Source organism: Alligator mississippiensis, chromosome 2 (genome assembly GCF_030867095.1).
Source record: "Alligator mississippiensis isolate rAllMis1 chromosome 2, rAllMis1, whole genome shotgun sequence".
NCBI lineage: Eukaryota > Metazoa > Chordata > Crocodylia > Alligatoridae > Alligator > Alligator mississippiensis.
Genome location: NC_081825.1, coordinates 304,601,758 through 304,673,846, shown reverse-complemented (window position 1 = coordinate 304,673,846; position 72,089 = coordinate 304,601,758). Strand labels below are relative to the sequence as shown.

Below are 72,089 nucleotides of genomic sequence, written 5' to 3'. Positions count from 1 at the left end.
AACCTAGGCATCTAAAATCTCCCCGAGTCCTGTATAAAGACCTGCCCTAAGCGTCGATTTGGACCTAGTCCTAAGCAACTGTGGGCAGGGAGCAAAGAGAAAGGGTTTCCAGAGAGCCCACGCCCAGGGCTGCTACCACCAGAGCAACGGTACTGCGGCAATAACTGCCTTCTGCATGAGGACAGCCCGCACGCCTCAGGGTGGCTGCGTGGGAAGGAGCATCGCCAGCAGATCGAGGCAGTGATTCTTCCCTCTGTTCAGCACTGGGGAGGCCACATCTGGAGTCCTGTGTCCAGCTGTGGGCCCCCAATACAGAAACAATGTGGACACATTGGAGAGAGTCCAGTGGAGGGCAATGGAAATGGTTGTGGGGCTGAGGGACAGGACTGGTGAGGAGAGGTCGAGAGAACTGGACTGATTGAGTCTGCAGAAGAGAAGACCGAGGGGGATTGAATAGCAGCCTTCACCTCCCTGCAGAGGGGCTGCAAAGAGGATGGAGCTGGACTGATCTCAGTGGGGGCAGATACAGGACAAGAAGCAATGGGCTCAGGCTGCAGCAAGGGAAGTTGAGGTTGGAGATTAGGAAAAACTCTCTCATTACGAGGGTGGTGAAGCACTGGGACAGGCTCCCCAGAGCAGTGGTGGACTCTCCATCCTTGGAGGTTTTGAAGACCCAGGTAGACAAAGCCCTGGCTGGGATGATGTAGCTGGGGCTGGTCCTGCTAGGAGAAGGGGTTGGACTAGATGTGACCTCCTGAGCTCCCTTCAACCCTCGTTGTCTGTGATCCTATGACTCTCCCAGCCCCATTTGCAATGGTCAACACACCCCACCTTTGACCACCCTGGGCACTTAGTGAGCTTGCTGCACCTCTGAGCAGGTTGCTGACCTTGCTGCCTTAAACGGAGGAGTCAGCCCTGCTCCCAGTTTCTAAGGCCGGTTTATTCTTTGCCACAGCAGCCTTGACTCCACAGCCAGACAACACAACACAACACAACCCAACTCTTTTGCCCCTCCTGGACACTGAGGAGAGGCCGAATTTGGCCTGACCTCTCCCCAGCACAACAGCCTGTCCTCTGCTCCTGGAGCCCGTAGCCCTGCTTGTGGGTCCACCACCATTAGCTGGTCCTCACCTCTGGCTGCCCCAGCCTCCCAGCCACTAACCACCTGGGCCTGGGATCCACGTCCTCGACGGCCCACACCTCCTTCCAGGTGCCTGGCTGGGGAGTCTTGCTCGTGCACCCCAAGTCAGGTTGGCTACCAGATTTGGGGGGCAGGCAGGAACCTTCCCCAAGGTCAGACAGGCGAGGACTAGCAGGGGTGTTTGCCTCCCGCTGCACCATGGTGCATAGCCAAGCCATCGGTGGCAACCTTATCTCTATTATCCTCTTGCTGGGACATGCTGATCTGTGGCTACAGTGTGCAAGAGGGGCTGGCGTACATGCTGCAGACCTCTTCTCCTCCTTAACTAACCATTTCCCATATGGCACTGCAGCAAAAACTTTACCACCATACAGATCTACCATATTTCCCTGGTCCAACAAAGTTATCAGGTTAGCCTTTTGTAACAAAGGGTAAACCTATTTGCATTTCATCCCATTTTCCCTAAGCTGTTTTAATTTTCTGTATTTCCTCCAAAATTTGTTCCAAAGTCTTGTGTGATATTGAGGTCAGACTGACAGGGCCGTAACTGCCCGGATCACTGTTTTCTCCTCTACTGGAGCATGCATGTGCACATGCACACACGCATGCACAAAACTATACTTGCTCTTTCCCATTCCTATGGTGCTATCTGGAAGATGTCAAAAGTATTAAAAACTGAAGCAACCAGAACACACAGCAATTTCTTCCAGTATTTGAGGAGGCAGTTTATGTTTTTATTATTTTAATAAAATAGCCCGGTCCCTTCTCCCCCGATTCCTTCCTTCATTGGCTGTCACAGTCCAGCTCCAGGAGATTGAATGTGAAACGCAGTCATTAAATGGGGTTGCAAAGATCATATAATTCACCCAACAGTATTCAAACACCGTGTAATGCCGGCAGGATATGGTTCTCTCAGGTGCTCTGAATTGCTGCCAGTAACAATCAGTATCAACCCAAGGTGTTATTTTTCCTCAGGCAAAATGAGAGGAGTCCACCCTTGCTGGTCCACATCGCAGCACAGCGCAGCCATCCTGCCGGCCAGAAAGCCCTTTCCTGCCCTAAACATTTCCCCCCCCCATGCCTGCCACTGCGTGCCCTGTTCTGCCAGGTGTGCATGACAGCTCATGCAATTTGGGAAATGGGGCCTCCCATTCCTCCGACCCCAAGCAGGAAGCTCTTGAAGGTGCAGGAAGCTCTCTGCTCCCCAGCTGCACCCCCGTACACATGGAAGGGGCAGCTGGGAAGCCGGGTGCTGCCCATGTGCCGCTTCCAGGGGCACCCAGGAATATAACAAAGCGGGTGGTGCTACAGCTGGGCTCCCAATGGCACACCTGTGGTTTCAAGCTCTGGGACGCTGTGAGTGCAGCATCAAGGAGCCTTTCTCTCATGTTGGACTCACTGTGCCTCAGACCTTTAAGAAGCAGGTGTGTACTTGGGAGCCCCAGCTGCATGCCCACCTGCTTTTTGGAGTCCCCAGGTGCCATCAGCCTGACATCAGGGAGAGGCTGGGGCAGGGGAGGTTCCTCATCCTCTGCTGCTCGTGCCAACCACCTCTTTAAACCAGCACATGCAGCTGGGGATGGGAGAAGCTCTCTTATCCCAAGCTGAATGCCCAGCTTACCTCTCTGGGGATGGAGCAGGGAACAGCCAGGTTCAGGACCCAGAGCTGTCCCCACCCCAATCCCACCCATTCGGCAAGGGCAACTTTGTCCTGCATCCCAGGGCTACCCTGGTGTCAAATCCTGACACTGAGCTCTGGGATTCAGGCCCAAGCAGCTCCAGTCCTGGTTTGGATCCAGAGCTCTCTCCTGTCCAACCATGAAGATCAGGAAGAAAAGAGCTGAGTGTCCCAAACCCCAGAGCTGCCCCATGCCCTAAGGCAGGCCAGGACCTGGCACCTTGAAGAGCCTTAAAGATCAGAGGCAAGGATCGTTATGGTGCTGGCAGGCCTGCATCCTGGTGCCAACAATCAGTGGTTATCACCACTGTAGTTCCCAGCCAGCACCACCCAGGGATGCCCAGGTCCTGATGCTGACCATCAGCTGATGGTCAACATGGGGATGCTTAATCAGGACACATCACACACTAAATTTAAGGCACCGTACAAACCAGCTACAAAGATGCCACATACATTTTGAGGAGTATCTTTGTGGCTGGTTTGCCATTTTATGGCACCGTAACTTTGACAAATGCACAGCATATTGCTTTCTAGCACAACTAATGCATTAATCATACCAGAAACGTAACGTGTGCAGGGGCATTATTTGCTGTCCTAGGCCCCTCCCACAGAGAGCAGCACACACACTTACCTGGGTTTTTCATTCATACCAAATCTCTAACTTAATATTTAAGATGGTGCAACTGGGCCCCAAGCCATTAAGCCTGCATGGCCTCATGAATGACAGTGGACCCCATGCTGATAATACCAGTAGGCAACAGTCCTACGGGAGGCGTATGCATGGGTGGATCTAGAAGTTTTAAAAGAGGGGTGCAAAGGATGAGGTGCATCATAGCACAACACTTTTTTCCCCGGGGTAAAAAGAAACTAGAATTTTGACTAATATGCTAGGGGTTTAAGTCTGGATTATTCAATTTAAGATCAAAGAGAAAACAAACATAACGTCATTGGAAGGCATTAAAAACAGTCCGCAGGGCTGTGAAATAGCAGCTTCATTACCTGCAGCAGTGAACAGACAGCAGAGTTGCAGAACAAAGGACACTTCGATTGCAAAACCATTAAAAAGACAAGAAGGCCGTTAACACCTATGGAATGAAGAGATTAGAAGGAATCAGGTAGATGATAATGAGCCATGAAGTCAAGTGACTCCCTCAGCGCTGCTGGTTTTAAAGTTGGAGTGGAGCAGGGATGAAAGGAGACGTGGGGAGGGTACAACTATACCCATGCACCTCCCCCTGGAGCCATGCATGGTCAGGCAGACGGTCCAAACCCCCCACAGGCCCCCAGCTCCTTGAGACCCAATAACTAACATGTCCTTGACACCACACTGGAAGGGGCCTTGGATGCCTCAAATCATTGAGGATTGAGGCTTCCTGCTCATTAAAGGGTCAGGTATTCACCAATTTCCCATTACACCACAGTCTCAGAGGCCTTCCTGAATTCCTGTCTCTATCCCGGTGACATGTAAGTCATCCATCTTGGTCTCTAAAAGCCCACAGTAATCTGAACTCTGTCCTGTTTGCCTGGGAGACCTCGTCTTCCCTCACAGGTTACTGCAGCAGTAACGAGGTGCAGGGGCACTGAAACCAATAATCCCTTGGCTTCACCCAGACAGGTCAAGTGCTTTGTATTAAGTGTCCCGTCTTCTAGGGTTCACCTCCCAGCTGACCCAAAATAACTTGGATTTGCTGGCAGGTGTCTCTCTCTCTCCCCTACACTCTTAGAAAGCAAAGAGTAAGTATAAATGGTCAGTTTTCAGGATGGAAACAGCAGGGTCCCATTGGGGTCTGTGTCAGGAACATATTCAGGAATGACGTGGAAAAGGGGGTGAGGTGTGTGGTGGTCAAATTTGCTGCTGCTGCTTCTTCCCTCACTTGTCCCATCTAAACGGGGCCACTGTTGCAAATCTTGGCTCTCCGCCGTCTTTGGTCATATGCATCTTCTTCCAACTCCTTCTCTATCATGTCCCACTCTGCTATATCTCTCCATCTCATCTTTGGTCTTCCTTTTCCACTTCTCCCTGGTGGCGCCATCCCGGTAACTTCTTTTCCCACGTATTCCTCCAGACTCCAAATGACACAAAATTATTCAAAAGGGCAAAGACCAAGCTGGACTGTGAGGAACTGCAGCAGAATCTGGCATGACTGAATGAATGGGCAACTAAATGGCAGGTGCAATTCAATGCAGGTAGGTGTAAAGGGATGCACCTGGGCAAAAATAACCCACACTCTACCTACGCTAAGATGAGCTTTACATGAGCCGTTACCATGTGGGAAAGAGACCTGGAAGTCTTTGTGGACAATTCTCTAAAACATCAGCTCAGTGCTCAGCAGCTATCAGAAAGGCAAACTAAAATGTTAGGGATTATTAAGAAGGGGGATTGTGAACAAAATGAAAAGTATCATCATACCCCCTTGATCAGTCCATGGTGTGTCCACACCTTGAATACCATGCCCAGGTCCGGTCTCCACACCTCCAAAAGGAGATAGAAGAATTGGAGACGGCCCAGAGAAGGGCAGCAAGGATAAAACGCTGGTCAGACCCTGTTTACTCTCCCTTTCAGCATCCGCTCTCTGCCGCCGTAGATAGACCTATGGCCTGCCCCAGAAAAGGGCAATTCTCATGTTCTTGCGGAGGGCAGGTCACACAGGCAACAGTCGATTGGTACAGGCCAGATTTTACTCTCCTTTCCCTCTGGCAGTTTGTAGATATGGATGCAGCATTGTTATTTAAAGATGTTTATGCTCGTAGGTATTGCACAGACCATTTGACCCATCACACCGTTTTTCTCGTGGATCGCCAGGGTTGGGGGGGAGGGCACCACTTTGACATTTTTTACGGCACTTCTGCTGTAGCAGGTCTTGCATCTCAGTAACTAAGCGCAAGACTTTACAGACATTGCCCTTCACCTCGCATGAACGAGAAACATATTTTTGGAGCCAAACTCCAATTTTCCATCTGATGGGTATTGGTGTGATGGGCACTGTGTAAAGGCCCAAGGCAGACAGACACATAACAAAACCCTCAAAAGCTGGGGATAAATGTATTTAAGGAGGGACATGCATTTGCAGAGAAAGCTTATACATACACCGACTGGCTCCTTTGTGAAATCAGGTGACACCTGTATGCGCTGCAAATTGATTAAATATGCCTGCTAATATCTGACCCTGCATCTCACACAAATGATTGCATCCACCGGCTCTACAAGAGTCCCTGCTTTCGTATGTCTGCCCTCCTGCATCCCTGTCCTTGGAAAATTTAGCCAAACCTGACTAGTGGAGCAATCGCACATGTGGTCATTTCATTGTTCTTTCCACCTGACTGCTCCCTGTGCTCTTGAATGTAAAGTACAGTATTAAAATGTAGAAGGATCCTGCTCTGTGGCTGTTGGAAATAAGTACTTACCTGATTGATAGGAACAGCTGTAAAGGAGTTATTCCTGCCTGTTGGGGGAAATAGCAGCATATGTTTTGGAAAAAAAAAACAAACATAAGCACATATATTATTTATCCAATGGTATAATTTATTTTCAGACAAATAACACCTTTTATAAGCCTGTCTAAATATGTATTTGAAAGATTTATCATTCCAGCCTCCTGCATAAAATAATATGCATTTTAAAAGACATTTTTTTTTTCTGAATAATAATAAAAGAAATAGAAGTATAAAAATAGTTAGCATAATAATAATTTAGTGACATGGGCTGACAAAAGCCAGCTGGCATTCTGTTGGAATACCATTATTCAAAAGATTAGCATCACCCTTCACTTTGCATTTCCCTGGTTTTTGCAAATTGGTGTCAATTTTTTTTTTTTCACATTGCTGAAGTGGGCTTTTAAAAAGTCAATATACCCAGGTTTGGTAGTTTCTAACAACCTCAGGGCCCACGTACATGCCTTTGAGCGCAGGCAGCTGATGATAAGTACCCGGGGCAGCTTGAGCTGGGAGAGGGGAGCAATCCCGAGGGCAGGAGCCAGCAGTCCCTGCCCCTGAGCAAGCATGCTTTGCAGTGCAGAAGCAAGGCAGGGCCCTTGTAGAAGGGCATAGTGGTACCCTGTCTTCATTGATCATAATTTGGCAATCAGAGAACCGCAGAGCAAGCTTGGAGAAGGAAGCACAGCATTCGGGGAAGCAGGCATTATCTTCACCTCTAGCTCTAAGGTGCTTCCTTCTTCCTCTCGCTGGCTGGCTTGCATTCAGCAAGCGCGCAGGTAAAGGGAGGAGCTGTGCCCGAGACAGGACCCCACCTGTCCTGTGCTGAGAGCGAAGGCACCGAGGTGGCAAGGTGTGCGGCGCTCCACCGAGCACCACGTTGGGGTCACCCCTTCCTCTCCTCATCCCTCCCGGGCTGTGCTTGGCTGAGCAGCTCTCATCGCTGGTTTAATCCTACATGTGACAAGCATGATCCTCTCCTCCTTTCAACACTCCCCAAATGATTCCCCAGGCTCAATCTCAAAACCGTTCAGTTTAGCCGCGCTCTGTTATCAAACAGCTGTTCTGGCACAACGACTGTTTCTTTAACCCCAGTTCCCTGCATGAAGAGCAGGATCAAAAACCAAGATAGCTGCATGTTCATTAGTATGAAAATAAGTTCTGGGAGGCATCAAAGGGAGGTGTTTCTAGCTGGGATGAAAAGGAAAGCCTAGCCCCCAGAAGATAAGCACGTATTCTTCTTTCTATGAAAATGCCACTATGATTAACTCATCCGTGGTCAGTTTGCAGCGGATAAAATGAGTTTTAAAATGGCTGACTCCCATTCAATCCAAGAAGAAGCAGACTGACCATCCGAAAAGGCATGGCAGGATGTACCAGAGCAGTCCGCATGGACGGATTTGCTGAGCCTAGATTTGGAGAAGTCTATAAGCGGAGAGGAAAGCGCATACCCACAGGAGGCAGAGGGGCTGGGCACGGTTCCCAGGCCATGGACATTAGATCCCAACACAAGGTCAGGAAAAGAGATGCGACCTCAAAGATGCACACTACCCTGCAGCGAAGAACATGCGCTGCTCCCATCCAGAGGCTGGCAGGGTCTTGGATGCAACACAGACGCCACCAAGGGAAACCTCTACCCCTGAAAGCCAGGGCCTCCCTTTGGGACCGTAGGAGCAGCTTTCCCTCCTCAACTGGCCCCTGCATGCTGATACCAAAACCCATTTCACTGGGATGCCTGTGAAGGGACCCCATGAAGGGCCGTGCATTCACCAGCAAAGACTGAATGACACACGTGCCATCCACGTCACACGTGTGCACTGAGAGGAAATGGGAGGTGTTTGCAACCAGCAGCACGTGGGATGTAGACATTCCTGTTGCACAGCATCCCTCATCGCAGCATCTGAAATGGCCTGTGTGTTTTATGGCCAAAATAAACTCTCCATACAGAAAAAGTTCCACAAAATACACCATTTAATTTATTTTTCAGTGGCTGCCATTCAGAGCACACCAGGGCTCATAAAACATTTGCTTGAGTTTTTATGGGCACTCCATTGTGTTCCTGGCTGCTCAGGTTTTATCGTTATTGCTATTAAGGGAAGGGAGGAGAGCAGAGACTAAAGGACATGCTAGAAGGATTGGGGAATATCAGATCGAAGGGGTCTCCTTGTGACACGTGCATTTGAAGCGGACTAAAGAAAAAACATCATTAAACAAAAGGGTCATTTTAGAGTTCCTACACTAATTGGGCAAGGACAGCCTTTGGGTATCGTGAAACCCCATAAATCTGAAGCAATTCCCTGGTTTCATTGGGATGCTGAGGAATTTGAGGGAAAAGGCAAGTAAGAAGGATTGGGTTTAATCCTCCTCCAGCAAAGTTAAGCACATCCTCAAGCGCACAGAGAATTACGTTTTGACCACGCGCTTCCTCCTCCGAAGTGGTTTGGTTTTACGAAGGGGCAACAAAGCGCTCAAGAGCTGCTTTTCCAGTAGCAAAACTACATGGCACTTACTGGTCTGTGCCGTGTGCTGGGTAGCAGGGTGAAAGACCTCCACATTTCTAAAACTAAGTGGACCCTTTCTTTGCAGGACTGTGTGCAGAAATCTTACAGCTGCTCAGCTATCTAGCTAGTTAGCTATCAACTAACTAACTAGCAGATAGTTGATAGCTATCTGCTATCAACTGACTTCCAGAGGCCTCCTTCGACCTCATCCCTCCCTGCAATCACCAGCTCTCCCTCCTAGCACCGAGCAGATTGCTGCAACAACTGGTTGTCGGCTACTATAGGTTTCCAGCAATACTTTTGGGGGGTGGAAATGCAATATAAGCTGTACCTTCCAATTTAAACCTCAATGCACAGACCATAAGACTAAATCAGGACAAACATATTTATTTAAATCAAATTAATGAATGTTGTAGATGTTTGATTTTTAGAATATCATTTGGTGTTTTTTCTGGTTCTGAGATGGCAAAACCCCGTGCTGTGCTGAATGGAGTATTTCTGGGAGCAAAAGTCACGGGCTAGGGGGAGGGATGGCAACTAGGGGGCGGGGCACCTGTCAAGGGGCGGGGCTACCCATGCAGCCCTTGACAACTTGCCAAAACTCAGTAAGCGGCCCTCCACCCGCAGTAATTGCCCACCCCTGCCATAAGCATACATGAACTCCCTATACCGAGTCTTTCCTAAGGCAGGACTGGCCTCAGCTTTCACAAGGTTTATAATAACTGTTTAATCCACGCGGCAATAGAGAAATTGAACACCTGGTTGTGAAGCTGCCTTGTACAGAATCATAGAAAATGAGGGTTGGAAGGAGGTCACAGCTAGTCCAACCCCCTGCTCCAAGCAGGACCAGCCCCAACTACATCATCTCAGCCACGGCTTTGTCTACCTGGGTCTTCAACACCTCCAAGGATGGAGACTGCACCGCCTCTCTTGGGAGCCTGCTCCAGTGCTCTTCTTTTGAGAAAGTTTTTCCTAATCTCCAACCTCAACTTCCCTTGCTGCAGCTTAAGCCCATTGCTCCTTGTCCTGTCGTTTGCCCCCACTGAGACCAGCCCAGCTCCATCCTCTTTGCAGCCCCCCGGCAGAGAGGTGAAGGCTGCTATTCAATCCCCCTCAGTCTTCTCTTCTGCAGACTCAATCTAAGTCCCATGAAGACTTGTACACGGGACCTCCCATTGACTTCCACTCATGGAAGAAGAGCTGACGCTGGACTGCAGTGTTGAAGCATCTAGGACTCATCACATTTGTGTCTGCCGGAGGTGACACAACGTACGAAAAAGGAGGGACAAAGCTTAACATAAAGCAATACCCAGTGTCAGCAACGCCATCATTGCCAGCATCACTACTGTAGGTAAGGGTCTTGTACCTGCCTACATCCTTCATGCTCTGTTATTTAGGCTGGCCCTGACAGGGTTAATTGACCCACTGGTGAAAAACAGGCAGGCACAGAAACCTTGTCAAGTCAAGAACTCGCCTCACCGATGCTGCTGGCCTGGAGTACCCTGCCGTGGGAATACCTGCCAGGAGCAAACCCTGTGCTCAGTGACTGTCCGGAGGCAATAGGATTTTCTTGTAGGTCTCGGCCACATTGCAGAAGCATCATAGACAATACGCCGTCTGCTTTCTCCACCACGTCTCTGACACATGCATCCATGTACAAACGTGCCCGAATGGACGTTCGGGGCCTTTCCAACCACAGGCTACTATGCGGTTTTCCATCGTGCTCTTCTCTACCAGCGCACTGTCACCGCTGTCAACATCTGCTTCCCACTATCCTCTCAAAAGACACTGACTTTCTCCTGCCTCTGGGTTGGGTGGATGGCATGGGCTTGGGAACAGCCCCCCGAGCACTTGGGGAAGTGGTACAACAACACCCAAAGCCGAATAAACTAAGGTCTGGGGCAACAAGAGGTGTGGCTCCTTTTCCACGAAGACATGCCCCAGAGAGGCGCTCCCTGCAGAAGTCTGCAAGTCTTGTCCCATCGGCAGGTCAGCAGGAAGCAGAAAGGCTGAAAGCTCATCCTGAGTCAAGGTAGCCCGTACGGTTAGCATGGTGAAGGCTGCCAGGGGCTACCGCCAGCAGAAAGAAGGGAACATTGCGGCTAGCGTCATGTCTGGCCAACTATCACCCCCTGGCACAAGCAGCCAGATACCCCTTTGCAAGCATCCTTCGGGGCCAGCATAAAAGTCACTCTTCCCAATATGCAGCAAACTGGAGGTGACCCAGCAAACTGGGCACATCTTTGCTGTGCCAGTGCACCCCGGTCATGAAGGAGGGAAAAGATGCAGCCTTGAGCAGGGCCAGTGGGTCACCCTGGGCAGAAATCCTACCTAATGGCTGCTCACCTGTCCTCTGCCCTTTGCCGCCTCCTCCTCAACAAGAAAAGTTAGACAGGAGCCCAGGCTGTGCCCTGCCAGCTCTGTGCATTCGGGTGCATTTCTATCCTCCTTCCCACTCTGCACCTGTTGCACATACGGAGGTCCTGCAGACCGTACGTAGGCAGGTCACTCTCTCGTTACCAGCACCAATCTCAGCTGGGCCCCTATAACTACAATAACACACAGCTTTCTTTTGCTCTCAGCCTAGCACAACGGGCTCTGGTCCAGGACTCGGCTCCTGCACATTTCCAAAGAAACGGAGTAACAACAGCAAACAGCAAGAGCTTCGTTTCCCCCAAGACAAAGCAATCAGCATTCCCGTGGGCCCATGAAATACCTCTGCTACCTTACACCAAGGCCAGCAATCTGCTCACCATTTTAAAAAACAAGGGGGGTAAAAGGCAGGACTTTCATTGCTGCAGCAATTGCATAAAGCAACCTGCACTGGTGTGACCCGAAGAAGAACCACGGGATGCCCGTGGTCTCTCGTTGCCTGTTTCATTGAATTTTCCATCGGTTAAAATCCCTTTTTTTACTGGGTCGCCGTGCTCCGTTTCATTATACTTCCATGCAAGTACAGAGGTTTCAAGACTGACTATTCATAAATGCCAGACAGTAGGGGGAAAAAAAAAACCCAAAAATGAGCACTCAGCAGCTTGATTATGTTCTGCCTATTGCAAGCTTTAAATGGAATCCAATCACTAAAAATAAATTGAAACTAATCCAACACTCGAGTCTCAGAATAATTGATGATGAGAGATCATATCGTTCACCGCCGAACAGGCATCGGTGCAAAGAGAGCAGTACATAGACACGGCACGTGCCATGCCAGCTCAGTACTCCCACTCTCCACAGCCTCCTACACCCTTAAGTAAAAACCAGCCAGGAAATATTTTATGCTGGCACTAAAACCCTGTCTCCAAATGATGCATTTCCCCCAGGATTAACCTAACCAACTGGTGGCATATAAATTTTTAATTATATATTAAAAAAAAAAAAATTCATGGAAAGTTTACGACGGTTAAGAAATAAAAGGCCATAAAAGCACATGATGGCTGAATAAATAGTTGGGTTAAACAGTTTTATGTACTGAGGACTGTCCTGAAGCTAGAGGCAAGCTGCATGCTGCGCCAGGCAGGAAGAAACAAAAGCTGCCAGCGAAGCGTGCCGGCTGCTTTCGGCCATCTGGAGCCACTGCTGCCACGTTGGGTGCACGATGATTTCCAAATTACAGGAAACCTGCCTCTGGCTCAATGGTTTAATTCCCCAAGTTAAAGGCCTCACAGTTATTAAACACACAAGAAGTTCCTCGTGCGGCCGGGCTTTCGGGAGAGTTAATAAACAGCAATTTCGTTGTTCCTCGTATCAGCAAGGAGCGTGCCTGGTTAGTAAAGCAGGCAAGATATGAGCAGAAGGAAAGTTGGAAAGGTTGAGGATCTAGCCTGAAAGAGGGCTAGGGATGTCGCTGTGTTGTAGCCCGCCTGTAAGTGCGCTCCAATCACAATGTGCACCCTTGGTTTTAAAGGCACAAAACTTTTAGCACTGCCCAATTGCACATCATGAACTAATGCTCACCGTGGGTTGTGGTTCTCTGCTGCAAACAGTAGTGCAACGGCAATCCCACACTGTGCATGAATAATGATAGATGGAAAATGCAGTTTACTATAAATAAGCAGGGCAAGTGATAGAGTTAAACTATAGGGCAATAGATTTGCACTCATGTGCATGCTTGGCTTTACTCAATAATATGGATTTCACTATCTTTGCAAGTTATAAATAATTTCTGTGACCCATGACCCATTCTAGACTTTTAAAGCACTTTGGATATGCCTAGTAAATCCACCCAGCCCAGCAGGTGTTAGTACATGATCCAGACCTGAAACAAGTGGTTTTCCATGCAGACACCTCCATCGGGATCAATACTGGAAGCAACGTGTTTCCTATATGTATGGGCAGCATTGGGCAGTCTACAGCATGCTGCTGCTTTTCTGACTTGACTTCTACACCCACACAGCTTGAAAGATCAGGTTTCCAGGTCTCCAGAGCATCAGTTTAGTTTCAGAGAGGTTAGGGATGCACTGCTGTAACTTGGTGAGCACTCAAGGGACATGCATCTGGGAGCCATTAATATCTGAGAGGACAGGCCCCAGCTGCTTATAGAAGAAGAGGAGAGAAGGGCTGGAAAGGACCTGAAAGCATAGCAAGTCTTTGCATTATTTTTGGTAAATGTTGGATCAAGATTTGTCTAGTATCAGTACTGGTTCTCTCTCCTGTTTGGTGCAGGGGCTGGACCCGATGATCTCCCGAGGTCCCTTCCAGCCCCTGACATCTATGAACCTATAAGTGCCGGTGGGACGTGGGGGTGCAACTGCATAGTAGGAAGTTGCTGTGTATCCACACCAGCCTGACCAAAGAAAACTACATCGCTCAAGGAGTCGGGGCCACTTCAGTCACAGGTGCAGCCGGACGCCAGAGCGATGCCGCAGAGCGACTACAGATTTTATGCTGCAAGGACGTCACTCCTAAACGAGCCTGGGATCTCCCGGATTTTGAGAGCGCACCTTGGCAAATGGCTGGAGACTCCTGGATGCACCAACCCTGCAGGTGAAACCCAAGAACACGTCTTTATCCTTATTTCTCTTGAAAAGCCAATGGACACGAGGGGCAAATTCCCAATGCTGCGACACACATGCAAAGAATCTCTGTTGGCTTCAATACTCACACACCCCTGCAGAAGGAAACGAGCACTTTGATGACACTGTTTTCTCAGCTAATAACCAAGAAGATAATTATTTCTGGTGACTCTCAGTCCACGGAGCATGAAATCAAGCCCGTGATACTCCTTCGCCTAGCATGCCAGATGTATTCAGCGAGAGAGAGAGGTTCCAGCTGAACGACGCCGCTTAGACGTTACATGTCATGTAGGGTCCCATCCTCGTACAAATTGCTTGAGTGATTGCAAAGCCCTGCGGGAGCAGAAAAGCACTGCTGATTGACCTCCAGAAATAACCAGGAAAAGAAAGAATAAGTTGGGGAACAGGAAAAACATTTTACATTGGGAAGTGTAATAATTCAGAGCATCCTCCGAGTCTTTGCAGCAATCTGAAGCACAACCGGTGAGCTCAGTTCTCCCGTGTCCACGCTCTCGCTGGTCGGGTGAGAAAACAAGCCAGTTGCAACTCAGAAATTTGCGGTCAGGAAGGATCTTAACTTAGACCGACGGAGAACTAGAGAGCCCTTATTACTCGTCCTGCTCGGGACAAGGCACCCTCCGTGCCAGTGATGGGGATTAGCTTACAGGACTGCTGGTTGAACACAGATGAGGCATTTGAGGCTATACTTCACCACTTCATACGGAGTGCAGTTGCCACTCATCGATTTTAAATAGGGGACTGTATTGATAAGCACATTTTTAAAATGATTGATGTATGCAAGGCCCACTGAATTAAAGAGGGGATACACCAGGTCTCTTAACAGGTTCTTCTGTATAGACTCAGAGAAGTGCTTGCTGTATGGTGCCAGAAACAACTGTAATTGCAACCTGAAACAGCTAATGGGATCCTGGAGGCTGGAAGGGAACCTAGAGATTCTGCATTTTGCTTGCAGCAAGTAGAAACCAGAGAGACTGAATGAAGCAGGCCTAGAAGCAGACAAAAATAGACACCGTGCTCCTGTCTAACACGCGATAAGGCCTGCGACTTCTAGGCAAAGTGTCAAGACCACGGAGATCCTTACAAGAGTGCCACCGCAGGAAGGGACGTCAGACATCTTGCTAATAAAAGATACTGCCAAAAATAGCCTTGCTTATCACATACGCCCTGGGCAGAGGCATGAACAGCATCACCGCTACGCTATACCCAGGGCGTTTTAACAGGGAGCCAGCCGCCAGATGAGCCCATTGCATCTCTTTAGCATCAGCTAAAACTACATCATAGCTATTGTTGTGTGCATATGTAAGGTAATAAAGCGGCTTTAAACGGAGGCGGAGCACTGACATATTTTAGAGAGAGAAATCTCTGGCCATGTATTCCTCGCGGCCTTCATCAGTGCCGGTGCTGGGTGGCTCGGGCCCAGGAGCAGTAGGATTCACTGAGGATGGCTTTGTTGTGTCGGCGGGTCTTCATCCTGTATCAAAGGCTGGGACCTCCCTAAATAGCTGCCTTCCAGCCCAGCAAGAAGAAGATGTGGGCTGATTGCATGACCCACCAGACAAACTGGCTGGTCACAATGAATGTAGGGGAGCTCGATAAGGATGCTGATCTGTACCCCAAGCGCGGATGCTGGTTTTCTGAGCGGGTGCACTAGATGGCCTGGGGTTTCCACACCCTCGCCCCCAAGCATCAGACCCTGAACGGATCAAAGCGTCCAATAAAGGAGCCTCATGGGCCTGGCTGAGCAACCAACCAGGAAAGAATAGTTAGAGCCAAAAAGGCCGGCGTGACACCTGGGTGCACAGCACCCTGTCAAAAAAGTCATCGAGCAACACAGCAGTGGGGGGTCAGATGTGTGATGGTACCACAGGTCACTGGGGGAAGAAAACCTTCCTTCCTGGAAAGGAAACAGAGCGAACGAGCATGCACAGAGCATGGGCCAGGTACCAAGAGCCCCAGGGCTTGTTAAAAGACTGCGAGCTGCGTGCGTTTCTTTTCCAGTAATACAGTGAGGGAGCCCATGCAACGTAGGGGCGATGTGCAGGATTCAAGAAGGCCATGAGCATGCTCGCAGTTGGCCACGTTGTGTGCAGCTTTGCTGCATTTGCTAGCTAAGCAGACCCATTTTAGGGTGGTTGTTGGTCACCGGCCCCAACAACTCTTCTACAACGAAGACTTGTAGACACCTGAACCCACTGGGCCTGCGAAGTAAAGAGCAGTAGAAATACACACAGGGTTGGACCAAAAACGTCCGTCTACAAGCGGGGACAGTATAAGGGTGAGGGAACCCAACACCAGAGAAACTGGCCTTAAGAGGCCAGAAGGGTGATAGACAGAAGCACATAAACCTGTGCCATGCCTGTGACACGAGTGTTACAGAGGACCCGACTAGAGGAACTGGCGTCACGGCCCGCTCAGCTTGTAAAATCTGCAAATTACTCATTTCCCCATGAGAGACCATCAGAAATCAGGCACCAATGAGTTGATGCTCTTCTGAAACAGTTGGGCACATGCCCTTTGCCATTGGATGGGAACACCAGGAAGTCCAGCCAAGACACGATTCACAATTTGCACATCGGCACGTTCCCAGGGTGCAGTATTTGGGGAGAGGGGTAGTTAAGTTAAGTCCATGTTTTAAATGAGCAGCTATCAACACTTTGGGTCAAGCCCCACCTAGTTATCACCGTACAACCACTTACTAGTTGTTATTCAGTACAATGCAGAGTATCCTGGAAGACGCAAGCGGGAGGTCCCTGCCCCTGAGACCCTACAGTCTAAACATCATTTCAAACTTGTCTCTTATCTTAATAGCAGCTAACGTGCGTCCCTGGCAGAGACAAATGACATCAAATTAGAAACTATATATTTACAAAGCGATATCTAAACATCTAGCAGAGTTCAGGCTTCATGACTATTTTAAATAAAGACTTCAGGGAAAGGAAATATTCCCCGGTAAGGCCAAGAGTCTTTCGACAGTCCCCAGCAGAAATGTAGGGTCAAAAGCAATGTTTATAAGACTAGCTTACAGGCTGAAAGCTTTGTCCGAAACTCTCAAATACGTGAGAGGTTCAAAAGATCATTTTAATAGCATTTTAATTGCATTGGTTCTGAATTGAAGAGGCAGATATGGAATAAAATATACTTTGCACTGGCATTTCTGGAGGAGATGGAGTGTTTACATACACATTAAAGGCTCTGAACTAGGAAGCCTTTTGTTAAGAAGACTATAGCCAGCATAAGCCATAACACATGAATAAAGCCGGCTACAAACACCACCTTAAGACTCTCCTGTACAAAATCCGACATTATCAGAATACTTTAGGTGTCAGAGTGAAGCCCACAGGACTCGGGAAATGCCAAAGTGAAGGTTGCAGAGACCCTATTGACCCTGCACCCACGTATGGTGCTTTATTGCGGCTCTCGTGTAACTTGTAGCATCCATAAGTGACTTCCTAAAGCTTTTTTCCTCTTGACAAGACGCGCAGGCGTTCAGGCACGGACCCCTGCTCTCTTCCAGCTAATCAGCAGTGCCAGCATAACTGCTCCCAAGAGCATCCTGTAAGTCTCAGTGGAAAAATACTACACAAAAATATACTGTGCATCCGCAGAATGCAGTCTCCAGTTTCTGCTTATTAGCTGGAAGATGCCCAGTTATACCCACAATGCCCTTATGGGGGGACCTGGGCTAAGTTAGGTGGGATGACATCCTGGATCTAACGAAGCCATTCACATCAAGATGGCCCCAATCTCATCCTATATGCTCAAACACCATCGTTATGGGCTCAGCAAATACATAAGCAGGTAGGTTAAATTAGTCTAGATCACAAGACTCACAAGGGATTTTCAGTTTAGTGAAGTTGATGTCGCTGCTCTAACTGGCTCCAGGAGCAATGGTGTGTCGTTGTGATGGACGCAAACAAGGATCGGGGGATTTCATAGCTGAAAGGCAAGACCAGCACTCATCAGGAAACAGGCCAAACACATACAAATAAAAATAATAAAAGCTATTTCAACTCTCCTGGTTTGGGGAAAGAAATTCTTTTGTGTGCATGTGTGTGTAAATGATGGATCTCAATGTAAAAGTTTCTTTCCCTTCTCCCATTTTATTATTGAAAAGGGAATAAAAGAAAGGAAAGAAACAGAGAGGAGAGATGAAAAAAAAAAAAACGGAAAGAAAACCAGAGACAAAAACACGTTTTTCATTTCCCAGTTTCATCAGAAATTATTTCTAAAAAGTAAAATAGATCACAGAAAAGTCATTTATTTGATGAAAATCAGTTTTCTTTGAAGGGGAACAAAAACCTGACTAGTTCTCCATAAGAGAGGACTGTCAAAGACATGAGAAAAACTAAAGCGTCCCGTCTGATCCAAAGCAATAGTTGGAAAGGTATCTTTCTCCAGGGAACGCTTGCGCTAGTCCACCAAAGCATTTCTCTCCCACTTCCCAAGCAATCAACCTCTCTTCTATAGCTTTGGAGACCAGAAACATCAGACCTCAAAACAGACTCTGGTGTATAGGATCTGAAGGAAGCATAATTTTCAGCTCTGGCAAAACAGAAGAGCCATGTTGGTCAAGGACGTTGGCCGTTTGCATGGTTCGTTTGCTTCACAACGTTCATCGTGTGCATCTGCCGGTCATGGCAATTGAGAGAAACTCAACTCCTAGGATGAAAAACACCTAGAGAGCAAGGGCAAAGTTTCTAGGCAAGACCTGCACCATCCAATGGTCCTTTACACCAGACGAAGAAAGCATTGTGGCAAAGCATCCCTTGGGCCTGCTTTACCTTGAAGTGCTGGTATATTTTTATAAACAGAGCTACCTGGCCACAGCTCTCCCCAGCATGCACCAGTGTGGCTTCAGCCTTAACTCAAGTTTACTCAAGCTGGTACAGTCACAGTGCACAAAGGAAATCAAGGGTGGTGTGGCTGCATTTACCCTTTAACTCCAAAAATGCAGTGCCCCAATACTTGTGCATCACTCAGTATGGCATCCCCCCCCCATCACGAATGCTTGTAAGACAGAAATCCCAGAAATACCCAAAAACCCCATGGTGTTTTTCTCCATAGGCATTACAATTCATACACTGACAAATGATGCAACAAACCACTCGATGCAATTAATGTCCCTGCTACAGGTTTCTCATTCATGAAATCACTTCCGCAGAGGATTGCCACAAACAGCACTGGAGAGACTTTAAATACATTTTTATTAACAACTGCTTAGATCTGTGGTGTGTGTGCATGCATGCACGCACACACGCATGCACGTGTATGCCTATATATGGTTGCTGTTTCAAGCCCCGATGTAGATATCTACATACCTATATATCCATATCTGGGGCTTGAAACTAGAACAAAAGAGCGACTATTCACAAGGTTGTGAACCAAAAGTTTCTTCACCAGGATGGAAGTGAAGATACATGTACATATTGAGCAGATCACACACTGTCTCCAATTTGCAGCAAACTCATGACACAAGTGTGCGTACAGCGTTCAGCTTCCACCAGGGCAGAGCACCATTCAAGACAGTGAACAATCCCACAGCCAGAGAGAGGTGCATATCACTTCACCCTCTTGGAAAGACACCAGGGCTCCACCATCAAGGTGCATCAAGGTGCAAACAGCAACACATGGCACGGCGTGCGTCATGGTCGGAAGACAGACTCCTTGCTACAAAAAAACCCACATCTTTAAATGATGTGCACGACACCTTGTCTGCGTGGCAGAAACCTCAGCCAACTCTGGCATATGCTTCCTTTCCTCATTGCAGTGGCACACATCATTGTAACCCCAGTAAAACTCTGTTCTGAGTCCGCGCCCTGCAGAAAGTTAATGGCCAGATGCCTTTAAAAGCTATGGGGTGCAATGCAGTGCTCCTGGATAGCTTCTGGCAGGAAACATGGGGCACCTTTCACCATCTGTGAAGACAGGGTAAGACCCAAGGGTGCACTTTCATTAGCCACTAATGCTGGCGTGCTTCTTGGAGCCTTTCCTCTTCTCAAATCCCGGAGCAGTGATGGCATTCGAGACCTGATCCTTCGCTCCTGCCTGCCTTCCCCTGTCACACATCAGTGTCCAAGAACAAGGACAACGCTACAGTCACTGCAGTCACCTTCTCATCCAGTCTTCCTCATCTCCTTTTTTCCTCCTAGTGACACGTAAAGTTTCTAAAATGGAGCAAATTCCCCACGGAGTTGCTGCACTCCAAACAGACTGTATCTGGAGGCCATCACACTCCTGCTTCAGACCAGGCTGTGGGAGCAGCAGCCAGAGATTGAAGTCCCTAGGAAAGTTAAGAACGGTCCCTTTCAGCAACTGTGCTCAGCAGCATGTTCCCCCTGCCCTCCCAAACCCCCTCCTCCACCCATCGCTGCCCCAGAGGGCAAAGGGAGCTCCAGAGCTGCCCCTGCCCTGCTCCAGCCATGCTTCATGGGGAGCCGAGGCAGCTTCCCCTTCCCTGCCTGGTGCTCCCGGCTGTCCCCCGCCAGCCTGGGAGCAGGTGCAAGGAGCAGGACCCCCCATCACTGCCACTGCCACCCCTGCTCCTGCACCCCCTTTTCAAAATCCTGACTCCACCTACGACTGCATGCATGCATGCACGCTCTTCATGCACCCCGGGAAGGGACTTTTCTCTCATTGGGGCAAACAGGAGGTCTGAACCCCCACAAGAGTCCTGAGGCTTGCTACAGTTACAGGGGTGCACCTTGGGAAACCAGAGCATGTGGATCTGTGCATCCGTTTCAATCCACCTGTGCCAGACAGTAAGTTCATCTGCTTTCTCCTCTGCTATATATAATCCAGTTGACTCCTGAGAAATATTCTCAGGCAAAAGTTGTTCCTACCAGGTGTTGCTGAAAAGGAGCGCTGACTGTACAAAAGTTCTGCAGTTGAAACACGGGCTCTTCCTCTGTCAGCTAATGGAGCTCTACCTGGAAAGACGCACGCCCAGGCTCTACAGCCAGCCTCAAAGACAGTTAAATGCATAGAGGGACACACTGCTTGCCCCAGAAAACGGTAACGTTCATTGCATTTGAGCATCTTCAGTTCAGCGAGCTACTTATCTGATAGGGAGCCCAGACAACATGTAAATAAATCTGTCTCGAGCAATGATTCTATTTTATCAATTCTCCGCCAAACGGTGAATTTGAAATGGAGGTAAGCTACAAAGCATCATACAAACTGGAAGAAATAAATCACCTTGTGAGCTGCATTTGAATGAAGACCCTGAACTGCATATAGGGAGAAACAGAATTGGTAGCTTTGGACTGCAATGCTTAACAGAGATAAGAGAATTGGCCTGCCCCTAGGGAAAGGTCTCTACAAACTGATTTAGTCATCCTGGAAGGCTGTCATGCACAATGCTGCCGGTTCACAGGATGCGACACAGATGAATCTGTACAGCTACAAATCCAAAGCCCTAAGAATCAAAGCACACTAGGAGAGTGCTGCTCCTGATCCGCGGAGACGCCTGCACCTGGCCGATAGAGACAAGAAGCAACTTGATACAGAAAAGCAACAGGACATGACTCCAAGTATACACATATAAATATATAAATCATAAATCCGTTGCATGTCGCAGCAGTCCTGGAACTGGGGAAGCAATGTCTTAACATCTTAAAGCAATCTCTTCTTGGAACAGACCCCAGAGCACAGGAAGGAAGAGCTCTTATAAAGATAGCTGAGTTAGCTTCGGATCAACCAGCTCAACTCCTGGCAGTAGTCTAGCTACTGCAGCAAAGAGCTCTGTGTGGGCTAATTAACCATACTGGTATATTATCTTGTGGATAAATTAGCTAGAAAGGCATAGAGTTCAGCTCAGGCCAGGCTACACCTGGTACTTAAGCTCCAAACTGTAAACCTAGGATATGGGCACAACAGACTGTGATGTGGATGTACCCATAGCACTAAGAAATGCAGAGGAGTAAGTTAAAGACCCTGGAGCTGCCAAGTATTAGTGGGTGCAGATAGAAATGCAGCTCCCACGTCTAACTCGTAGCACTTTGCAGAAAGCATCATGAGTTAACCTGATCTTCCTGAACCAAAAGACATTTGCTGTCGGGTCAGGAGGGTGCAGGATTCGTTCCAATTTGGAGCCGATCCAGGGAGAGAGGCTTCACTGGGGTGCTCCAATCCAACTACCCCACCTCCAGTGCCAGCTGGGCAACCCCCAGAATGAGCTCTCTCCGCTCCCTTTGCCCCCTCCCATCCTGAAAACCGTGCGGGGAGCAGAACTGAACTGTGTCAGCCCAGCCCTGCTCCTGGTGTGTGCAGACAGAAATGAATAATATGAACCCTCATGCAATGAGGGTTCAGAGTCTCACAGGATGGGGACCTTTAAAGCACTCTGCAGCCATGCACTTGTGTTTGATCATGGCTGTAGAGCACTTTCTGGGGCTAGATCAGACAAAAATTGTCATGTCTGTCTGTGCCCAGTGACCAGGACACAACTGAATTCAGCCTTCAGCGGGGAGAGATCAACCCAGAAATGAGCATGAGTCCAAGATATAGGAGGGGCGCTTGCCAAAAGATCCTAAAAGCACAAACATTTAGAAAAGCCCTTCCTGAAGTTCCCTCTCAGTGAGGGTTAAGGAAAATCAGGAGCCATAAAAAAGGAGAAAAACCATTACCAGGGATCAGAACCCATCTTAAGAGGCAGAGAAGAAGGAGAGGAACAAATGACCGAATTTCAGTATGGCCCAAAGTGAACACAGCAGGCTGCCTCGAGGTGCCACTCCAGGGCTAGAAGTCAATATGTTTGTCAGTCACCTGGGAGAGGGGAGAAACAAAGAGGTGGAAACGTATGCAGGCCATCACATTTTATTTTTTATGAAGGATGAAGAAGTGGGAAAAATTGCAGAGGGACAGAACTGTGCCAGGCAAATGGGAACACGCAGTAGCTGACAGTTCAGTATATGCATATATCTTGCTACTTACGTTAGTCTATAAGAAGAAAATCAACCCTACCTTTTATTCAGGCTTGGAGCAGACACCACATTTGTCCTGGGGAAAAAAAAAAACCTTTTGTCTCAGGATTGTACAGACACACTCATCAACTGTCTAACTTTAAGTGCCGTTGAGGGATGCCAGATAAAATGCATTAACACTTTTTTCTTGGGAGAGCCTATTGTATGTCTGTACGGTTATATCATTTACTCAGGGACAAGTCGGTCAGGCTCCCTGCCCTTGGTGACCACCTACTAGCAAGGGAATAGCCATGCAGCTTGGCAGGGTGACCTGTGAAAAGGTCTGTGATGCTCCTGTTCTGCCCTGGGTCAAACCCCAGGACAAGAAGTCCCGGAGCAAGTGAGACACCTGTTTACCACCTCAGTGCTGGCGAATATGAAGTAATGCATGCTGGGGCACCCAATATGATACCTTCCTAGTATATAAGGCTAAAAGGGGCAAGGAGATCATCTGGTCTGACCTTTGCATAACACAGGATGTGTAAATGAAATGGGGGCCCTAAATTGAAGTGGTGGGTTTTTAAAAGCAGCACTTCAATTTAGGGCCCTTTAAACCCCCATGTCATGCACACACCCTGCTGACTTACCTGCCTCTCTGGCGGCAAGGAGGGAGGGTGAGCTGCCAGCGGGTGGAGAGATCCCTGGGCACTGGTGCTTCCCTCTGCAGCAGCAGAGGCATCCCCCCCAGGCAGCACCCACCCTCAGGCACCCGGCTGGGGCAGTCCCGGGGAGTACCGCAGCCATGAAGGGAAGCATCAGGCCCCCGTGCAGCTCAAACAGGCTCCAGGAGTGGCGGGGAGAGCAGGCTCCCCACTTTTATTTTCCTTGGGCAGAGCCTGCCTTCCCAAGCTGCTGCCAGGCTGCCTGCACGGGCTTTCTGCAGAGCCCCTGAGCTGCACGGAGCCTGGTGCTTCGCTCCGCAACTGTAGGGCAGCAAACTAAAACTCTTTGGATGAGATGTAATTAATACGGAATACATCGCCGATGCGTGCAAACACCAACACCATTAGAGCGGTGCAAAAGCATTTAGCCCACTTTAAAGTGTCGTGCACACATACCCCTTGTTTCGTCTACGCACAGTCTTAAGTCCTCCCAGATACTACGGTATGGAGCCCAGTAACAAGCATTTGGTTATGGCATTTCAGTCCTCTGAGGATTAACCTGCCATGTACCCCAGGCAAAGGAGAGACAGAGGTACTGTCAGTGTCCAAGCTCCTGCCACAGCAGGGAACAGATGAGACGAGATAATCACATTCCTCGAGGGAAAGCGGCATTGGGAAATCCTTGTTTCTGAATGAACAGTGGTTGCTCAGGAGAGAGCAGAGGGGATTTCTGTGCACAGCTAAGTGGACACCTCCACTTACTGCAGGGAACCAGACCAAAAAGAATATAAATTGGGCTGCATACAACACAGGATAAAACAAAGTTGAAAGAGTTTAAGCTCTCACTGCATAGTTCTGCCGTGAAGCCTCCCTCAGATTAGTTCTGGTCACCCGACTTCTAGGAAGATACAGCAAAGAGAGATCAGGCTCAAAGGCTGCCAGCAAAGATGATTAGAATCACAGAGAGGCTCCTGGAAAAGGAGAGCTTGAAACATTATATATATATTAGTGGTGTATCATTTTAATCATGGGAAATGTGGATTTGGAGTTATTTTTTTTAATCAGAAAATGTGGGATTTTTTTTTTCCCAGAGAAAACCAGGGTCCTTGGTGAAATCTCGCTAATTATACATGATGGAAATACATGGAAATCATTACTTACCAACTTTAATTTTGTTCTTTTCATTTAATCAGTTGAGTCTTTATATGATGACTCAAGGGTAAATAGTATCTTCCAGTTTACCTGCTCTTATGTCATGCGGCTTCTTCTCTTGTTCACAAACCCCTCTCTCATCATTTTTCATTTGTCCTCTGCATGATCCCATTGCAATCTTTTCAATCTCTCCTCTTCCAGCAGCTTCTCTGAAAGTCTAATCTTCCTTTCTGACAGTCTTTGAGCCTGATCTCTCTTTGCTGTGTGTGTGTGTGTGTGTGTGTGTACACACACACACACACACACACACACACACACACACACACACACACACACTTTAATCAGGGAAAAAATTTGGATTTTTGTTTTGGTTTTTTTTAATCAGAAAATTTGGGATTTTTTTTTCCAGAAAAAAACCAGGATTGTGGCATATCATTGAACCTCAAAGCTTAGTAAGGGTCCCAAAAAAGTAAAAGAAGTACAGGTTGGCAGAATTAAAGTTTCAATGGTTAGTTGAGGAAGCCAATTTCTCTTTTCAAATTCCATTTCTTGAATGGTTTTCAGGTTTTGGTAGCTAAAATTTTCAGTCTAAAACTGAGAACTTCTAGTTTTCTGTTGCCAAAAGCTGTTTCCCCCCACAAAAAAGTTTACTAGAAACCAGGAAGAGATGATAAATTTTGTTAAAACAAAGTTTTGTTTTTACCATCGATGTAAAAACATATTTCTGGATCAGTTCCAGCTCTTGCATTAGACAGAGTAAGACGCGTGTCAGTACTACCTCATGGTTCAGAGCTTAAGCTCGATGCAAGCAAGGAAGCCACTACCAGCACAGTAAGCTATTCCATAAAACAATTCACTGTATGGTTTCTTTATTCCCTCCTCTAACACACATGCGACTACCAGTATCAGAACTGGATGCTGAACTGGATGGATCCGATTCAGTAGGGACACTTCTTTCCAGAGAGTAGGAATGGAAATGTTTGTCCTGTAAGCTCAGACAAGGCAGATATTTAGCTGTAATACTTATTTTCATTGTCCCAAGTCAGAACAGTGAATCGGGGGAAGCTCTACTGTAAAAGGCACTGTACAGACACAGAGCAGACACCCTCTGCCACCATCCAGTGACATTTTTCAAGTGTACTACTGCTCATCAAGGCGAGTTGATTATACAGGTAATACATTTCATCTTGACTTTCAGTTTAGCAAGGTTGTTAACACCATCTCCCGCAACATTCCCATTAACAAGCTAAGGAAATACAGACTAGAAAGAAGTACCATAAGGTGGACATGTAACTGGTTGGATCATCATATTTAGTGAGTAGTCATCAATGGATCATGTCTAATTGGGAAGAGGTATTAAGTGTGGTTCCCCAGGGGTCTGTCCCAGCTATTGTTTAATAACTTCATTAGTGATCTGGATGATGGGAGTGAGTGCATGCCTACCACGTTTGTGGACAACACCAAGCTGGGTGGAGTTGCAGACACTCTGGAGAGCAGGGCTAGGATCCAGAATAACCTGGAAAGACTGGAAAAATAGTCCGCAGTCAAACAGGGGACATTCAACAAGAATGAGCGCAGTCCTGCACTTGGGATGGAATAATTACATGCACAAATACAGACTGGAGAATGACTGGCTAGGCTGCAAGGCTGCAGAGAAGGACCTGGGGATTACAGCAGATCATGAGCTGAGTATGAGCCAACAGTGTGCTCTTGTGAAAAAAGCCAACACCGTTCCATGTTGTATGAACAGGAGTGACACTTGCAAATCAAGGAAATGATTCTTCCACTTTAGTCTGAGCTGGTGAGGCTTCACCTAGAGCAGTTTTGGAGCCCACACTCCAAGGACATGGACAAACTAGGAAGAGACCAGAGCAGAGCGACAAAAATGGTCAGGGGCTTGGGAAGTGAGATTTAGGAGGAAAGGCTGAAAGAGTTAGAATTATGTAGTCTGGAGGAGAGAAGACTAAGGGGGGATTTAATAAGAGTCTTCAAATAACTGAAGAGGGGGGAGGATGGAGATGGGCTTTTCTCTGTAGGCATGGGAAACGGGTAGGAGCAATGGCTGCCAGCTGTGGCAGAGGAAATTTTAGGTTGGAGATTAGGATGAACTTTCTGATTCTGAGGATGGTCAAGCATTGGAAGAGGCTGCCTAAAGAAACTGTAGAATCGCCATTCTTGGAAGTTTTCAAGGGCAGGCTGGACGGACACTTGGCTGGGACGGCTTATTCAGGGGGGTTGGACTAGGTGACATTATTAAGTCCCTTCCAGCCCTCATTTCGTACGATCCTCTGATCTTTACATAGGATTCCTTCTGTAATTTGCTCTATCAAGCTAGTGAAGGCTAACTGCCGCTTTGTGTGAGATTCCAAAAGTAATTAATATTGGAAAGCACGTGGACTGGTACTTTTGCAGGCAAGAGCCCCCCACTTTCCTGGCTTTAAGAAGGCTGAGAGTGGTGCTACTCACTAGGGCTGTGTGAAGCTTCGGTCACTGATTCGATTCGGAGGAGATTCAGCCCGATTCGGCAGCTGACTCTCTGAATCTGAATCAAGTCAGGAGACCCATTAATCTCTCCAAATCGAATCGGAAGCCTCCTTTTCAATTCGGAGAGATTCAACGATTTGGCCATAGACACGGCTTTATATGTTTTTTCTGCGTACCTCCAGGTAGAGGTATATGTATATAAAGTTGTATCTATGGCCAAATTGCTGATTCTCCAAATCAGAATCGAATCTTTAGATTCAGATTCGGCTGAATCAAATCGGGACAGTGATCTGAATCAGTGAATCGAATCACTGTCTCCTGAATCAGGCCGAATCCGAATCCAAATTGAATACTGCCCGCCTCGCATACCCCTACTGCTCACTGCCTAGCCCTGGGCCAGCAGAAGAGCTGTGTGCTCCGGTATTAGGAATGATGTTACTTTAAGCCCAGGGGACGGGGACATGTGCTATGGACTGATCAGCAGTAAAGAAGTTTCTGAAATACCTGCTTTTCAGACACACCATCTTCCATCCAGATGCTTTGCCCATGACCTCACTGGGGTACCTGACCTCAGAGCAAAATACATCTATGGAAATGCCCCAGCATCACTCACCTCAAAGGAGCTGCCACAGTACTAGGACTTGATTTTGCATCAGTGAAACCTGTGGCAGTTTTGCCACTGACTCTAATAGCATCCCTGATGCGGTTGAAGAAGAAAGGGGGAATTTCATTCATCATCTCAATTATAAACCCAAAGACCTTGAAGGAATAGAGTCGAAGTCCCATCCTTGAAGGCCCAGGGATGGCTTTCACCACAAAATGCAGCCCTACTATGCTACCCAAAGCACTACCCAGCAGAGAAACACGGAGAAAAGATGCCTCCTGTGTCACTGGGCATTAGGAATAAGTAAGTATTGAAATAAATCCAATTCATTAGCTCTGGCCTTATCCCTGAAAAATATGCTTGTTCATCCATGATTTAAGTGCATTTTAGATGAGCCAGAGAAACCAGTGGCTTGGTAGCGTGTAATATAACGTATAGTAAAACTTCAAATGACTAGTCAGCAGGAACGGCAGTTGTATACTGCATATGCTTATCCATGACATGCAGCAATAATGTTCACCATGAAAATCAATTCTGCACATACAAGACAAGACATGGCCAAGAGTGAGCATCTACAGCGCATCTGAAGAGCACCTGGGTGGAAAACAAGGAGGCAGACATTAGTGCGTGTAAACACCAGAGGCTCTGTGCCAGCTACACGCCACGCTGATAAAGAGCAAGGCAGAGCCACAGGGCCCCTGGCAGAGGTGTCTGAGGCTGCCCAGGCAGCGAGCTGTAGTCTGCACGGTCCAGCAGAAGGATGCCCTCTCCATTCCCACTTCTGCCGAGGGGGACGAGGGTCCTTCTCACCCTCGCGGGGCTCTGTGGAGCACTCGTCATTGCTGCAGTGACCTGTACACATACAGGAGAACAACGTGTCCTGGTATGGACCAATGCATCCCCGCCTTGTCCCCCTCCCTGCTGACAGCAACAAGCAGGTGATGTCTGTTTCCTGACCACCCTGAAGTGCCCGTCCCTCCCCTGCGCAACCCGGCCCTGGGTGCTAAGAGTTTCTTTGGGAGATGAGAAAAAATGGACAATTATCATATTTTGCTATGTCCTGCAGATAAAGGCTGAAAGGTTGCACGCCTTCAGGTAACCCCAAGCAAGGGGTTAATCTAAAATGGAAAAACAACAAGTAAATATTGGCTGACACACAAATTCAGCCACACAACATTCAAACACAAATATGCACAGGTGAGTATAGGTAAGCATATATAACCTTCAGGGAAGGGGTCCCAGCAGTGTCCCTTAAGAAGTTTATACTTAACAGTCTATTAAACTACTAATATACAAAGTTAAAATGTCCATAATATAAGGCGCAGGGTCACAAAATATGAGGCACTCTCCCACAAGATATAAGGCAGCTCAACAACGGGTTAACTCAAGCTTCCCTGAGGATAAACTGCCTCCCAGCCGGGGTAGCACCCCTCCCCTGTGGGAATCCCTTCCCCAAGGACTCACAACTCCAGGGCCTGGATGGGTGGTCCTCGTCCCCTTGGTTGAGTTGCTCCTCACATGTGAGGCGTCCCAGGGCACTGGCTTCCCTTGGGTGGCCCTGTGCACCGTCATGTGCACTGAAGGCTCTGCCTTCTGCTGGGGGTTGGAGGCCCAGGATGCCTCATGTGGCGCCAGGGCTCAATCTGCTCCTGGACCCTCCATGCAGCATCGCCTGCACCAAGCCACTGGCCTCATGCTGGTAGCTGCAGACATGAGCTGCCTCAAGCGGCTCCCAGGGTCTACCTCTGTACAGCGCTGCCTGCACCAAGTACCCTGCCAAGGATCGACCTGAGCCACCTCAAGCTGATCCTAGGGTCTCGAGCTTTGTGCACCATTGAGTGCACCGAGGTCCTGGCCACACACTGGGGGGTTGCAGACCCAAGCCACTTTGTGCAGCTCCCAGGGTCTGGGCTCCACACACCGCTGCATGCACCAAGTGGCTGGAGACCTGAGCTGTCTCAAACAGCTCCCAGAGTCTTGCCCCGTGCGCTGCACTGTGCACCGACTGGGGCTGAAGCCGTCGGCTGTGCCTGTCCGTTGAGAGGTGCCTACAGGGGCTTTTCAGGGCAGCAGCATCTGCCTGCTGGACAGTCCTTCCCCAGCTCTTCTTAGCCCCGCTCTTGTCTCCATCCCTCAATGTCTCCCGCGTGCTGGGCATGCTGCTCCTGGACCTGCAAAGTGCAGGCTTCATTCAGATCCAGGGCTCTTTGCACCCCCCCACCCCCCCAGGCAGGGGATGCATTGAGGGACGGGCTGCACCAATCATATGGGAGATTCTCCAAGTCTGGATGTGCCGGGCTGTTTGGGTAAGTCCACCATGCGCATAAACCACTTTCAAAATGGCCAAAACTGGTTTAAGATGAATCTGGATGGATGTAGTATCAGACTGAACTGATTTAGGTTAAATCAGTTTATTGAACTTCTGTCCCAGACCCCCTCCAGATTCCAGGGAGCTCCCAGTCCCCCAGCGTCCCAGGATGCTTTGCACCTCCCCCAAAAATCTCCCCTCACAGAGCAGGCAGACTAGCCTTGGCCCAAGCCGTCTGCTCCAGTCGAGCAGGGAGGCATGCTCTAGCGCCTCCTGGCTTCTGGCCTGGCCGCTGCAGGAATGTGGCTGCATTTCTGGAATCAAAAGCAAATGTCTGTTCACTTGTTTATCGGTTCAATCTCCACAGCTTAGATTAACCTGCAAAGATTGACTCGGTTCAGCCTCAGGCTTTTTGACCCTCTGTATTTAACCTGCATGGGTCTCTGGTGCCTGAGTACTAACCTGTCGTTCTTTAACAGGAGACATCCCAAGTTCACATCACCCATAAAATTACATCCATCTGAACTGAACAGATTTATTTTAAAAAGAAGGAAAAAAAAATCACTTCCCTTATGTCCAATAAATATTTATCAGCACTTCATCCCTGCATGAAGACAAAATGCTTTTGTAAAGAAAGAGGCACATAAACAAGGTATATAAGGATTTGTTGACCTCCAAGACTTCACTGCTTCTCGGTACGTGCGGCACACCGTGGAAGCCTGCTAGCACAAAGCAAACATTTCCACATTGTGTACCATCATTTCCAGAACAACTTAATCAAAGTGAAACTGGTTCAGTAGGACACTGGAACCCTAATGCTTAATAGAAAGCAAAAGCCAGTAACAAAGAGCAGGAAATCAGAGACAATGATATGCTGCCTATTTCGGTGTCAAAAGAGACTAGTGTAAATTACCCTTCCCTTTCGTGTGACTAATGCTGATTTACATCTGTGCTATAGGAAAGTCTGCAGATCCTGCTATGCCAACCGTGGCGTGTCTGCAAAAGGAGGATGTTTTCATAGGTGCCTACAAAGAGTCCTCATCAATTTGATGTTCAGATGGCAGGAGCAGATCCTAATATGAAATCACAGGCGGAGGGGGTGGTTTTGTTTTCATTTTACTCCTCTCTGCACCACGAGCCACCCCTCTGTCATCAGCAGCACCACCAGGTTGAGTCTAAACAGACCTGGCACCTAAGGGGGCCAACGTTATAGAAGTGAATGTCAGGACACTCCCGAGGTGGCGTGGGACATCCTTGCTCTGGGAAAACACACGTAGCTATAGGTATGCCTGACCTGCCAGCTCTGTGAAAGGACAATGTGCTTCCTTCGAAATGTTGTTGCATCCCTTCCATGCAGGGCTCCTACCTGAACCTTTTCCCTAGCTCCCCTTCTCTATTAATTAGCTTTAACTTCTAGTCCCAATACTACAATAAGCATGCTCTGAATACTTAAATACTTCTTGTAGATGGGGTCATTACAGCAACAGAGGCAGGAGTTTCTAAATAAAAGTGCAACTCCTTTGATTAAAAACTAATCACACACCAATTTCCTTTCAAGCAGCTATATCCTAAAGGCACGTTCGCTGAACCTGATCAACGACCTGTGAATTTTACAGTCCAGCGGCAGTAATTGGGATATAATAGAAGAGAAGTCCGAGTTAAACAGATCACGTTTTCCAAACCACAATATAAATGGTCTTGATCAGCCATGGTATCAGATCCAAGTCTGACAAGCACATGGACTAATGAAGTTGCATTGATAAATCGGATTAAATATCCCATTACGGTGCTAATGGCAAGTTGCTAGCTCCCCACAGCAATTCCACCTGCAACATGCCATAGCCAAAAGTCCAACTCTGAGCACAGACAGACAGACAGACTGAAATTAAATTTTTAATGCTGATTTATTTATAGGCCGGCGAGTTGAATGCCTACCATGAGAGTTAACATGAAAGGCAGCAGAAGACCAATTAATTCCAGACAAAACCACTTCCTTTACTGTAAATATTGTTGTCAGCCTCTGGGAAACGGTGCAAATTGTAATTGGAGTGTTTGGTCTGGAGGGAAGCTATGGAGCCTTTTTAAGGAAGTTTACACTGGAAAAAGGCACACAGCAAATGGAGGTTTGCAAGACGGCAGCTTTGCATTGGCGATTCCCTTTCCAAAGAACGACATGGGTTTAAAAGGTATCCGACTGCTCCCGCACAAGACGTAGGCTCTTTCTATCATTCCACCATGCACGCCTGGTTGTGCACAGGGCCATCGTCTCTGCCCTCCATCGCAGCCTAGCAAGCCATTTCTTCGAGGATACAACCAAGATCACCCACCATGTTACCGAAGACCCTCACCGTGATTTGGGAGATGCATGTGCCCACCCTAGAGTTATCTGGCTAGCTCAGAGCTGGCTGCAGAGCTCAGGCTAGGATAACGTATCCTACTTCTGAGCAGGGTCCGTGAGCCGGTCCCAAGCACACCTAGATCACCTGAGAGCATCCTGAGCTTGTGCTTTAATGCTAACTCAGGGGTCTCTACGCAGAACTGGAGTCACTCAGACGTGACTGCAGCACCAAGTAATGAAGTTGCAGTCAGCCTCCTGCTAATTAGTGTGTGACCTCTCTCTCCTTTACTACACCCAACAAGGTGGGTTGCAGAAGGCTTCTTGCCCCGGGAAGACACCTCCTTTGAGTTGGTCTGATCCTTCAGTGGGCCTTAGCCCTGCATTCAAGTGGGCTCAGCCAACAGTCCGAGCTGCGCTTCCACACCACCACACTATTACCTGTCCGAACTATTGCACGTGACTCAATGAAGTCATTTGTCCACTGTTTTCAAATGCATGAGATTCAGCTTCATTTTGATGTACAGTCTTCAAGCGCCGTGGCTTGCCCTGGCTGCTTGAGGGAGAAAAGCCAGGAGCAGAGCACATGTGGAGTGAACTGCACTATATAGATGGCAGAGCTGAATGGGCAGGTTTGTTGTGATCGTCGGTCAAACATTTCTCCCCTGAAATGTGCTTGCGTGGCAGCGGGACAGGGATCCTGCAATCAAGCTGGATTCGCTGGGTGCAAAGAAAAGCTCCACAGTGGGCAGTGGGATGCACTGAGAGTCTGGCAGCCACCGCTAAGGGCACGCGCCAGAACCGAGAGAAGCTCCCCATGCAGCACAGGCATGCCCTCAGCTGCGAGTGCAGATCCGTCTTCCAGCCCTTCATTTGCAACCCATCTTCCAGGAATGAGAGCGGCTCTCCTGGTTCTACTTCCCCTAGAAAGGTCCTGCAAGAGGGTCCCTCTGGGAGAGAGAATGCATCCCTCAGCCAATGTCTGGCTTGGGATGCACACCAAATACCCACAGGCATTTGTACACACGCGTGCAATGCAGCATGAGGTACTTTTAAAAGTGCCCGGTGCTGCATTACATGCACTTGTATAATTGTATAATACCACTCTCTGGGTCTGACCCCGGAGCCAGTTCCCCAGCCATCGGACCGTAAGGTTGTCGAGACCACAGCTCCCCAATTTTACAAAAGAAAATGCAGCAATGCAGAAAGTGCATGAGATGCTGCACAGAGAACTTCAGAGCCGGCCGATTCATGAAGCGAAGGCCCCACAACCAGCCAGGCTCAAGGCACGGGGCATTTCCAAGGCTCCTGGTAGTACTGAGCAGGCCTCTGGCTCTAGGCTCCTCCACAACCTGGCACTATCATGATGCCTTACCTTAGCTGATGACACCAGCATACTACCAAGTTACCGGACATTCAACTGACTGGGAAATGGTCAACTGGAGACAAGAGAGGGCTAACCATGTGCAGAAGTCATCTAGTACTTTTAATTCCACCTAAGGATCTCACATCGCCTTAAAAGCATCACCTCTTCATTCCCTGGCATGCTGCACACTCCTGTTTCCCTGTTGCAGGGTAGGGAGGAAGGTGAGGACCTACCGACACCAATATCTGTGTCATCGGGTGGTCCCATAGCACTGTGCACGTGCCTTACTGACACAAAAGGGGTACGTACGGACCATAAGGTGGGAGCCTGTGCAGGATTTATACATTAGAGAGGCTGAATTTATAAAAAAACTACACGGCTGTTCCCCTTTGACGGATGGGGAAACAGAGTCGCCAAAACACATACAAGCCAAGATAGTCAAGTGTCCACTCATTCTGAGGGCCTGGAAGCTGACTTTTCCAAGGGATTGGCTGCCATCATTGCCAATGGACTTCATCTTTCAATGAAAAGGCCCAATTGGTCCACATTTCAGCTTCTAGCTATGCAGGCACATAAGCAATGAGTGTTTCTGTGAATTTGGGCCTCAGTCACGCCAAAGACCCCAGCAAGATTAGAACCCAGGTCCCAGAGCCATCTCCACCCAGCCACGTTAGCTCCTCTGAGCACAGCTCCAATGTCATGGTGTGAATGTGCCCCTTCATGGTCAATAGGCAGTCTTCACAGCCCAAAGGACTTACTCGACCAGGCAGGAAGGCTCATGAGAGGTGCGAGGGGACTGGAGAGTCTGCATCTAGGGGGGTCCACCTGCACCACTTCTCTCCCAAGTGCCCTGGGAGTGTCCTGTGTGCTTCCTGGTGGTGCTGGAGGGCAATGGAGGTAGTATAGATGCGAATGTGGAAGGCTTGGGTTAATGGGCTGGATTTTATATCATTGCCCCTCAGCAAACAGCATCTGTGGAGCTTAGCACCTCCAAATGTGATGCTTATGGCTTAGCTGCTCTGCTTTATGCACAAAACCTGAGTACAGACAGTCAAAAAGCCCGAGGCTGAATTGATGCGCTCTTGGCAGGGCAGCCTAAGTCGCGTAGACGGAACCAGTAAGCAAGTGAACAAACGTTCACTTTTCACTCTGGAAATGCAGCCACTTGTCTGCAGTGACCCAAGACAGAAGCCGGGGGGCGCTAGACCACACCTCCCTGCTTGGCTGGAGCAGACAGCTTGGGCCAAGGCTAGCTCACCCACCCAGTGACAGAGGTGGGGCTTGCAGGAGAGGTTTCAAAGCATTCTGGGATGCTGGGGGACTGTGTTCACTTGAATCTGGAAAGGATCTGGGACAGAAGTTCAATAAACCAATTTAACCCAAATCAGTTCATTCCGATACTACATCCATCCAGGTTCAACTTATGATGGTTTTGGCCGTTTTGAAAGCAGTTTATGTGCACTGTGCTACAGATGTGTGTACTGGTTTCCAGTCACTTGTACTGGTTTATGTGCAACTTCTGTCCCATGCCGAGGTCTTCTTTCATTTCCCCTGCCTCTCACCCAGACAGGTTCATAGAAACCTAGGGACCTCAGGAGGTCTAGTGCAGCCCCCTGCTCCAGGCAGGATCATCCCTGACTGAGCCACCCCAGCCAAGGGTCCGGCCCGCCTGCTCTTGACTATTTCCGGGGAAGGAGATTGCACAGCTTCTCTCGGCAGCCCGTTCCCAGCTTGACCACCCTCAGTCAGAAAGTCCCTCTTCATCTCCACGCTCAGTTTCTTCTGCTGTACCCTGAGGCTGTTGCTCCAAGTCCTGTCCCCTACAGCCCATCTCTATCCTCTCTCTCACTGTCCTTCAGTTTGTTCAAAGACCGTTATCAAACCCACCCCCTCGGTCTTCTCTTTACATTTAACTCGGTGAATACACCGCCCAGCTGGGTCGAACTTTCATCCCCTGCTCAGCCACTCTGCCAAGAGGCATCACCAAGCCTGAAAGCTACACAGCAAAGAGCTGGCCAGATTACACCCTGCTTTCCCAACTCAGCATGGCCTGCTGCTCCACAACAAAGGAGACAACACGGGGAACACAAGCAGCTGCAGCGACGGTGCGGCGGAATCCAGTGTAGTTACGCTTCCCATTTTCACAGCACGGGTCATGTCCAGCAGAGACCCCAGATCATTTCCACAAAGCCAACGGCCAGCGGAGGGTAGTGCTCAAAGTAACGCGCCAGCACGAGGTGCAGAAATGCCTTTTCTTTGCACAACAGGTTCCTTCCCTGAAGGCGGGTCAAGTCAACTATCTGGTGGGGAACCCCTTCGCCCTTCCCCAAAATAAAACACACGCCAGGGTCATCGTGCCAGCACAGGGGCACGACCGACAGACAAGAGCCCAAGCTAGGGGGTTCTGGTCTGCACTTGAGAGAGCTCCTCTCACTGCTCTGACTCCTCGCTACCGTGAATTTCCCATGCAACAGAGACATGGGAAGAGAGGCCGGCACTGGAGGGTTGAGATTGTGCTGCATGGAGCAAGTAGAAGTGCATCACGGGAACATCATCGGTTGCAACAGGAGGGAAGCAATCTTCTGCCACCATCCGACTGTCCCAAAGAGCATAAAAATCCAGGGGGCTCTCGCCCTCTGTGGGTCCTCCTAGCAGAGGAGAAGACATGGAGGCTGACAACAGGGTCACCTTGCCTTCGTTTATCAGAATAGTTATCTGAACTCTCCCCATGCCCCGTTAAGTAGCCCTGATGCTTTGGCCTCACTGAAGTGAACACAAACCTACTGGGACACTGCTCACAAGCAGAGCGCAGGTGGTCCAGGCTCACAACAGCCGGCTCCGCTTCTCGATATTCAGCGGCTAGGAGCTGGCTGCGTCGAGCCCCTTCTTCCCCTTCTGTTATGGTGCCATTTGATTGTATTTATGAATATGACCTTCTACTCCATGCTGCTGGTGCAGAGCATGATAAATGAGGCTCTTCTGACACAGAAAGCAGACTGCACTGTTTAAAGATTAATCAGGGATCCAGCGGTAGCACCTCACCTCTCAGCAGCCCAAAAACTCCTTCCTTTTTATGCTTCTCTCTTCGGGCAGGTCCCTCAGGGACCAATAAACCAGGCAAGGCAATGAGATCTGCACTTATCCATCAACACCTCAACAATCCTGCTCAGCACACAAGGGCTGCCCTTAAAATCATTTCTTTAATTGTGCAGTGAGGTGCTCGCTGCCCAGTGCCCCGCAGAGGATGACAGGACACAGCAATGACATTTTTTTTTAAGTAAAGAAAGTTGGAAAACAAGCCAGAAATGAGAATCTTGTTTGTATTTTGGTCTCTTCCCCTGGCTTTCTCTCTGTTTCTGGAACTGGGAGCTGGCTGGCGCTCACTTTGCACGGTGCCGCAGGCTGCTTATTTGCAGCTCCGTCCTTTTCTGTGCACGGAGACCGTGCTGGAATCAGTGGGCTCCTCGGTGCTTATCACCCTGAGCATGCAGCCCCGGGGCTGGTGCCTGGATTCACCCCACTTCCATGCCCTTTGCTTTCCTAGCGAGTCTGAAACAATCTCCAAACCTGAAAGGGGCTGTGCCCAGGGCTTCCTGCCAAGACCTCTGCTATCCTGGCTCCCTGGTCCCCCTTGCACAAAGCCTCTTCCTGCCTGACAGCGATGGCTTGTCTACAGGAGCAAGTTACCCCAGGTTATACCCCGCTCCCTCGAGGCCAAAGAGCTCTGCCCACCTGATGCATTCCTTGGCACTAGGGGCAGTCTGGGAATTTTCCTCCTGCTCAGCCCAGTCCCCTGAACTTGCAGACGATAACTTCAGAGCAACGTCCAAGTCCCTGCTTCCCTGGGGGCCCAATCAGCAGCACACACCGGATGTGTGCAGATTTACACGAAATACAATACAAAATGAGGAGTGACAAGCGGCGCCCATGACCTTTCTGCCAGATGCTGTCATCATTAAGAGGCCCGGAGACTCGAACACCGCCAGGCTGAGCTCATAACCGAGAACTCTGGGAAAACCAAACGCCTCTCCGAGGAGCCCTCGCCGAGCATTAATACGTCTCCTTCTGAAAGCTCGGAGCTGGTGTACAAAACAAGAACAATCCCAGCGAGAGGGAAGTGCAAATGCAGGAAAACGTAGCAATGGTCAACCAAAGGCACATGCAAGGATAGCGAGGAAGACATCGGCCTTCACAGCACGCTGCGGGGTAGTCCTCTGCCACACCTTCCCCACCAAGCATTGCCAAATGACAGCAGACAAATGCACCTGGCCCAGCTCCAGGTGTCTGCATCACTGTCTCTGGCCCTGCCTGCTCCGGGTCCAAGCCATCCACGTGGGTGTCTGAGTAAGAAGAGGGACCAGCAGGGCCTTGCTTGCATTTGTTCAGCACCACCACTGCCCCTCGCAGCTTCGAGGAGAGCAATTGCCATCATCAGCCACGGTGTGGTCTCCACAGCTCCTCCTACCACGCTACCCTGATGCCAGAATCAGGGACAGCCCCAGTGGACACCAGAGCCCGGTCTCTGCCAGGACTCGCTGGGCTCTATCCCCACCCTGCAAAGGAGGCTTGACATCATATAGGAGCAATAAGTGGTATTTCTGCTCCCCTGCCTTCTGCGTGTCCAAACCCTACCACCCAGAGATGCTTCACGGAGGCAATGGGGGACCTTACGGACAAGGTCATCAAAACCGCTCAGCTGCCTCGGAGTCTCCCAATAATGAATTAAAAACAGACAACCAACCCTCTTTATTACCCTGCAATCCCAATGCAAATGAGCTCTAGCCAAAACCTTTGCTGGGATGTAGCCAGCCTCCCCTTGTTAATGAGATCTGCTCGCGCGGTCCGGCCCATCGGGACAGGAGAGCAGAGACCTTATTCCATCAGGGGCACGCATCACAAAGCGACATCCTCCCACCAGCCAAGAATGCTCATCCCACCAACAGACCGCACACTTATTTCTTCCACGCCGGGTCTGTAAAGGTTACCAGTGCAGCTGTGGACCCGCTCCACAGGCCAGGTCCTTGCTAACAGCCCCAGAGGTTAATCACTGACCTTCTGCCACCGAGCAACCAAAGGGACCAACTTCAGGGCAGCAGAGGCTGGACCACAAGCCCAGATGCTCTCCTGACTCCCAGGTCCAATTAACTTTGTGTGGTACTATAACAGGTCACTAAGCTCTGCCCCAGCTGTGCTAGTGAATACAGCCCTGTGCAAGCAGCAGTGGAGTCTGGGCTAATCCCCCTACCAGGAGACAGAGCTGATGCATTCCCACGTCCAAGAGGCTTTCCTGGATCCCTGCAAGAGCTCAGATTGAAAAACCATGCCTGCCTTCCGAATACCGAGAGGAACGGGACGCCATGACAAGTGTCACATGGATCCAGACCCCTATACAGAGCTCATACATGTGCCTCCCTACAACATGTGCTGGCTGATATTCTGACGTAGGAGTAGTAATGCAGTTATTTTGACTTGTGGACAAATCGTATCATCCACCCAAAAGAGAAGAGCCGTTTTGCCAGTGGAGAAATCTATTGTTGCTTCTGCACCCGAGCAAATGGCAAGGCTCTTACGGACTTCACTGAAGCAGGATCAATCTGTATTTTATAAGGAAGAGAACAAGGGCAGTATGAAGAGAGACAGCTCTTCATTCATTTTCATTCAGGGCCCTCAGCTTACGCCGGCGATAACCACCTATTGTTAACAACCTAGGAAACTGCAAAAGTACAACAGAGTCTGGCCGGATTCAAGAACTATGTAAAATTTTGATCCGTTCCACATTCAGCCAAAGCACAGGCTGTCCTCGATACCCATGGGAGGTTTTCAATCTAATTGCAGCCTGCGTGGTGCTTGGAGAGAGCAGTGCAGGTCAGGGTGTGCACAAGGCTGGTTGAAGCTGCACAGAGGCGATGCGTAGGAGGGGCACATGCCCCTCCCAGAGAGCGCGACTGCCCCACCTCCGACAGCAAGCGCTCCGGCTGGTAGGGGGACAGGAGAGTGCTCGTGCCCACCTGAATTCGGCTCCACTGCCGTGCCACATGCAGAAGTACCACCACTGGGCCCCCTACCGGTCGCTGGCTGGACACTGGGGACCCCCCGCCGACTCAGGAGGCACCAGTCGCCCATGGCGCTGCACCATCAGTGGAAAGACTTACCTGACTAAAAAGCCAGTTTATTTGCAGAAACACAGAGGCCTTTTGCATCGTGCCCCAGCGCATGGTGCCTGACATTTGATGGCAGTAGCCAGTCTAATGGGTCCCACAGCAACAAAGATACGCACAATTAACATGCTCAAAGCAGCTCTTCGAAACAGGCGGCATGGAGGGGCTCCAGCCACAAGGAACACTGGATTTCCTGAGAAGCATGACAGCTAGACCCAAGTTCGCATACCACGCTAGCACTGGGAGTCACAGATAAGAAGATGAAAGTAAAGCTGCTTCTCCTATCTAAGTGGAGGAAACAGACAAGCGGCGAGTTTGAGACCTCGTTATCAGGAACGGAGCCTGAAAGCCTGGGGCAGCAAAGTGAGGGGGGTGATGACGGCAACTCCAAGAAAAGTGAGAGCAGACAAGTCCCATTTTGTTTTGTTTGTCTTTAAAACTTAAAATTAAGAACTGGGATTTAAACCAGATTTAAATGTAAAAAGGAATAAAAACCCCGTCACGTGTACAAGTGCCCAGGGAGGCTAAAAGCTACAGCATCCATGCGGATCTGTGGGGACATTAAAGGTCTCCCAAGGAGAAGAGAAGTGTAGTGCAACCTTAGCAGGTGCTTACAATGCAGAAGCACAGCTGAAGGAGCCTGCGACCGCTCTACTGCCCTGCTCACAATTGCGACCAGTGACACTCGGATGCCAGCTCCACGAGGAAGCGTGCTGCAATGGAACCGTGCAAAACATGCAAAGAAAACGGCGATCGACAGCTGAAAGAGACTCGAGAGCCTCGGGGAATCCCATCTCGATCCTGGGAAAAAAGCTGAACAAACCTGTTAGTCTGCCATGTCGGTGTCTGTATAGCCACAGTGGATTAGTGCTTCCGACTCACGGAGGAGAACACTCTTAGGAGTGCTCAGGCAAGAGCCCTGGTCCAGGAGCAGAAATGTGCTGCCAAAAGTGATGCTGATCGTCTAATCAGCAGCAGCCCAGAGCAGCAGGATACAAAGCAGTTCGGTGCCAGAGGGGAATTGGAGCAAAATGCCTCTGGTAACCCACGGAGCAGCAGCAAGGCAGGACCTGCCAGGAAAGAAGGTGCAGAGACTGAAGACAGTGACAGAAGAGAGAGCATGGGATCACACCTAACATCCCGGGGCCAGGAGTTATGCAGCACAGGAGCCAATACGCTAAAGAAACCAGACTCTGCTTTCTTGGGTAAACGGCTGCAGCCAGAGTGGCAACCCCAGCAAGAAGAGGCTTCAACAACCGGCAATGTGGATGGACTATGGGTGTATCTATCCAGTGCAAGGCAACACAGGGCGGAGGTAGCCCATGTGCTAGGTCCAGGAGGAGAAGCAGTTTGCCTCCCTTTGTACAGCTGATTAGCTCTGTCAATACAGCCATATTTTTCCTGCTAGCATGCACAGAGCTCATTCAAGTACCCAGATGCAATTCTGCCTTGTGCTGCGTAGGCTACGATACCTCACACGGACCTCTGGTTACCTCCATAGTGCCACACAGACATCGCTTGGCAGGCCTGGCAGATAGCATTAGTTTGGTGAGAAGTCACATGTCTATCGCAAGGTATATCCTAATAACCTACGGCCTCATCAGCTCAGCAGGGCTCGGACAACAAGTGACAGCAGTCGTTAAGGGGATAGATGAAACCTGCCTACGATTTGGAAGGAGCATCTCAGGTTGCAATGGGGAAAGATTTGGAAGAGGCCCTGGGAAGCCTGTCGGTGCATCCAGAGCGAGCGATAACCGTGGTGGCAGCACTGTCATAGATAGTCTTGTCAATAAAGAGCCTGTTGAGGTTCAGAAACCCCGAGTCCTTTCATGTTATTACCAAGCTCGCAATAAATGAAACCGTCACAGAAATTAGACTCTCACAGGCAGCCATACAGACAACTATTTTATAACGTATTTAAATGCAAAACATCCTGCTTTGAAGTTTTATTTAAAGCTGATCCTAGATAGCACAGCCCCTTATCATCATATGATGCACCAGCAACAGCTTCGCTTTCAAGTCTGTTATGTCAACAGCAGGACCTCCCCCCTGGAAAAGGTCCAGATGGCTAGAAATGCTGGAAGTATCCTTGATTTGCAAGATCAAGGTGGCACAGCAAAATACTGGAAGGGGAAGAAATTCAAGTTTGTTCAGTCTAAAAAGAAAAGAAAAAAGGCGTGTACAATTTGTTGTTTCTGCACTACTTTCCCGATTCCTGTTTTATGCTGGAGTGTTACCCAAGAAGAGATGCTTGAAATCCCACATATAAACAGCCCTAATCAGAATAGTGTGCACTAAAAAGTATGATAAAAGACACAAAGGTTTCAAAGGAAAGCATTGAACCTGAGGAGATGGCTCAATAAAGGCTGTCCAAAATACCTGTCTAACTTCCTATGAAAATGCCACCCCAAACAGTATATGGAAGTTCTCTCAAGAATCATGCAAGGGGAAGCTTTGCTGGGTGTTTTGGGTAGGGGGTGCTTTGTCTGTGAGCATGTCTTAGAAAGAGAGGAGCACAGGAGATGCAAAGACAGCCCAGAGAAGAAGAAAGTCATTCACCCCCCCCCCCTTACACACACACACACACACACTGGCAGTGGAAGGGACAAAGTCTTTGGGTGCATTCACACATGCACTTTAATGCACATTAGCCTATTTTAATGCACATTGTAGCATCTCTAAACAAACGTGCTCTTTACTTAATGTGCATTAAGACAAGCCAATGTGCATTTTCCCAGAACCTCACAACAGAGGTACTAAATTTAACTTGCATGAACTAAAGTGCATTAATACATGTGTAGACACACCCTTTGAGTAGTAAGCAAAGAGGACCTTTCTATTTGAATCCCCCTGTAGAGAACCACCACTTCGGACGAGGAGCTGAGGATAGAGATACAGATCCCTGGTGCAGTTTTGTTTCATTAAGAAGAACATGCAAGCTTGACCTCCCTGTCCCACCTCAACTCACTGATGAAGCACTCGGGTCAAAGAGAGAACAGGATTATTTTCACAGGACTCTTCACATCATGTAGCAGAGCGCCAATAAAAAGCTATTCAGTATTTTTATCCTCTCTGTTTCATAGGTTTCATGGAGTCAGAAGGGACCGCGAGACCAGATGCATTTCACATGCCATTACATATCACCCAGCTGCCCCCATCCGGAGCACGGTCACCCAACTTAAAATCAAAGAACACCGATCTTCTGGAGACCGGCCTGTTGTGTGCCACCGGCAGAGAACTGATGCTGGGGACACCTCATTCCCTTCCCAAAGCCCTGAAATGGAAGAGAATAGGTTAAACTGAGGCATTTCCAGGTGATTGTGGCAAGAAACCCACTCTCCACGTCCTGGGGGAAAGTAACAAGGCAACACACTCCCATGGCCAACCTGACCTTGGAAAAAAGTCCTTCCCAAACCCAACCGCAAGAAGGCCCCTGAGCGTGTGGGCAACACGGCGAGCCAGGCCCTTGTGAGGAGCGTCTGCAGTGACTCGGACACTGGCCCATGACCAATCCCTGGTGCAGCAGAGAAAAAGAAAACACAAGGCATCTGATTAATGGTACTTTGGGAAAAAATCCTGCCTGACCCATGCAGCTGACTGGCTGAAGGCATGAAGCCTGAGCTTTGGCTACACTTTTAGTCTTAATGAAGAATTGGAGGTATTACGAGGATGCTGAAGGCAAGCCACAGCTTCCCGTCATCTTCATTGTCGAGAAAGGGAAAAGGCGATTCACTGAATCACAAACTACAGCCATGCCCTGACACACCGTCCCACTCCTAAATATAGATTTTTTTGGCCCAGAACCTGGATCAAAGCTGGCATTGCAGGATAGCTATTCAGGGAGCAGACTCCTTCTTCCTTCCTTGCATAGCAGGATGTGCACCAGCTAAAGCAAGTTACCTAGATCCCAGCTTCGCTGTCTGTACACTCGGCACCCTTCCCATTTGGGCCAAAACATGCTTCCAGTTGCACCGTCATCGATTCGAGATCCACCCCAATGCCTTTAAACTCTGATTTTATGCCCCAGCGTTGCAAACACAAGGCCATCCCCTCAAAGGCAGGAACCTCCTCTTTCATTCATCACGGATCCTTGTTTCCATTTGCTCCATGCTGAATGCAAGAGCTCTATGAAAACAGGACGGTGGGAGGATGCTTCGGCTCAGCATCCTCCCACCCAGGAGGCGAGGCGAGGCGAGGCGAGGCTCTGCAACGGATGTTGGAAGGATGACAGCAAAAAAACCCCACTCATTTTAAGAAAGTCCTTAAATTCACAAATGGCACTACCCGAGGGGGCTACCTGATGAAGTTGGGGGCTGGACTTGACATCTCAAAAGATCTCTTCCAGCCGTGCTGCACGACGTGGCCAGGCTGAATGGCAAGCTACTCCAAGAGGGCAGTCAATAGAAAAACTCTCCCCATAGACCATAGGCCACATGCTCTTTCAGAGGCAAAAATTCAGGCTCTTATGACAGATTCTTATGATAGAAACACCGCTTTTTACTGCCTTGCAAAGGGAGAGAGAGGCCTAAGAAGAAATATTCGCTGCCAGTAATGCATTTGCATTCTTTATTTTCTGTCAATCTTTTTTATTATGAATAGTCCTTAGAGATCTGTGGAGCTAGGACTAGAACAAGAAATTTATTCATAAATCATTGATTCATCAACTGACAGGGGGGAAAAATGTCCAACTTTTTGTGAACATTATTCAAACCAGCTCAACTTGAGATGGGGGAACGCTGCAGCAGCAGGGAACAAGTTGTCAGATGCTCCAGCACTGACTAACAAGCTATTCTGGGCTCATGAGCTCCTGCCATTCACCATCGAGGCCTTTCTCTCATGCTGAGAAAGCCCAGTTAATTTGTAGAGATGGGGACGATAGACACATCCACTGACATGACCACCTGGCACTGGTTGAGCACAGTGCCCGAGTGAGGAAAGTGAACCTGATCCTTTTGGCATTTGCTAATTTAGCATTTTTCAGCCCTTATTTGCCCACACATGCTTTGGGCACTAGGTTGTTCTGATAGTGCTACTTGGACAAGTGTTAAGCAGAGGAAGGAGTGGGCTAAGGTATCCATTTTCCAATGCATTTGGACCAGAATCCCCTTCCAACACCACAAATGACATTACAGCCCAACCAGATAGAAGTATTTGAAATAAATACAAACTGGTTGGAGACATGCTGGTCCAGGGAACAGCATACTGCCTGCACCACAGGAATGAAGGCTCCCTGCTTGATCCAGGGAAGATCCTGAGCTCCTTCAGGCTCTCACCTCCCTGGAGATGAGCTGGGAACAGCACTCTCAGCCTGGCGAGGTGCTGGCGGGATAAATCTCTTACAGGATGGAGGCGCCAAAAGGCTGCAGTGATGAGGATCACAGAGCTGCCGGGAGAGAAGCAGGTGTACAGGGCTGAACCAAGCAGAAAACACACACAAGAAAACATTGGCAAACCACTTTGTAACCATAAAAACGCCAGCAACTACTTGTAGCTTCAGGTCCTCATTTGGATAAGGAAAGGGACAGACCAGCCGAAGCAAAAGCAGTGCTTTTATTCACCATGTCATCAGGGTCTGGATTCTTGATCTGGTCCATGACACACTCTTCTGCTCTCGCTTTTCCATCTCCTATTGTTGCCCTGAGGTTTCAAAGTACCAAGATCCCTGCAGCGGACTCTTCCTCCATGTGGGGCAGTCCCAGGCCATCGTCTCCCATGAGTTGACATTGATGCTGCATTTTGCTTTTTATGTTGGCCTTGAGGATGTCCCTGAAGTGCTTTCTCTGCCCTCCTCTTGAACATAGAGAGAATAAATCTTGCTTCAGGAGTCTGAAGTCGGGCATCCAGATGACATGGCCAGCCAATGAAGTTGATGTCAGATGATCATGACCTCAATACTCGTAGTGTTTGCTTGCAGGAAGATGGCTCAACCACCTGTGACTGCAGCACAGAGCCTTAGACTGTGCAACACCTGGCGACTTCTCCCTGAGGACTGGAGAAGGGCCAATGTGGTGCCCATTTTCAAGAAAGGGAGAAGGGATGAGCCGGGCAACTTTAGACCAGTCAGTCTTACCACTATTCCTGGGAAAATGCTAGAGAAAATAATCAAGGAACACATTTGTGCAGGCCCAGCAGGGGAAACGATGCTGAGAGGAAACCAGCACAGGTTTGTCACAGGTAGATCCTGCCTGACAAACCTTGTAGCCTTCTATGACCAGGTCACACACTGCCTGGACGTGGGAGCCAAGGCTGATGTCATCTTCCTGGACTTTAGGAAGGCCTTCGACACAGTTTTGCACCCTATCCTCATTGGGAAGCTAGCAGACTGTGGAGTGGACGCCTACACGGTTGGGTGGGTGGCCAGCTGGCTTAGGGACCGCACCAGAGAGAGGTGGTGGATGGTTCTTTCTCAGCCTGGAGGGAGGTGGGCAGTGGGGTCCCGCAGGGCTCGGTCCTCAGACCGATATTATTCAATATCTTCATCAGCGATTTGGACAAGGGCGTGAAGAGCACCCTCTCCAAGTTCGCTGATGATACCAAGTTATGGGGCAAAGTTAGTACACCGGAGGGCAGGGAGCAGATTCAGGCCGACCTGGACAGGTTGGAGCAATGGGCAGAGAGAAATAGGATGCAATTTAATAAAGATAAATGCAAGGTACTCCGTCTGGGAAGGAGGAATCCCAGCACACCTGTAGGTTGGGGAGTGTCCTTCTCAGCAGCTCGGAGGCAGAGAGGGAACTTGGAGTCATAATTGACTCCAAGATGAACATGAGCCGGCAGTGTAACAAGGCCAATCGCACCTTGTCGTGCATTAGCAGGTGCATGACTAATAGAACAAAGGAGGTGCTGCTCCCCCTCTATGTGGCACTGGTCAGGCCACAGTTGGAGTACTGTGTGCAGTTTTGGGCGCCGCACTTCAATAGGGACGCGGGGAATCTGAAGAGGGTCCAGAGGAGGCCACTCGCATGATTAGTGGCCTTTGTGATAGACCCTACGGAGGGAGGTTGAGAGAGCTGAATCTCTTCAGCCTTCACAAGAGACGGCTTAGGGGAGATTTTGTGGCCGCCTATAAATTTATTAGGAGAGGTCAACGGGGAATAGGGGAAGCGCTGTTTACTAGGGCGCCCCAAGGAGTGACTAGGAATAATGGGTGTAAACTAGTTGAGAGTGGATTTAGGTTAGATATTAGGAAGAAATTTTTCACAGTAAGGGTGACCAGGATCTGGAATGGGCTTCCAAGAGAGGTGGTTGTTATCACCTAGCTTGGAGGTCTTCAAGAGGAGGCTACATAGTCACCTGGCTGGGGTCATCTGACCTCGGTCTTCTTTCTTGCCAGGGGCAGGGGGTCAGACATAATGACCCATTGTGGTCCCTTCCAACTCTACAATCTATAAATCTATGAACCTGCTGCAAGGCCCACTGCTTGAAGGCAGATGTACAATGAAATATATCGCAAAGTACAAGCGTGTGTCACAAAATGATCAAGCGTGGCGTAGAGACGCAAGAAGATACTGCTTAAATTAGGATGCCGGGCATGGCCAGACTAAAAGAGATGATGCAAGTTACCTCCCCGCTGGAAGCAGAGTCGCTCCCTTTGTTCAGCGCTCCCGACACATCAGTTAGCTCAGCTTCTCCGTGCAGCATCGCACGAGGCTGGTGAGGTGACTTCCAGGTTTGGGAGGAAGAGGACGCGGCAGTCCCAACTCGGCACCGCCTGGCACCAGAAATGAGAGGAAAACAGGCACTGGACAAAGAGCAGTACAGTCTCTCCCTCTCCTAGCAAACCTCCACGTACAGATTTACTACTTTATGTTCCAAACAAGACCCAAAATGCAAACAAAACTGTGAGGCAGGATCCCTATTAACGAGAAGCAGCAGTCACTGCTTCTGATAACATTTTAAAATCAATAATGCAGCAGTAATTGCATTACTATGAATGCAGCATTTAAATGGGCATAAAGTAACAGTGTTTACGGGGCGGCATAGCTATTTCCAGGCTTTCATCTCTGTTCCTAGATCTCTTCGTGCTCTTTGTCCTCCAATCATTTAGGGAAATATTTTCATGGGAATCCTGATGCTTTCCACCTACGGGGCTCTAGCACCCAACACGTCTCTGAGAGGTTTTGCCAACGCTGGCCCGGCCCCTACAGAAGATGCACCGCCTGCTTCTGGCTTGATTTCCACATTAAATTTCCAACAGTTCAGACAATTCCTATAACAATTCACCTTTTTTTCTTCCTCTCCTCAAGCTTTACAGCAGGACGGTTTCCTCTCGAGCAGTTGGAACAGATGCCTTTTCAAGCTTGAGTTCTCCAAAAGCAGCTGTTTGCGGTCTCAGACATCACTTTCCAAGAGAGGCTGTCGTTAGCAAGATGTTGGCTAAACTTTGTCCTCCTGTGTATGTCTGCAGGTGAAAGGGAGGAAGATTTTCCTTCCTCCTCCCCCATGCCTCACATTTGGTCTGCCTTCTTGATAGAGGACCAGACAGAAGTGGCTCTCCAGAGAGCGAGCCATCCCTTTTAGCCTCCTGCCCGTAATGGAGATCAGTGCTGGATGCTTCTAGGGAAGTCGAGACTCAATGAAGTAATTTTGCAAAATGTTTCCACAGAGGATGTCTTCCTTCTCCCACAAAGATGTTGTTAATGGTGGAAAGTAATTGAATTGGTAGCTCTTGCAATCAAATGTGGCAAAACTCATTTTACCTCGGTTAGTGCTAAATGCTAATGCTGACTCACATGCACATTTCATCCTGTGCAGAACTGTAATTAGCTCTTCCCATAATACCGTCACGAGGCCGCGAGTCCCACCAGCTGACGACACTGCTGTAAGAACAGATTTCATTTCACCTTTTGCAAAGCTACGTTTTTCTGAGAGTTTATTTCATTCAGGTCCCTGCTGCCTTTGAAGGATGAGAAAGGGCGAACAGAGACGGGTTATGACCTTCTCCTGTGAACTCGTGCAATACTTCATAAAGGACAGGTCTGCCTGAGTGTCAATATTTGGAAGGGACAGGGCGAGTAGCAGGAAACACGTGGCTTTAAATAGGCCTAGCATCAATTTATTCATATTTTCTCACATGCAATAGGATGCTGAATAAGATGCGGACCTTTTCTGCAAAAGGCAAATGAAAGAAAAAATACATATTTCCTTGAAAATACTGGTATGTAGCAGTCAGTAACTGAGTAGCAGCTTCTGCCTGGGACAACAAGACAGCACCCAAAGCCAGGAGCTGGGAAGCCACACATGTTGCACTGCAGCGTTACTTTAGTTTCCTCCCCAGCAGAGGCAGGAAGTGCCGTTACCATATTTCCTCATTTATAACGTGCACCCCTGTTTCAGAAAAGGTGCAGTCTATGTGAGGAAATACAGCACGTTTCTGCATACCTTTATAATCAAAATGGGGGAGGGGGGTTGCAAAATTGCTTTTTTACTGCAAAGGAGGTGTCTCCCAACCTGATGCACAAGAAAACACGCTGCAGGGTGAAATATCCTCAGCTAGAAAGCATTAAGAGATGTCTGGAGCCCATGTCTCTACCCAGAATGCCAGATGATTTCAGCAAGGCCCAAGACCCCACCCTACCAGATGTTGCACAAACATAGTTCCTAAAGCAAGGAGCTTACATCCTAGAAAGACAAAAGGATGCAAGAAAGAAGAGATATCGGGGAGAGGAAGGTCCTCCCCAAGGCCATGCAACAGGTCCAAGTCAAGAAGAAAGACCCCCCAGGCCTCAACATGCAGCCCACTGCCGTAGTCCCTAAGCCTGTGGTTACCAAAGTGTGGTCTCTGGTAGTCTATGAGGCCTGGGCAGGGGAGATGACCCGCAGATCCCTTGTCTTCTGACAGACTCTGACCAGCTCAAGTTACTGCTGTCATGGCAAAAAGCAGGAACATCACATTCAGAGGAGGCATTCATAACGACCAGGCTTCTTAATGAGTAACAATAACGTGTACACCGAGTGGGGCTGCAATTTTTCCACTTGGAAAGGATGCACACTTGCCCAAAGAGCAATCAGGGAGAAAATGCACAGCCAGATTAACCCATATGCATTGTAATTCTGGATCTTACAACTGATTATTATTATGATTATGATTATTAATGATAATAATAATAATAGCAGCCAAGAACAGGGACCACACAAAGCGTTACAGCCAGGCCAAAGAGAGCATGTAGTTATGTATTTACCTAGCAAGAATTAAAAGCAAAGTTCACTTCGATGTGCTCTTCCTGGCTCAGTTTAAGGAAAAATAGCTTCATTTGGGGAAACCTGTGTTGTTCGTACAAATGCCACCTGAATGGTTTTCTATTTCTCTCCGTCTGCACCCTCCTGCTGGCGCTCTCTGCGTCCCTTCACCTCTGTAACAAAAGTGTAACCGCTTCCCTCTCCCACTTTTGACTCCAGGGTGGTGTTTACCCGTCAGCATCGTGGCTGTGTCCTCAGCAATTTGGGAAGCACCAACACCTCTGTCTGGGAAAAGAAAGGAGCAGACATGGTAAGACCCTGTGCTGGAGGTGCAGGTGAATGGGAGTGCTCCCCAGGGCCTGCTTATAGCTGTGCTGGCCCTTCCAGGTATCGGGTACCTGCAGGTTTCTGGCTTCGTGCGTAGGGACAGGAGCGCCAGTACTGACCCAACACCGCGCTCTGGATGCCCATACACCCCCAGCCCGAAAGGCAAACTACTGACAACTACAGCGACGTAAACCCACGTTGATTTGTGGATCAAGGGGATCCTCTTCCCTAGGAGAAGGGAATTTAGAAGGCAGCCTTTACAGCCCGGGTGAGGGTGTACATGTCTTCTGCACACGCTGTGGATGTTGTCAGGGAGGAGGAAGCTGAGGCCCACCATGCAGACGGTCTGTACTTGCACCTCCTCCTCCTCCTGGGTCAACTATGTGATCTGATCCAGAAAGGACAACTGTGGCTCCTTCCTGGTGTCCACATAAGACAGGACCTGGCTAAAAGCAGAGCTGACGACAAGAGGATGGTTCAGCGGGCACCAGCTCGCAAGGTTTCCAAGTTTCCTCCCATTGCAGATTGGCTCGAAACGTCTTTTCCCTCCTTCGCACCCCACGGGTTCCCGCTTGGGAAGTTCCCTCAAGATGCACCAGAAAATGTGAGATTTAACTTCATGAAAAATGCCCCGATCAACTCTACCTCAAAGGGGCAGCAAGCGTCCACACCGAGCGCTGGCTCCTACTTGGCCAAGCTGGGTGTTCAAGTGAGACCATGACATTCTCGTAAAAGCCCTTTTTTCCCTTTCTTTAAACTTGCTGATATTCACAACTTTAAATCTAAGCATAATGAACTCCAATATTATTACACACATGCAGAGAGAGGGAGAGAGATTGAATTTGTATACACACATAATAGATATATAGGCCTTTGTGAAACAGTTGGTTTGGAAGAACAGTTGACTGCCGCAAGGTATTTCTTGAATTTCTTTGCCAGATGTCTCCTTGCTTCCTCAGGCAGAGAGACAGTGCACTAGCTATTTTCTACATGAAAAGCAGCTCATATTATTGAGGAGGAAAAACACATTTTTAAGGCTGCAGACTGTGCGAGTCAACAGAAACATATTGTATAAGAAGCACAAGAAAGTCACCTTGGGTACCTGGATATCTCTGGGAGATTCCTAGCTATTATTTACAAGGTTAATTTGCTTCCCAAAATGCATTGTGACTATTTGTGCTGCATGATAAGTAATTGCAAGGCTTATTTATTTACTTCCTCCTCCAATTAAAATTGCTAGTATGTCTAAAAAGATAATTTTCATTGAAAGTTGCCACATGTCTAAGTATTACAAAGAAGGTTTCCAGTGACTAGGATTTTCCCAATACGAGATCTTCCAGGCTCCTCGAACACAAAGGTAGACTTGGGGGGAAATGGCAGACGGGCACTACCTCCAGGCCATTTCTGTAGTTTGAAATTTTATTTTCTACTTCATGACCTGCAAAGTGACAGGTTAGGGGGGTCCTGGATTTAGCGGTCCAGATCCTCACAACTCATAAACGCCCACCGTTTCTATTGGCCAAACACCGGTCCTAGCGTGGATTCTTGGAGCATGCCCCACTATTACCACGGGCTTTGCCAAATTTGTCGCTGGTAATTTGCCATCTACGCTTTTCTACCTGGCTGCTCATTTCTCTTAGGACAAAAACTTGTGGCTACTAGGTCATCTTTAGCCACTATTTTATGGAGATGATTACGGAGTTCTTGTACATTGGAAAGTTAATTTGGAGAAGTTTAAGGTTATGCAAGACAGGAAGTGCAAAGATGTCCCCATCATAACATACCTTAAGGTGATTTATAATGACCTGTTTCAAGCTACTAAATGGGTGGTATAATGAAATTCAAGGGTTAAAGAGGATGAAGATGGGCCAGAAGCCCCGAGATCTAGCCAGGAAGCACCCATGAGAGTCTACAGTAACGGCAGATTAAATGGAGCGAAGCCAGATTGGAAACAGCAGAGTTGTCATGTTCTTCTAGCTGTCATGGTCCAGGGAATAGGCAAGAAGCAAGGTTTGTTTGGGAAGAGATGTGAAATAGTTGGATCAGAGGAAGCAAACTGACAGCAAATGCTGCATGCTCCAGTTCAAAGATGGAGAGGAAGGAAAAGAGAGAAGACGTACGTAGGCTACATGATGATTCTCAGAGAGGCTGAAAGACCAGAATGTGCTTATACAGGGAGGCGGAGGAAGCAGATTCAAAGCAGCGCTAAGAGGCAAGCCTGGCTCCCAGCAGGGCCCCGCCGAGCACGCCAACACAGCACAGCACCGCACCGCACCGCACCGCACCGCTCCTGTCCTTCCCAGCTGCTGCTTATTTGCTTTAAAGTTCTCAAGATTTCTCTCTCACTAAATAATTGTAACAAAAAAAAGTGTGCTCTGTAACGAGAAGGAACAAAGGGGCTACAAAGGGGCTGGATATCCGTAATGCACAGAAAGGCCTCTTGCTGCATCGAGACATTTATAAATGATTTACGCTCTTTTTTCAACCACCAGCTATTGAGACTCAGCAGCAATCCCAACGTGGCTCGTAACACTGACCTCGCCGGCCTTCGCAGGTGCCTTAGGACTCTGGGGCCGGCTCCTCCAAGGTGTGCAGGTGTCTCACCCCAACCGATTTCCATCACAAGGCCCCAGCAGTGCTTGGCACTTTAAAGAAAACACCTTGATAGGTGCAGTCAAATTGCTGGGGGTTGCAAAGCACATGCCCAAGATAAAAAGCAGCTGGTTTTCTGCAATCCAGGGCTTCCCTGGCCCTTCTCCCAGCATCTTCTGGCAACGGTGACCACAAAGCAGGGCTCAAGCTGCAATACAGAGGATTTTGTGCAACAGCCACTGAATTAATGGCTCTAGCATCATCGTCTCTAAGAGCGTGAGTTTCTACTGCCCGAGTAGCAGCCAAAGGTCTTGGGCTCTGTCCCCGAGCTACCGCTGCATTTAGGGCATTGAGATCCAACGTGCTACTTGCTTCAGACAGACATTCACAGCAACATTGGGCTGGATGGGACCTCAGGAGGTCACATCTAGTCCAATCCCCTGTGCAGGGCAGGATCATCCCAGAAGAACAAATTCCTTTAGAGAGGCTCTGGTCTTTGTGCCTCAGGTAGGGCCACTATATGCAGCTCTGCTGGGAGCACTTAACTTTTTAGCCTTATTCTTTTGGAGAGTGGATTTTATCTGGGTGAAGAGAGACAGAGAGAGAGGGAGGGAGGTGGTGGTGGATCCTGGGGGGAAGACGAGACGTAATCACCAATTGTCGTGACAACGTGCAACGTACTGCTCTGCATCCCAGTTTCTGAAGTTCAGATAGGTCCCTTCTCCACTGCCACTGGTTATTTGTTGGTGACCAGAGAGTTTCTCTTTGTAGGCCACAACTGCCATCAAACCTGGGGCTTGTGAAACACCCCAACAACACCACCTTACCCCAAAACACTGCTCCTCCACATATTAGGGTCAATCCTTGGAGAATGTTGAGTATTTCTCTACCTTTCCCAAAAACTGAACATAGATGAGTATATTGGACAAAGTAAAATCCATCAGTGCTGGCTTTGGACATCTCCAAAATAATTTCTTTGACAATCATGACCTTAGGACCCACACCACATTTCTCAGCTACCAAGCTGTTGTCACCCCTACCCTGGTGTCTGGGTGTAAAACTCGAACGACATATTAGAAACACCGAGATGCTTTGCAATGTTATCGGTGATGTCTTTGGGAAATCCTCCATAGCACATGGAAGAACGGAAGAATGAATGCTAGCGTTCTGGCTCGTGCCGACACCACCAGCATCAAAGCCATGTTAATACGATACCAGCTCCATTGGACAGGACATGGCATAAGGACAACCAACTCTGAAACCAGGTCCAATACTCCCAATTCAGTGATGGCCACCACTGCAGGGGTGGGCAAAAGAAGAGATTCAAGTACACCTTGAAGGCCAGTCTCAAGAAAGGTGATATCAACATCAGGACCTGGGAGACTCAAGCACCTCGTCCCCAGGGGTCCCGTGTCATGTGACAAGGAATTAATCAATCGTTTCAAGCAAACTTGCCCCACTATGGAGGCAAACAGACAATAGACCAAGCAAAAGAGCGGTGACCTGACATTACCAGACTCTCTCCCAAGACCATTTGTCACATCTGCAGTGAAATGCATGGATCTCAGATCAGCCTCCTCAGTCGTCTCCGGGCTCAATGATGCACTTCCCAACTTACTGCCATCCGCGTATCAAGGGACTGCTGACAGGGAGCCTTCGGGATACTTCAGTTGTGACTACAGGGACATCACAGTAGCTTATTTCCTCCCAGCACACATTTTCCACCAGCAAAAGCAAGTCATAAGCAAGTCAGCAAGCTCAATGCCAATAAAGACTAACCACGAGGGAACAAAGTGGAGGGCCGCAATTCAGCATCTCATAGCGAAAGCCAAGGGTCACAATGGGCTGAAACAAGAAGCACCACTCTGCTTTCCACACACATGAAGTTGAGATGTCATTCAACATGAACTGATACAGTAAATGTATTTAATTGCATGTGTAAGTATTCCCAAGGAAAGCAATTGGCAGAACAGAGAAGTCTGTGAGTGAAGGGTGTGGAGGATTTCCATCCCAGACTCTTCCCTGCCTCTTCTACCAGTTTTTTCTTCTTTTCTTTGTCATTTTCTTCTCACCTGTCTGTCATTCAGTTGTCCCGCGTTACCGCGTACATGAGGACCCTCAGGTGAGAGGGTGCAAACTCCACCTCTCTATTGTTTTAGCAATGACCTCATGGTACAGGGGCAAGGGCTAGAGCTTAGGTGGTCAGTGATGCTTTTTAAATTGATTGGTCAGCATCAGACAACACCTGCCTTGATGGGACCTGGAGGGTGATATCAAAAGGGCTATATAAACCGAAGATTGCCTGGGGAGTGGGGAAGAGAAGCCATGATACAGACACACACAGCAACTGGACCATCTGCACCTCTCTTTCTCTCTCAGGATGCTGAAGTGAGTAAACTACCTGAAACCTATCTAGATATATAGCTTACTGTAATATAATATAGAAGTGTATCAACCAGCTACTAAGCTGACACTGTTTGCTCTAAGGTTATTCATTGATACTTCTCTAACCTGCATCTTTCCCCAAGCCTACCCTCTGTAATCAATAAGCTCTCCACTATAATAAAAGTCCTTTTTTAGATATGTGGGGAGCCGGAGGAAAAGCAAGGGCAACATTGGACCCCTGCTAAACCAGATGGGACAACTGACGACTGACGCTCAGGAAAAAGTCAACTTGTTAAATGGGTATTTTGCATTGGTCTTTCACCAGTCCCATGGCACATCCCTGCCCATTATGGGACAGGGATGCCCGGGTGAGGGAGATTCTTTACCCTCCGTCAATGCTGACCTTGTGAAGGAACGCCTCAAGAGGCTGGACATCTTCAAGTCAGCCTGACAGTTTACACCCCAGCGTACTCAAGGAGCTGGCGAGCATCATAGCTCAGCCCCTGGCATGGATCTTCGAGAGCTCCTGGCGCTCTGGTGAAGTGCCCGATGACTGGAAGAAGGCCAATGTGGTGCCTATCTTCAAGAAAGGGAGGAAAGTGGATCCAGCAAACTACAGGCCTATCAGCCTGACCTCTATTCAAGGGAAGGTCTTAGATAAGATTATCAAAGAGGCCATCCTTAATGGACTGGCCGATAGCAACATCCTGAGGGATAGCCAGCATGGTTTGTTGCAGGTAGGTCTTGCTTGAGAAATCCCATTTCCTTTTATGACTAAGTGACCTATCACTTGGACAAGAGAGAAGAGATTGATGTCATATATCTTGACTTTAAAAAAGCCTTCAGTCTGGTATCCCATAGATTTCATAGATATTGGGGCTGGAAGGGACCTTGGAAGATCATCGAGTCCAGCCCCCTGCCCAAAGGGCAGGAAGTCAGCTGGGGTCATAGGATCCCAGCAAGATAAGCATCCAGTTTCATCTTGAAGGTGTTCAATGAAGGCGTTTGAACCACCTCCGGTGGCAGGCTGTTCCAGACCTGGGGGGCTCAGACAGTAAAGAAATTTTTCCTTATGTCCAGCCTGAAACAGTCTTGTAGTAGTTTATGACCATTTGACCTAGTCGTCATCCCTTGGGACGCTCTGGTGAACAAGCGTTCCCCCAGATACTGGTGATCACCCCTGATAAACTTGTAGGTGGCCATCAGATCACCCCTGAGCCTGCGCTTTTCCAGGCTAAACAGCCCCAGGGCTCTCAGCCTGTCATCGTAGGGTCTGCTTCCCTGAGCTCTGATCATGCGCGTGGCTCTTCTCTGGACTCTCTCAAGCTTCTCCACATCCTTTTTGAATTGTGTAGCCCAAACCTGGACGCAGTACTCCAGCTGCGGCCTCACCAAGGCCGAGTACAAGGGGAGAACGACGTCCCGGGATTTGCTTGAGAAGCATCTATGGATGCAAGCCAGCGTTTTGGTCGCTTTACTAGCCGCAGCATCGCATTGCAGGCTCATGTTCATCTTGTGGTCAATGATGACCCCCAAGTCTCTTTCTTCCATAGTGCTAACCAACATAGCACTGCCGAGCCTATAAGGATGCTGCGGGTTTTTCTTCCCAAGGTGGAGAACCTTGCATTTATCGGCGTTGAACACCATCAGATTCTCATCCGCCCACTTGCTGAGCCTGTCCAGGTCAGCCTGGATCGCCCGCCTGTCTTCTGGTGTGGATGCTTTGCCCCAAGGTTTGGTGTCATCTGCGAACTTGGCCAGTCCGCTTCTGACTCCAGTGTCCACATCATTAATGAAGATGTTGAACAGTATGGGTCCAAGGACAGAGCCCTGGGGGACCCCACTGCTCACAGGACACCACGATGAGTGACTTCCATCAATTACTACCCTCTGGGTCTGACCCCGGAGCCAATTTTCCAGCCAGTGGATCGTGGAGGACCCAAGGCGACAATTGGCCAGTTTCTCCAAGAGACGATCATGGGACACCAGATCGAAGGCTTTTTTGAAGTCAAGATATATGACATCAATCTCATCTCCCTTGTCCAGGTGAGAGGTCACCTGGTCGTAGAAGGAAATGAGATTGGTCAAGCAAGACCTACCCGCAACAAACCCGTGCTGGCTATCCCTTAAGATGTTGGCGTCGGCCAGTCCATTAAGGATGGCCTCCTTAATAAACTTTTCTAAGATCTTCCCCGGGATAGAAGTCAGGCTGATGGGCCTATAGTTAGCCGGATCCACTTTCCTCCCTTTCTTGAAGATAGGCACCACATTGGCCTTCTTCCAGTCTTCGGGCACTACACCACAGCACCAAGAGTTTTCAAAGATCCGTGCTAGAGGCTGGGCTATGATGCTCGCCAGCTCCTTGAGTACCCTGGGGTGAAGATTGTCAGGGCCGGCTGACTTGAAGGTATCCAGCTTCTCAAGATGTTCCTTCACAAAGTCAGCATCAATGGAGGGCAGGGGATTACCCTCACCTGGACTTCCCCGTCCCGTAGCGGGCATGGGCGTCCCATGGGACAGATGAAAGACCGACGCAAAGTACCCATTTAATAGGTTGGCTTTTTCCTGGGCGTCAGTTGTCAGTTGCTCCATCTGGTTCAGCAGGGGCCCAACGTTGCCCCTGCTTTTCCTCCGGCTCCCCACATATCTGAAAAAGGACTTTTTATTGTCCTTGATGCTCAAAGCTAGTTGGAGTTCAGTTGCAGCCTTGGCATTCCTGGTCTGCTCCCTACAGGACCGGACCAGTGCAGAATAATCCTCCTTGGAGGTGACTCCCATCCTCCATCCCATCCTGATCACCTCTTAGCTAAACTGGCCAACTGCAGCCTCAACCTCACCACGATCCGCTGGCTGAAGAATTGGCTCGGTGGTCAGACCCAGAGGGTGGTGATTGACAGAAGTCAATCATCTTGGTGCACTGTGACCAGTGGGATCCCTCAAGGCTCTGTCCTTGGACCCATATTGTTCAACATCTTCATTAATGATGTGGACAGTGGAGTCAGAAGCGGCCTGGCCAAGTTCGCCAACGACACCAAACTCTGGGGTAAAGCATCCACGCCAGAAGACAGGCGGGTGATCCAGGCTGACCAGGACAGGCTCAGGAAATGGGTGGATGAGAACCTGATGGTGTTTAACACTGAAAAATGCAAGGTTCTCCACCTTGGGAGGAAAAACCTGCAGCATGGTTACAGGCTTGGCAGTGCCACGCTGGTTAGCACTATGGACAAAAGGGACTTGGGGGTCATGATTGACCACAAGATGAACATGAGCCTGCAATGCGATGCTGCGGCTAGTAAAGCGAGCAAAATGCTGGCTTGCATCCATAGATGCTTCTCAAGCAAATCCCGGGACATCATTCTCCCCCTGTACTCGGCCTTGGTGAGGCCTCATCTGGAGTCGGGGAGGCACTCGGAGCTTGGTAGGTGGTCAGGTGCAGTGAGGTGGGTGGCTCAGCACAGCCCCACCACAGAAGGCATCTGCATAGTGATGCATCAGTGCCAGTGGCATTGAAGGATAAGATACCGATCTCTCGGTACATATGCTGTTGCCCACAATGGATTATTGACTAATAGCAATGCTCCTCCCATTGAAGTTGATGACCATGTTATCCATGAGTTCAACAGGAACAGGATTAGGAGCATGCTTCAAAAAGTATACAGTCCCAAGAGAACTATGGCAACTGTGAGCTATATAAACACTTACAGCAGTAGGATGTTTTCATCTGTCAATTGTCCAAACAGCTGCTTTTCTTACTGCTCTGTTTCTAGCAGACAGGCATTCTCCCGTATGCTGGTTATCAATGCTCCTTTCTTTTCAACCGGCATGTCTGCCTCTGAGGACAAAAGGACAGATAAAAGTATGAGAACAAGTCCAACAAGGGCAACAAACCAAGAAGTCACAAGCGACACAATGATGCCTTCAGCTACCACATCAACACTGTGCATTCAAGGTAGATGATAGCCTTGATAGCTAAGATGAAATGATCCAATTCAAGCACTCTGAGTTAAGGACATCACCTAGCAATAAGTTAATCCTGGTTATGCATGAAACGAGAGCAATGAGCAGTAAAAAATTTAATGGGATGATAATCTTTTACACTGATATATAATTAGTCTCAGGCCTATATAACTAAATATTAACATTCCCTTTGCAATGGTTCAATGATAATTTAGGGCACTGCAGTAAGATGTCCTTCTACTGTTAATCATGCACCGTCCCAGGATGTTTCCTACTTGGAGTTACCTCTGTTCCCAAGAAATGCTGATTAGTGAGTGTTTTGGGGCTGCCTTCCATGAAATGTCAGTCCTACAACTCAGAGCTTCCTGCCCATGATGGGAAGGGTCAAATCTTGCCGAGCACTTTTGCATCCTAACTTTAAATCCATTCTTTTCAGTAGGGCAGTCAAAGGACAGCAAACCTCAGAAAACTGTCCCCAGCACTGCAGTACTTCACATGCTATGTTCAACTAAAATCTAATGGCTAACCTGTTATAGTTTCAAATGGTCTCATATAGTCTCACATCCAACATGCACATCTTCACCCCAAAATCAGGCCCCCAAAGTTTGGGTGCACGTTTTAAGTAGGAAAAGTGTTTTCTTCACTGGAAGAATGACTCCTCCTGGAGACACTGTGCAGCTACCAAGGTGGCTGATGCTCAGGTCCGCTCAGGAAACTGAAGGGGCAGAGTCTTGGGTTAACGCTCTCACACCTGCAACTGTTGGCTGAGCACTACAACTTGTGTCCAAAGCAGCAAGTGACCTCCTGGTAGTGTCTGGATGACACTTGTGATGTGGAAACCACATTTTATTTACAGGAACTTGCATAAAGAATGACTTGCAGCAAAGCAAAAGGGCAGTAGCAAGACTGTTGGTTCAAAGGGTAGGGTCAAAGCTCATGTGACCGAGTAAACCCCCTGGAAACAGCATTCAGGAAGTGTGGCATCCCAGGAAACCATCTGCTATACCAGGAAGTTCCCAATTTCAGACTTCTTGGACTTTTTTGTTCCCAGAGGAATTCATCTGACGCATAGTCAGCCACGACACTCGAAAAATCCCACGCCCCAAAACAGTCTACCTTCCAAAAACAAGGTGCATGTTTTATTAGGTGGATAGTGTTACATGCAAGAAAATAGGGTATGCATAGAGGGATCGATCCTAGCATTATAAGGCTGAAAGAGACCTCAGGGTCACCTACTCCAAACACCTGCATGAATCTGTATTACACTACTTCCAGAGCAACCCAGACTATCCAACACACTCTTGCAAGTCCCCGGTGTAGGAGGCTCCAAAACTTCCCAGGCAAGCTTGTTCCACTGTCCTACTGTTCACACCGTAAGGAAGTTATGGACTTTTTTCATTATGAAATCAGCCTTCAACATTATGCCCTCACCTTAGTGAGACTGTTCTAGGAAGACTTACAATATTAGCCTGTTATCAACGTTCATTATGAGCTTATTTGAGTAAGTGTAACCCGCTGCATTTTCAATTTGGGCAAGTAATCATCCATGCTTTATGGAGGTTTATAGTTCAGTTATTATCAGTCTAAGATTTTATTTGAATTTCTTCAAGAGAAAATGGCTGCAGATAGTAATAGGCCACAACACTGCAGGCTAAAGATCCTTATAAAGATAAGGAGTCAGTCATATGAAATAGATATTCGTTAATGATGGCAAATTTACTTGATTTATAGCATCGTCTACTACATTTTCTTCTAACACATCACAGTGGATCAAAGATGTGGCTCATTTGTCTTTTTAAGTTTTAGCCTCTGAATGTGCCTTTGTTGGAAGTCGCTGAAAAGTGTTTTTATCCCCAATTTTCTCCTGTTCATTCATGTGATGCATAAGCTAATCCTCCCTTTAAATATCTCCATGTTCTCAAGACTGAATTTCACAAAAAACAAAGCTTAATCATTCTGTAAAGTCTAGATGGTGATCTAATATATTTCTTAATGACTCTAACCTTTAATAATATATCAAATATAAATCCTTTTCTTAAAAGGTGACTCCAAGAGGCAAAAAGTCACATTCCAGTAACTTGAAAAATATGCATGACACCAGTTTCCAGCCTAGACACGACTACCAATGACTATCTTTAAACACGTTTTAGTTTTCTTTTTTGTTTGCAGATCATAATATTTTGAAAGATCCTCTTAACGATATGAAACAAAGTCCCTCAATTGCCAGGTTATAGGGTTGGGTGGTGTCTGACTTTGTAGCCTTTATTCTACCGAAAACTCTAAATACCCAAATGTAAGATGCCATTAACATTACGTAGTAAAATAAAGTGGAAGCAATTGTTTGGAAGGGCAAGTGCCCAAGGTTGTTCATTGGTTTGTTTGTTGGTAACATGTAAAAAAAACTAAGATCCACACAAAACTGGGTTTTTGGGTTGTTTTGTTTTATTTTGGGGGGGGGGGGGGTACGAAAAGAGAAAATCCTGAAACTCTCCGTTCCAAGTGCCAGAAGGAGACCTTGGCACTGGAAGAAAAAGTGCCAACAGCTTCTTTCCAGACAGAAAGCCAGCTCAATTCCAGTTCAAAAGGACCTCCTATTTCCATGGACTATGGATGCCTCCGAGTTTTTCCATCCTGCCGGCATGCTGCAATTCTTTACGAAGTAGATCCCAATTTCTCCAGCCTTTCTATTGTCTCCATGACTTCCCTCAGCTGCTTGTTACATTTAACTTAGCATAAAGTTATATTGCCCATTTCCCCCAGTCACTAGAAAAAAATTAAGATTTGGGACCAACGCTCCAACTCAAAATGAACGTTCGGATCCACAACTGAAAGCAGCATCTCAATACAGTTAAAATATACTGAAAATAAATTCTTAATTCAATGAATCCCTTCTCAGGTTCAGGTATAAAAGGTTTGGGGTTTTTTTTATTGTTGGGGGGGTTGTTTCTTTGGTTTTGTTTTTTTAAAGGAAGCAGGTATGTGAATACAAAACTGTTAGGGATTTGATACATGGGAGATTCTCCATTTGATGGCTCGTAACAATTTCAGAGCTATTAGTCTGACTCACTATAAAGCAAATCATCATCATATTGGCTCCAACAGGCTATAGAGTGAATAAATGAACATCTCCAACTCTCATATTGTGATTAGGGGGGTGGGGAAATTCAGGGTTGAGTTGTTCACCCCTTTGTATGCGAATCCTGAACACAGACTGCTGGTTCTTCCCTAGAGCCGCACCGTCGGTCATGGTAGAGGTCTGCTTGTGAAAGACTTAACTGATGAGTCTTTGACACATCCGCTCCTAGCACGGCCAAAGGAGCGCTTCCCTCCTACCATGCAAGTATGACAGACGTGCGTGCACGCGGAGCTCTTATGGCGGAAGTCCTTTTGTCCCAGAAAGACTTGCTCTGTATGTAGAGGCAGCTACCCGAGATGCAAGAGCTCAGCCATCGTTTAACGTGGTGTTTCTAAGAGGCTCAAGGGCACTAGCCTGCCATAGAAGCTGATCACCTGCAACAGCGCTGTAGGGGTCTGCAGAAAAATGGAAAATTTTCAGATGCAAGCTTTGTACTTCGGTGCATTGAAGAATAGCTTTTCCCAAGTTTAATTTAAAAAATTAAACTAGTATTAGACCAGCCAAGTCTAATATTTCGGAATCCAATTCAGAGTAGGACTCTGGCCAACACGCACACTAGTGCTTTCCTGAACTCAGGCATCGGCTTATGTTTATTCATGGCAGCGTGACCTCGTTACTAATGCTGGCTTTTACATGGAACAAAGTGTTACCTTATTAAATGCAGGGTAAAATCGTCTCCTCTGCAGTTTGTGAACAAGACTTTAGCACCCTGAAAACCTCGCTCCGAGACCTCAAGCTGGCCTTCACCTTTCAGCGGGTGCCATGTTACAAGAGATTTGCTTCTTATTATTGATAAAAGAGGGAGCTGCAGCCAGTCTGACTGGCTGGTACTCGCTCCTGACATGGGTGAAAGGTGATGGTGAACCTTACTTTATATTTTTCAAATCTCTGGCAGCTTCAAGTTCCTTGCTGACAGGTCTTCAGGAATGGAAAATGAACCAGCTCACCTGTCCTCTCCAAGCTTTCTCCTCACCTTACCCCATCAAATAGGTTTAAGTTTAGTTACAAAAAAAAAAAAAATCAGAACTGCATTATTGCCACCACAGGAAGTCAATATAATAAGGGATGAAGTCGTCCTTATCTCTTGTGCCTCGGGGCATCCTGCCACGGTCCAAATTCCCAAAGTGGGAAGGAACATAACTGGATTTTCAGATACTGCGAGTGAAATTCTGCTGGCGTGGTAATTAAACAAATCATGTGGTGACTTTTAAATTAAAGAATATTTAATGTGGAAGATATTTATGGAAAATAAACACCAGATGTCATTTTAGAGTTGATTTTCTGACTGTAGCCATGCTTTCGCAATACTACAAGCAATGCATAATGGAATGGTTATAACATGGTAAGCAATTAAAATTTCTCTCAAGGAACATTTGGATATTTGCTGTATGTTTACGTGCGCTTCTCTCAGAGCTCCCTTGATGACTGTTTAAATCATTCATGACTATTTAAATCATTAAATAGCAGTCATGTGGATTTCAACGAGCGTCACAACTAGAGCCCAGCAGACGCTCCAAAGGATTGGCTGAGAAGTGCCGATAAATAAATAAAGGGGAAGAGATGCTGGTCAGAACAGCCAATAGCCCAGTGCTTTGGGTACATACCCAGGACAGGGGAAATCCAGGTCAGAGTTGCACCGTGCTTCATTCAGACCAGGGTCTTACATTTCCGCATACCAAGCAAGAACCCTAACCGCAGAAAACGGTGGCCCACTAAATACGTTTGCAAAGGGAAGTGGTTCCAACAAGAGAGACTGAGAACCACCCCTCGGTACTTGGTAACCTGGCTGTTATGGCACTTAATTAGTATGTGGAAGACCCAGGATCTCACCTGTGGCCCAGATCTGATGGATCAGGGATTCTTCAATGCACCGAAGTACAAAGTTTGCATCTGACGGATCAGGGATTTCAACCTGGTTCTCCCATGCTTATTTCAGAGAGACTACGTCCTTGCCCCACCTAGACCTAGTTTCAACAACCAAAACCATAAAACCCTATAGAAATAGGAATATTCATATTCAAACATTATCTGCCTACCATCAAAAACTCTTCCAAACCAAATAAAAGAATGTTTCTAGCCTAATGAGGTCAACATTGAAGTTCATTCAGCTATTGGACAACAAGCCTCTAGACTATAGATTAATTTGTTCTGTTAGTCTTTGAAACAGTGGCAGTAGCGTTTATGCTAATTGCTTTAAATATAGGTGTCACAAGAAAGTCAGCGTGTAGTGAAGGCACTGCAGATCTTTCAATGCTGAGAAAATACTGTAATAGTCCAGCTAATTTCCTGTATGGGAAAATACCAACTTTTCAAAAGCATTGGCCGCTTCATTATTCGTTGTTATTGTACTCAACAAAAGAAGCCAAACAACCGACCCACCACACACACTGGAGATTGTGTAAAACGTAATGAAACCAGATTCAGAACACTTCACTTGGAAGCAATCCGGCACATGGCTAGTGATGCTCGTTACCCAACATGGTTTCCAGTTTGAACACTGAAGCAAGCGATCCACATCTCAGTGCCACAGATGCATACGTGGAACTTCATCAACCTCCATTTTAGTTTCGCCCATACTCATACCATCAATCAATGGAAACACTGACAAATATAGCCCAGGTTCAGGTTTCCTATGGAGTAAGTGAGGACTATTCCCAAATGGGTCAATATGGATTTGGGCAAGGCAGCTCCAGCGGTTACTTTTGAAACAGGAAAGACATCACTAACTGTGGTAGGCCAGAGCTGGAGAGCTCAGATCACCACACAAAAGGTCTGGGAGCAAGTACTTGCTCTTTACTTAGATCTCCTTTTCTGCCAAAACATGCCCCTAAGTTATCTCTTGAGGTACATGATGTTTGACTTCCTTTTCCTTTGCCATTTTTTTCTTCATTTTAAGTTAAAGGAAATAATTTGTCTTTTTGATGTATGGTACTTTTGAATAATATTTTGCACTGAGCACAGACAATGGCACCAGGGAGCCATGCTCATGTTTTATCTATTGAATGATTAGGATATGAAACAGCATGCTGTACAAAGGAGCTGTGCACTCTTCTAGTCTATTTTTATTTTTAAATTCTTCAATTCAGCAAAGGCTTTGAATAGGGAAAAAATTTCTCCTAGAAGTGAGACACCCTAGAGGCATGCAGATTTTAACAGAGGCAGCGCTGGAATACAGGGGCTGCAGGTGCTCTGCCTTCAACAACCCTGATTCCAATTTATTCTCATACTAGATGTACAAAGATCATGACAGAGCTTTGCAGACACAGATTTAAATATTCACTTCCGAAATAGATGTTTAGCTACACTGCATATTTAACCTAAATTTATTGGGTTAGTGACCAGTCACCTATCTGATCACTAATTAGTATGGCATTTGCAGGACATTATGAAGATGTTAGTCCTTTCCAGCTTGAACACTTAGCTAAATTCAGAGCATTTCAGGCTTGCAATGTCTTTCTTCTTTAACTACAACAAGAACTGAGGAATACAGAACAGTTTCTTTGCAACTCCAAGACAAGCCTCTAGGCTTTTGAGGGCCACACACAGCTTTTGTTCAGGCTATAACTCATCCCTCTGGTCTTTCTGAGTCTGTCCAAGACAGAGGCCTTCAGAAAACAATAGCCAGTGAGCATCCCACACCCAGTGGTGCCTATTCTGAGCCTTTCTTCCAAACAACAGCATGAAGCCAGGGTGCCTGCCAGGTGGAGTCCACTACTGTCCCACTTGTCTGAATTCAGGAAGGAGTTCAGTTGCTTCTGGCCACCGCCTTAAGCAAGAGTTCTTGGCTACATGCAGTCCCCAGCAAAGATAAAACAGGCACATTTATAGATCCTGCCAGACCCTAGCTTGCACAATTCTTTTTTAAAAAGCTGGAAGTCAGGGGTGTCAAACTCAGCTGGCCCCATGGGCTGAATAAGTGTTATAGGGAGGGTCCACAGACTGGATCAGGCCCATGGACCCCCCCTGCCCCCCACACACGCACACCTTCCTGCCTGATCCAGTGCATGTGGCACCTACCGAGCCAGTCCAGGGTGGCAGCTCCAGCGAGAGAGACAGCCCAGAATCCAGCCCCAGCATGGAGGGCAATGGGGCAGCACCAGGAGCTGAATTATGGGGCTCCAGGGGCTGGATCCAGCCTATGGGTCATATGGTCGACACCCTCCTAAATGCACAATAGTGCTGTCCTCTGAAACACCCCAGTCCATCCTGCCCTGGAGCTACCTGAACACCTTCAAAATCCCCCTGGACACTTGGGGCATATGTGCACCAATCCCAGACCAAGCCCAGGGGCACTGCTCGGCCATGTGCCTCCGTCTTGCTGAAGCCCAGACTGTAGGGACAGCTGCCTTGCTGTGCTGGAGCACAGGCCACGCACTCCAGACAAGGGACAGCTCAAGAGCCATGCTGGTGCTGGGCTGCTCAAAGCTGTGCAGCCTCAAGTCCATGAGCTGGAGCACAAAGAGGGGGCCGAGCATCCTTCTCCACGGCAGTCCCAGGCACAGCCCAGAGTCAACACAGACAAACCCCTGGCTTCCACAGCTCTCAGGTCATCACCACCACCATGAGCCTACAACAGGGGACAGAAGGTTTCATGCCACGCAGTTAGTGGGCCTGCCATCAAACTCGCCCTGCCTCTTCCCCCCTGCCCTGAGCAGGATCTCCATGCAACCCTCCCTTAACCCTGCTGCCAATACATGCCCAGTGGTGCTCCATACCCCTAATTTCAATGGTGGGTCCCACTCCTGCTCCTCCCACCCCAAAGTCCCAGCTCCCTGGGAGTCCCGAGGGCCAAATGACACAGCTCCACAGGCTGTACACGCAACACCCCTGACTCTGGCCTGGAATTGGCAGGTAATGAAGGGGGAAGAAAAAAAAAAAAGTCAAACCTTCAGATCCTTCATTTTGACATCACTATTCAGACATTTCTCCCACTGGGATCAACGGCCTGTTTCAGAGATCAACTGACTGGTACACCTAGCTGGTGGCCTACACACATCACCCTTGCTATGCATGTGACACCTCCTGCATCTTCTCTATCCTCTTCACAGATCACCTGTGCTTAGGGTAGAGCGCTTGAGATGCATTAAGTCCCGTCTAGGTGAAGATCAAACACCAATACTTCAATCGGTGCCTCAGCTGGGATAGGTTACAGCAACAATCAGAGCCCTTGGACATACCTGGATGGATGAAAAGCATCTTCTGCTGTAGTTCCCTATGACATCCAGAACAGCTCTATGCGGCCACTAACTTGGTGAATCTGTGGTCTGAAAGAGTGGAAGTTCAGCATAGGCCTTCCAGGTAAAAATGTGGCCACCAGGCTTTTGTAAGTCCTAGACTAGTACACCGATCGATCGTGCAACTGGAGAAATGGACCTCTGAAAAAATAAATAAATAAATAATCACAAAATAAAAACGATGCTACAGTTCAAACCAAGTGCCACTTCTGCTCCCTGAGAGAAGGTACAATAATGAACTCTTCAGAAGAAAGGCCAAATCGAGCAGGACCTGACTCTGCTCTTAAAATAGGAGACGTGCTTCCATAAGCAGTTCTGTGCTGTAGCCAAGAGAGCATGACTGAATTCAATTGCCGCAACAATAGTCACCGGCAGACTTCTCAGCACTGGGAAGATTTCCTTAGATGCCTCCAGATATGTACACGGCAGCCTTGCTTCCTTGTTGTGACATGCAAAGCTACACCCATCTGAACCCGGCCTAGATTTCTGATAAGCAAATGAAATGAAATTGCAATGCTAGTAACACAATCTTCTTCTAGACTGTGACACGTGAGCCATTCGTTTCGATAATACAGCCAGCCAAAGCTTATTAGTATGCAATAAAAGAAACTGCTTGCGCTGCATTCTCTGGTCTCCAAGATGTATGAAAATAAAGAATAGAAGAGTGGCATTCAGCTAAATTGCAAATTTTAAAATTTCCACAACAGGAAACATTCCCCAATAGCTCCCAAAAATCCACACCGTTTAATTTGTAACAGATTGAACTAACAAGCAGTTATAAGCATAGTAATTTCTTTGTCATATAAGGACATCCACTGTACATGTACCAGTTTGTTAAAGTTTGATGTTCCATATACTAAAAAAAAGAGCATACCAGGATACATTTGACTTTAGGCTCAAATTCTGCAAATAATTGTTTTTGAACTCCAAGGCCAATAGGAAAGTTTTTCTTTTAAAAGTTCAAGTTGCAGTTTTCTGCCCCACAACCAAATAGTACTGCATTTGAAACACAATAATGCTATCACATTGTGATGCTGAGAGAGAAGAAGGATGAGAGTGAAAACAGAGTGTACACAGGAATGGAATATATAAGTACAGGCGGACCCCCCGTTACACGGTTTCAAGTTACACCGACTCACGTATACATGCTCTATATAACGTGACCATGTTTCAACTTACGCAACACGCTGCTTCACGTTTAACAACCGCTCTACCACAAACAGTGTAATCTGGAGTCTGCTTACATAGCGTTAGCATCACTGGTCATCTCCTCCAAGATTGACCATCATTTTTGGTTATGTTAACCCCTGAATATTTGTAAAAAAAATGGCGTCAAAGAAAGCCTTTGATGTTGTGCCCAAAAGAGCACGTAAGTCTATCACCCTGGCCCAGAAAATAGAAATCCTTGACAAATTCAGAGAAAGCAATAGTGCTGCATCGATTGCTCGCCAATACAGTTTAAGTGAACGACTGTGTGTACCATTAAAAAAAAAAAAGTGAGCAAAAAATCAGAGATTATGTGAAAACGACAATCCCTGCAAGTTCGAGAGTGTTGTCGGTGACTAGTCATTGAGACAAGCTTGAGAAACTCCTTAATCTTTGGATCAATGAAATGACCAGAGCAGTTGTCGACAGCACGGCAACTGGGGCTAAAGCTCTGTCTCTGTATGAGCACGTAGCCAGGAACAGAGGTTTTAATAAGGCTATTAATTCCATTATTGTGCGTTTAAATAGCCTTTTATTATGAAATAATGTTATCAAATCTTGGTCCCAGGTCCCTATCCCCCCTGTTTTCCGTTGACTTAATGCCTCGAGTTACACAGTGTTTTTCAGGAACGTATCCCCCGCGTAACTCGGGGTCTGACTGTATTTCTTTACCTAAAATTACAAATGGCAGAGCTGGAATATTATTTATATGCACACAGAGTTATCAGGCAGGAAGGGACCTCAAGGATCACCTACTCCAGGGGCTCCAGCCTGTTTAACAGGCACCCAAAAAAGCTGAAGTCAAGCCAAGCTCTGCATCCACGACTCATACCGGGGCATCGCAGTGCCACAAATGCATCCATGGAACTTGGCCAACTCCCATATTGGTTTGTCCCATGTTTGAGCCATTGATCAATGGAAACATTGACTGGCTCTGGGTCCAGTCAAATTCAGTCCTGCACCCCTAGCACCACACCAGTCCCCTTCTTCCCAATATGCAGCTCTGCTTTCTGCCCCATCTGCCATGGTCCACCCAGAGGCTGCACGTGCCACTTGTGGGTTACGTGCCAAGGGTTGGCATCCCCTACCTAGTCCCCCTGCACTGGTAGCTTAACTGAAGGGTGGCAGGGAGGGGGGTGGAGATTTGCAAAACGTTGCCACTGCAGCAGATGGTTGGCTGCATAATGACCCTAATTATTAAACAGCAGCAGTTGCTAAACATCCAGGCACGATTGGGAAGGTCAGTGCTACAGTTAAAGACAAGATCTGTAAGCTCGAGTACAAGAAACTGAAGAAATGCCTTTAATTAATTGAAGACAGGATTCAATGGACAGTGTCCTTCAGAAGAAGGAACGTCAAGTGAGCAGCAAACTGCTGCTGCGCTGGTTGGGTAGAAAGATCCTTTCCCCGATCCCTTCCCCGGCAATGTCCTGCCCAAAGCCCTGGCAGTGAAGAGCAAAACCACGTGTCTGGATGTTTTCCTATGGAAGCTCTGCCCCGCTTCCAAAAAAAAAAAAAAAAAAAAATCAGCCATTGCACACATCGTAACAGGGCCCCGTTGAAGTACAGCATAGTACTCAGGGTAATGATGTTACTTAATTTCCCCTGCCCCAAATCCTTTGCCAAGCCTTCATTCCTTAGTGAAGACTGTTAGCTTGTATTTTTGGAGAAGAAGCATGTTTTAAGTCTCAGAAAAGCTGGTCAGCATCTCAGAGAATTTTCTTTTTGGGTTTTTTTTTTTTAACCTTAATTCAAATGTAGCTCAGACAGATTTTCCCCTCAAACTTTCTGAAGAGTTTTGCCTTTGGAAAGAGACTGGCAATTACTTTATCTCAACCTACATGGGAACGTGTTCTCCATGCTCAATTTGTGAATACAGGGGGTAGTAGAAACTGCTCTGCTGCTATAACGACAGGGATTTATTCTGCCAGAAGTGTCTTGTAGAGAGGAAACTGTTGTACAGAGATTTAACGATCTGCCCGGCGTCCCGAAGACCCCATAGCGGAGCAGAGAACCGAACCCATCTCTCCCGAGTCCTTGGCCAAAAGACCGTTCTTCCAACTGACATAGCCGCTGTGCATTAATAGCGAGGACTCCTTGAGAGCAGAAGAAAGCGCTGGGAGCCCGGTTTCTATTTCTAGATGTTCCAGTACAACCTTGAACTGTTTTAACAATCACTGCAGCAGATGTGAAGAATGGTGTCACAGTCTCTCATATCTACAAGATAAATGTGGAGGGCCCAAAGGGCAGAGTCTTACCTCTTTTATGATCTTTGCAGCTCCAATTTGCAAACATTTCCCACAAATTACATTTAAAATGTATGAAGTGTCACTGCTTGTGCATTTAACTCTCGCAGAGTGCCTGGCTGACAGACAGCACGCTCAACGTTGAATCACACCCGTGTTGACCAGCAGTATTAGCACTTTCCTGTTGAACACGCACAGACGTTTAAACGTCACAGACTTTAGATTCGTCACTGCCGTATCTACTAAGCCGAGGCAGGCTAATTGCTGTGAGCATATTTATGTATTAAACGATGCAACCAATATGTTCCAGCACAGGGGGCCACCATATGCTTGTCATTTTTCCCCTTATCCAGGTACTAACCTATGCCTGATCCATCCCCAGTCTTTGAGCACTTCAAAAAAAAAAAATTAATTAAATTAAATTAAATTAACTTGACAACGTATTCCTCCTCATGACCTCCCTCAAGAGGCATCAGCCATTTTAGCCAGACAGGAAACCAAGGCACCAGGAGGGCTAGGGGATGTCTGCATAGCTCTCTCGAGGGCACTGGTCTTGATCACGTCTCATCTGCCCACTCCTGCTCCATATAGATGGGTCCAGGGATGAGTCGATGAAGCCACCCCAAGGGCAAGGTCTGGTGCTACTCAGAAGTGGGCAGGAGGCAGAGATCAGGAGGCAGTGGGCACAGACCCAAGGTCCTGCAAGGAGGAACGGGATGTAGGGAATGCCCTGTACCTCCACACCAGGACCCGCACTAAGTTTTGTGCTTCGCACAGAGGCGTGGGTCATTGTGGGTTCTGACACAGAGACCAGGGTGATGTAGGAGCAAGGGATTGACTGGTTCCTGTGCCTCCCAGGGGCACATCTCTAAGCAGAAAACCAGGGGTTTCCCCCCCCCCCGCACTTAGATGCACATGCTGGATCTCCCTAGCAGATCTCCTTAAACGAGGAACCCAGGACCTCCTGCTGACAGACATGCCCAGGAGGTCCCGGGGGTACATCTCCACAAGCAGGGTAACCCAGGGGAAATCTCCAGTACATCTCCTTTAGTAGGGAAGGCCCAGCTTCCCTC

The 72,089-nt window shown here is 48.0% G+C and overlaps 1 long non-coding RNA gene across 1 annotated transcript; it reads right to left on the bottom strand.

Annotated features, from left to right (window-relative positions):
- Positions 1–17,494: 17,494 nt before the first annotated feature.
- On the bottom strand, positions 17,495–67,916 carry LOC132248451 (uncharacterized). Its single transcript, XR_009459643.1, has 3 exons — positions 67,508–67,916; positions 58,940–59,069; positions 17,495–17,721 (listed from the first exon to the last, which is right to left on the bottom strand). It is a non-coding gene; the product is annotated as an uncharacterized LOC132248451 (long non-coding RNA).
- Positions 67,917–72,089: the final 4,173 nt, after the last annotated feature.